Here is a 72,089-nt window from a genome sequence, read left to right on the forward strand (position 1 = left end):
TTGATATTCGACCTCCTCCTAACTCCGAGAGCTTCTGAATCTCCTCGTCCCCATACCCTGGGATAATCGCCTGCTGATCATGGATGGACAAACATGGAAGGTGAGCCAGGCCATTCGATCCCATCTCCGTCGTATGCTGTGCTTCTTCTGATCTGAGACCTACTTGGGGCATCATCCTGCGGTAATAGGAATCTTACCTTGCGACGTCGCCTTTTATTTTTTCGAGTCTCTTGTCTCGTACCCAATCCACCTCCACCTAGAGCTCCACCTCGCTCTGGACACCACCTGGCTCCTGAAGCTTTACCTCGTACTGGGCTCCCTACCAGGTAATAATATCTTCTGCTCTCCTTCTTCTCCTCCAGCACAATCCTATCGCCGCATAGCATCCTCAGGATTCCTCCATCAGCTACCATCTTGTAGCCTTTCGAATCCAGTCTGTTAAGTGAGATAAGACTCCGTTTGAAATCAGGTATGTATCGGACCTCCACCAATCTCCTCACTGCACCATCATGTGTCCTCTAGCTGACCATCCCATAGCTCGATCCATCCGACAGATATACAATACCCTCATTGTTCTCTAGGGAGTCCAACTGCTCCTCTCTGCAATATACATGATAGGTGCATACAGAATCTAATATCCACTGCTAGGAAGAAGTAGATACCTCATCAGATATCTCTAGGATATCTCCATCTGAATCGCTACTGACCGTCGCTACAGCAATCACCGTCCGATTTTTAAGTTGAGGATAATCTCTGACTAGATGCCCCAACTCCTCACATTAGTAACACTTGATTTTGCTCAAGTCCCTCTTGGACTTGGACCACCCTCGTCGCGATCTCCTATCACTCCGTCTACCACCTCCTACTTCTCCAGAAGCCATCAAAACTGAGCTACTGCCATCTGAACTCGAAGTCAGGTTCTCCCTCCTGAGAATTTTGTTCTGGAGTATCGCCGCAGTGACCTCGTCCATCTTGATGGTGCTCTTTCCTACTAGAAGAGCAGTCACCAAAGACTCGTACGAAGGTGGAAGCGACGCTAGCAAAACCAGCACCCTGGTCTTCTTCTCAACATTCTCACCAACACTGAGAAGGTCGGTGAGGATCTTCTGGAAGTGGCTTAGATGCTCCTGCGCGCTGTCCCTCAGCCATTCGCAGCTAGTAAAACTACCTCCAGAGAAAAAGAGTGTTGGTGAGAGATTTCGTCATGTACAACTCCTCGAGATTCGATCATAGTACCATCGAGGAAGTCTCGCTCAGCACATAGATCACCACCTCATCCGCTTGGTATATGCGGATGGTATTTACCGTCTGCATCTGTGGCCGTTTCCAATCCCGCACCTCCATGATGGTTGGCTTCTCCTCGCACAAGAGAGCATCGATTAACCTCTATTAGATAAGCACGTCTTTCATCCTTGCCTGCCACAAGGAGAAATTACTCTTCCCATCAAACTTGTTGATCTCCATCTTGATTGATCCTGTCTTCTTCATCTTCAGTCTTGCTTACCACCGCTGCAATCTACGTCCTTGTACCGCCTCGCTCTGATGTTACTTATTGGATGGATGTCTGGCCAAGGCACCATCTTTCAAGACCTTTTTGGTACTGCGCGATGCAGCATGAAGAAAGAAGAAATAAACAAAAAATAATCAAAATACGTGGATAAGCCACAAAAGGGCTCGCCTTCACGGGGTATGCAAACTTCACTATGAAAAAGAAATTTTACAAGAGGAGATCTCACCCTCAACCCTCATACACCCAATTTCTCTCTCACAGGAAGTTCTCCCTTACAAAAACTCTGTCTCTTGGAAGACCTCCCTGAACCTCTGAAGCGATCGCTGTCCGCTGTCCAGAAGCTCTGCTCCTTCTCTCTACAGCATACGGCAGCTCTTTCTCTTCTTCGGATTCCTGATCTTCACGTCGTACGAACAAGTCACGGGTTCTGTTCCCGTGAGAAATCAAGCCAAAATACCACCACCTCTCTGTTTCATGCGATCAAGCCCTTTTAAAGGGCTTAATCCCATGTTAGATAAAGTTTAGAACTCTTAAACCAACCCAAATCAAGCCTCAAACCATTGGATCAAGACCGGAACATCCTAGAGCCGTTCGATCATGATCGGTCCATGGAATAGTGGCGTGGACCGTGCAAAACGCATGGGAAATGCCCACGCGGTCCATGCACTAGGCCGTGGACCACTCGATCCACGGTGGACCGGGGTACAGGCCCCAGGTGCGGCACCTGGGCCTGGGCTGGCCTGCGTGCTCGGGCTTGGGCCGCGCCCCGCACGCGCGTTTGGACCCGGGCTGCGCCCCGCTCGCGCGTGCTTGGGCGGCGTCCAGCCTCCTGCGATCACGCTGCTGCCGCTCCGCCGGCCTGCTGTCTCAAATCTCGTGCCAACTTTAAAAACTCGTATCTCCTCCATTCGAGCTCCGTTTGAGGTGATCTTAGTCTCGTTGGACTCCGTTTTTCGCCGCGAACCTCGCTGTGGGCTCAATGTGGATCAAATCTCAAGGCATTAAATCTTAACAATAAGGATGGGTCAAAGCAAAGAAATGACCAAAGTTAGTAAGGCGATCCACTACTACAAAAATCACAATTTTACCATGAGATCGAGGCAACCCACAAGTGAAATCCATCGTAAGATCAGTGAAAATTCCAGTAGGGACTGGTAATGGCTGTAACAACTCCGGGGATGCCACAGGCGCGGACAAAGTTTTTCATAGATTTCCAAAGACCTGCCCAATACACAACAGAAGAAAGGCACCTAGCAGTAACATTTCCACCCGAATGTCCCCCAAGAGCCAAGGAATGAAAAAGTTGTAACAAATTTTTTTTGAGAACATTATCATTGCCAATCACCAATTTACCATTACGCCTCAATTGATCCGAATGGCAAGTATAATAAGGATGAGATAAAGGGTCATCCTGAAGTTCTTTGATCAGCTGCTGCATCGTAGGATCATTGACCCATGATTTTTGAATATCATCAAGTAATGCAGTAGGCATAATCATGGCTTGTAAAGCATGTAACTCCCCAGCTGGTACCCGAGATAAGGCATCTACGACAGTGTTCTCTTTACCTTTCTTATACCGCAGCTCATAATCAAATTGAAGTAACTTGGCAAGCCAAGCCTGTTGGGTTGGCATCGTCAAACGCCGCTCCAATAGGTATAATGGCAAACAAAATTGCCAACATTTCACGATCGTAGACTGAAAGCTGCTGGTTTCGGGGAGAAAGCGCCTTGCTTATGTAGGCAATAGGATGCCCAACCTGAACAAGCACAGCCCCAATACCTCCTCTGGACGCATGTCTCCACTGTGAACATCTTATCATAACTGGGCAACGCTATAACAGGGGCCGAGATCATGGCATTTTTAAGCTCCTCGAAAGCATGTTGTGCCTGAGATGACCAAGAAAAAAAATCTTTCTTTAGAAGATCAGTGAGAGGCCGAGCACTCTGCCCATAACTTCTAATGAACCTGCGGTAAATATCCCGAAAGTCTGAGGAACCCCTGTAATTGCTTCAATGTTTGTGGAACAGGCCAACACCTCATAGCCTCGACCTTAGAAGGGTCAGTCGCACTCCTTTTCACACCCAAAAGAACACTTGCTACGCTTGGCTAACTACTGGTTATCTCTCAATTTCTGGAAAACCATTCTCAGGTGATCAACTGTTCTTCAAGGCTTCAACTGTACACCAAAATATTGTCAAAAAAGACGAGTACGAATTTGCGTAAGTAAGGCCGAAACACATCATTCATCAACGCCTGGAAAGTGGAGGGGGCGTTTGTTAAACCAAACGGCATAACCACAAATTCGTAGTGCCCTTCATGTGTACGAAACGCTGTTTTATGGATATCTTCGTCCTCCATGCGTATCTGCCAGTAACCCGAACGTAAATCAAGTTTAAAAAAAAACCACAGCTTCACCTACCTCGTCCAATAATTCTTCCACAACTGGAATGGGAAACTTATCCTCGATAGTAAAAGAGTTGAGCCTGCGATAGTTGACACACATGCGCCAGGTCCCGTCCTTTTTCTTCACTAATACCACAGGACTTGAATACGGACTGGTGCTATGTCGAATCACACCAGCTTCTAACATCTCATTCACCACTTGCTCAATAGCGTCCTTCTTTAATGCAGCATACTTATAAGAACATATATTTACTTACTGGTGATGCCCCTTCCCTAATAGGAATTTTATGATCATGCTGTCGTTTTGGTGGCAGACCCTTGGGCTCAAAGAACACATCCTCATATTCAAGCAACAGCTGCTAGAGTTCAGGCCAAGAATCCAAAGAAATGACATCCGCAGTACACAAAGACATTGGATGTGGCATTACCAATTGCATGGAAGCTAATTGGTGTTTTTTATGCATCAGAACATGTAAACGTTTCTCATCATCAATTAACTGTAATTTGCCAAAACGTTCACCCCATAGCACACATGTTCTATTATGGAGCTGGAACTTCATCTCCAAGATTTTAAAATTCCACATAATTTCACCCAAGGTTTCCTGCCACTGTGCCCCCAAAATAAGGTCATAATTGTCGAGAGGCAAGATAAAAACTTCTGCTTCAAAATGGTTGTTCTGCATTTGCCAACCGAAAGATTTGCAGTTGGCATGGCACTGCATGTTCTGCCCATTCGCAACCTCTACTAAAATTCCACTAACTGGCTCAACTTCACACTGAAGTTTCTTAGTAACATGAGCCCCCAAAAAATTATGGGTACTTCCCGTATCAACCAGTATCTGTAATTGCAGCTTCCCACTATTTCCCTGAATACACACAGTCTTCGCTTCTTGCATTCCTCTCAAAGCACTGAGGGACAATTGTAGCTCCTGTGCAAACTCGTCTTCCACCACTTCTTCCCCATCTTCACCTTCATCAACAATAACTTGCATCACAAATGCCTGACGTTTCTTACACTTTTGATCCGGAGAGAATTTTTCATCACACCAAAACCAAAGGCCCTCCCTCTTTTCATTTATCTGCTTGCTTGTCAAAATACCCGGCAACTTAGAATTCACAGCGGGCAACTTAGAGGTATTGGGTAATGGTAATATGCCAGATTGATCTTTAGGAATATTAGGCTTTACTGTAACAACAGTAGAAGTGGATGGTTGGTATGAACTTACAGGAACTGAAGCAAGAGAAATTTTTGTTGCGGGTTTGGGCTTGTTATTTCCTGAAGCCTCGCAAGAGAAAAGCCTCGGAAAGTGTTTGTGGCTTGAACATACGAACTGGCATCTGTATTTCATCTATCAGCCCTGATAAAAAGAAGCTCAAGGCCTGATCTTCTCTAATACCCGTCTTACCGTGCAAGATATCAAATGCATCCAAATATTCTTGCCAAGTCCCCATCTGCTTTAAATTGTTTAGATCTGACAATGGATCATCAAGGACCTGAATCCCAAACCTAGCCCTCAACCCGTGCACATACTCATCCCATTTCCCATAGGCCTCTGTACCCTTAATTCTAACATACCCCTGGTGCTATTGCACCGCCTTCCCATCCAAATGCATAGCAGCTATTTCAACCCTATTTTTCATCGGGGTATTAGTGACTTCAAAGTAGTAATCAACTTTAATCAACCATGACTTGAGATCTTCTCCATTAAAATGAGGAAAATCCAATTTCGGAAACTTGGACCAAGACTGCTTGTAATTACTGTTAAAGTGCTCACCCGCTTGTGAAGTCCCTATATGAGACCTATTAGAAGCCAATTCATTATGTTGAAGACTTATACATGCCAGAAGAGTTTTGAGCTCCTGAATTGCTTGTTTTCAGTTTCCTTACGAGGCTCTGTCTGCCTCTGTTCAATACGATCCTCCATTTTCCTCATCATTGCAGCGGGTTCTCTTCGCCATTCTTGCCCTCTCATACCATCCGCCATTGTTGCCAAGATCGGAGCTCTGATACCAAATGTTATAACCTAGAGTTCTCATAAGAATTATAGAAGAACAGAACCAGAGAAAGAAGAAGAAACCGTCAAGAGAGAATCAGAAAGAAGACTTTATTCATATCTCACTCCCTGTATTATAGTTATTGATTACAAGTATTTATATCAAAGTCTCTAACAATATTCTAACTAATTACAACAAATCCAGTTCATTGCGTAACAGCCTCTTCTCCCGCCAGTGGACTCAGCTGCTTCGGCCAACCAGAACTCTTCAGTTAGTTAGAACTGTTAACTCCCGCCTTCCTCAAACGCATCGTTTCTTTCATCCTTTTGCTTATCCGCACCGTCTTCATAATTCCTCTTAGATGCACCCTCGTTTAGTCCCTCAGTTCGTCACACCTAGGTGGACCCTTGGCAACCTTCGCCCACGATCGCCCTCCTTTCCCGGCGATCCCCGCCGCCCCGTTCCCATCGCTGCTAGGCCCTATCTGACCATCCATAGCCAACCAACCAACGCCCGTTATCCGTTCGAAGAAAGGCCGCAGAGAGAGAACGGGAAAGAAGCCGGTCGCACAAGGCGTCTCCACAACACGCCCAAAAAAAAATTGATGTTGAGGTTCTTCGGTGTTGGTCTCTATGCTTCACCGGAAAATTTTTCCAGCAACGTGGCTGAAGCTTGCTAATGCATAGGCTTTAGGTACATGTAATGGCTAGGGATGGCAAAGATTTGTTGAAAACTAGATGCTTATTATGCCAAAGTTCTTGCCTCCGTGCTGTCTTAACCAGCATAAACAAAATTTGCTAGGATTTCTTCCTTACAAGTTGGCTTGCAAGCTGTAAGGTAATGTTGGTGGTAACATACATTTTGTTCCTTCTTGGCCCTTGTTGGTACAAGAAAGCCATCTTGAATCCTTGTTGCTGTGGAACCCAGGCAGCTGGTACTGAGCACTTGGAGGTCTTGGCAAAATATGGCAGTCATGCTAGTGTCCTGTTCTGTTTGGTTTTCAGGAATTCTTCAGGTCTTCTGATGAATCAAACTTAGCTTGCTCATTCCATGATTGGTTGAAAAGTTCTCAACTTGTTTAGTTATTTCCTTGGCCAAAGCATGGGCAGTTTTTTTTTTTTTTGGTAGATGAATTGATTAAGAAGCATTTTGTTATATTGGTTTATTCAACAAAATCTTGATGAATCAACAAATTATTCATGAGTATTTCAAGAAAATTTTTTGAACCACATAAATAAATAGATAAGTTATTGATAATGTGGTATATTATTATTGCAGGCAGCCCTGTTATTGCTATAGCTTATACATTGTTTGCCATAAATAAACATTTAAATACCAAGTAATCTTGCCTTATTCATTATTGTTAAATTTCTATTTCTTAGTTAATTTAATTGTATATCATCTTATTTTGGGCAAGTTTTCTGCATTTTTTCTGATTCAATACCTTCTTGTCTCGCTATGTTCGCAGATTATGAGCTTTTGATGATGACCTCACAAGACATTTCATTTCAGGAATGGGATGTCGCTGTGATTGTTGGTGAGTGTTTAAATTTTTTAATGTAATTTAAAAATACCTTGGTTTGGTAAAATATACATCCGTGGTTCGAGCAATATGTTTTATATATGAGTTACAACTAATTGCAACGAAAATGAAGTTTAAACTGATTGTTGTTATTATAATGTTTGTGTGACAACCATGTTACCTATCATCTGTATATGATTATTGTATTTAACTGATTTATGTATATATGTAGATGTACTACCTCCAGCTGATTCGTAGGGAGTAAGCATTAATGCAATTGTCGATACTTTACGAACAAACCACTGTTTCATCAAATGAAACCGAGCTGAATTTGTTGACTTATTTTGGTACAGTAGAGTAAGGCATAACGATTAACTGTAATAGAAATGATGGTTTGGGGGGTAAGACTTGCTTTAAATCGAAGTTTCAACCAGGTGGTCTTCTTCTTCTTCTTTTGGTAAAATGGTCTTCTTCTTTTCAGAACCTAGTTTTGCACTGGATACTTCTGGGATAGAATAGTGTCTAGCGGTGGGTATTGGTTAGGATGATAAAAAATGTAATAGTAAATGGGTTAAAGTGGCATTGTTTGACAACATTGCTGAACGTTGTTTTTCTAAGTATCTGTATCTTTGTGCATTTGATAAATACTGTATATAGAAGTATTTTTAACTTCATAATCTACCAAGATGAAAATCATTTTGTATCCCAAACTAGTTTTGGTGGTTGGAAGGGTAATATCAGTTTTGATTTTTTTTTTTTTTTTTTTTTTTTTTTTTGTGGGTGAAAAAGGAGGAGCAACAGCTTGATTAAAACATAGAGACTACATGGTCAGACACTATCATAAGTAGAAGACGAGGTAAACCTCCTCAGGCAAATGAACTTACAAGCAGCACCAAAATGATGTGCAAAACAATTAAAATACCTGAGGTTATCATCAGAAAAACTTAACCGTAAGAAAGCTAAGAAACTAATATTGGTCGAAGAAACAACTAAACTAAATATTGCGACCATATTCATCTTGAAAACATCCCATATGGAAGTTAGACGACCGATCCATTGCATCAGAAGTAAATTCTAGTTATTTAACCACTGAACACTCCAGCAATAGAACTTGTGCTTATAGATTAGCTTCGTGATAATGGTAAAATTGCCTATCCAAAAATAATAGCGTAGGTAATATTTATAAAGCAGAACCCTGTGAAACAGCCAAAAAGTAGTCAGCAACCAACAGCAAAATCTCGAATACTACACTGTAGTGATAAAACTTTGATATTGAATGCAGAAATTGGAAAAGAATTAGTGTTGACAAAGAAGAACCATCAGCACACAGAGTAACTGATTAAGCTGAAGAGGACAACTGATAAAAGATTCCAAATGGTATTCCAGAAAAAAGCCAACGAAGACCAAGATAATATACAAGCTGAAAAAACTTAGTACCATTACTGTGCAATGATCCAAGACCATGTTACTAAATAGATTAATCTTGCCTTGGATACCAAATGTGTCTTCCATCAGCCTGCAAAAGATGGGAGAAATGGGAACCAAAAAGATCATTTTGAATTCTTAATATGGCCTTTACGAGTCAAAGCACATGGCACCGAGACATGTTGAATCCAATAGACAATAGTAGTACCCTAAACTCATTTATAATAATATTCTATCTATTTGCAAGGTCTAGCAAACCGGTTTGTTCAGAATATACCAAAGAGAACTGGCCGGTTATTGGCATAGTTTAGCTGATCAAATCGACCCCCGCACGCCACCCACCCCCTCTCTCTATTTTCAGTAGACCACGATTCACTATAGTACATATTGGTACCATAACGAATCGGTGGCCAGTTTGGTATCAGTTTGGTGAACTGGATTATACCGCATTAATATCAAGCATGTGCAGTATAGAAATAACTTCAACTCAAAACCTAGTTACATCGATTCCACTCTCACTATTCAGCAAGGCACTTCCGTTGTTCGTCTTTTAAAAAGGAGTGGCTGACGACTATGAGTGCCCTCACTCAATAAATGTCGCGGTGTGGCAAAAAAAAAAAAAAAAAAAAAAGTCAATGAACATATTTCTATTAAAAGTCTTCCTCATGCACCAAATAAAAGATTACTAGTCCTTCCTCCAGGGACTCATGGTAGCATCCTAACTTAGTATTCGGAACATTTGGTATCAAATCCAAACATATTTCTATTAGAAGTCTTCCTCATGTAGCAAATAAAAAATTAAAAGTCTTCCTCCGGGGACCCATGGCAGCGTCGTATCCAAGTATTCAGAATATTTTGTATCAAATCCAACCATACTTTTTTTCCTCTCATCGTGTCCTAATAATATAGAAAATAAGCATAATGTAAAGCAGTGATGCACGAAATTAAAAATCACCGCAGATCCTCTACGGCCTCAATTGCAAGAACTTCCTGCCGCCTCCACCAGCTAGACCTCGCCTATTAAATTAAACAAACCACGCATGGCATCCATAATTGGCGGCTTCTGGGAGCGTCGGGAGAATCCGCGATGCCACAAGTCCACGATCTTTTAACAAACCTTTTCTCAGTCGCCTTCCCTGTCCGTCTCTTCGAAATTATGTTTGCTATTTCCTAATAAAAGTACAAGAGGAATTATGATATTTCTTAATAAAATAGAGTCGCTGCTTATAAGGCCGTCGAAGAACAAAAGGTACGCAATATGAAGAAGAAGAATCATTAACTTTGTCTTTTGATTTAGCGATTAGAAGGTCCAATGACGATATGGATCTTGGCACAATCACAAAATTGTTCCATTGTGACTTTTATTTTATGAATTCGGAATATGGAAACAACCTTTTTTTGTATGTAAAAGACGAACCTATGCCACTAAAATAATATTGTCAAAAATCTTAAAACTTCCCTGCAGCTATAAAGATCTCATTAACATTCCCACTAACAGCTCATCTCATTTATATATTACGGTCAAAATTGTTCTTGATAAAGTAGAGGATGATGGCTCTCAAAAAAAAGAAAAAAGAAAAGTATGAATGAAGAAATGAAAAAACTGAACTAAAAGAGCCATGGATTTTTTCTTGTATCACAAGTCCCTCTAAACTAGATATATGGGCAAACTCCTTAACCAGGATGAAAGCTTTTAATAGGATCACTCTTGCACTTAGCCTAATACTCTAGAAAATATGATCATTTCAATCTAATAGGTAGTATAACATATCAAAACTACTTCAAATCTTCTATCATTATTAGATGACTTCTCTTTAATAATCTAAAGAAAATAATCCATAATAATAGTCGGAAGAGTATCAAAATCCAAAAATGAGGCTAATCTCCAAATCTGGACAGCCAATCTACACTGAGTTAGAACATAAGCCATGGACTCCTCAACATCTGGCCATTCAATTCTTTATGGCTCCTTATGCGAAAGTCCTCTCCCACAAAGGACCATATGATATATTAATCAATATCAAGACATTTTTTATATAAATAAAGCAATTCTAGAATGAATGCCTATCCTTGGTACCTAATGGACATCATGTCTCGGTAGGGAATTGATTAAAAAGAATTTATAAAGATCCGTATCTAATCTGTTAGAGATATCTCCACTCAATATTAGAATAGATAATATTTCCTTTACGAAGACTACCACAAAACAAAACCAAAAGAAAAACTCCTTCACAAAGGCCGTGTTTTTTTGAGTTGCGGTCTGGCGAGTTCTGGCACTCCCGCAAGCCCGCGTGGGGTTTAATAATTGGGCGAGAATGAAACCTTAACACTTTCGTATTACCCGCGAAGAATGATTCAACCGCGTCCGCGGCTGGCCCTGGCCCTCATCATCGTCGTCGTTAACTCCTCTCTCTCTCTCTTCTCTGTTCATCTGGGCTTACTGACGACTAGAAAGAAAACTAAAAGCTATAAGCTTTTGGGTCATAGAAAAACGTCGTCTTATAAGCAAGCCATGGCCTCTCTGCCCTGTCCTCAGAGCTCCCCTTCTGCTTCCAGAAAGGGATAAGACTTGGTTTTCAAGAGCTCGTGGTGATTCTTGGTTCCTCCTCTATGCGACTCCTGACGGTCGGAACTCGGATGATCTTTTCTCGGTGACACCGGAGATTTAGCGAGCTTAAAAGTGCCTCCTTCGCATTTATTGGGTTAATTTCTTCTTTCGTTGAGACCCAGAGGTTGCAGGGCGATCGTCGGTAGGTTCTTTCCGACTTTGATTGGGTTTAGAGCGATGTTTGGGTCCAAGGTAATTGATGAGGTGGAGCTGAACAAGGAGAGAGCCGTAAGGTGAATTGAAAGACTTTGCTCCATCTCGTCTTGCATATATAAAAGTTAACATAAAGATTCGATTTTTGATGTGGGTTCTAAATTTTGGGAATCAAAATCCTTGAAAAGAAAAAAACATATTGCTTTTAGTTGAGTTGACGAAGTCTTTCCTTGGTCTTCTTATATCTAGGATTTGTAGGTTTGTCTCATAAGAGTCTTTAATTTCAGCTAACAATGATGATTAATCTTCTTAACTTTTAGTGCTGAGAGGCAAGGCCTCTATACAATCCATTCTTGCTTCTATTTTCTGGGCACGTAGACATACAATATATTTAGTTACTGTGTTATTCATTGATTGTTTGAGTGGATTTTTTTTTTGCCTGGTACGGTTGAATTTTACTAATCTTTCATTCTCCTAAGAATTTTCTTACCTTTCTGTAAGTGATTGTCTAATATGTTGTTTTATAACTCATGAAGGGCAATCTTTTTGCATATAAATTAAAAGAGGAACATATCTCATTGTTAGGATTTCATTTAGATTAATATGTGTGATCACAGCAGCCAGGCTCTTGTGCCATCCAGCAAAACTCCATCATCTCTTATAACTCAATGGACTTTGTTGAATTCTTTTAGAACCTTTCTTTTAACTTCATTTATTCCCTATGTAGGTTCCATTATGATGAAAAGGAAAAAGCAAAACCCATGTACCAGACGCAAAGACCTGGTAGAATTGATGCTAGTATACCATGTGGAAGAAGCTTTGGAAGGTCCAGGGTATTCCCTGAGTGCCACCAGTCATGGCAAAAGCAGATAGTAGATCCTGGAAGCCATGTTATGCTGATATGGAACCGGGCTTTTCTCGCTGCATGCTTGGTTGCTTTTTTTATAGATCCTTTTTTCTTTTACTTGCCTTTGATCGAACATCAAACAGATTACTCATGTGTTAAAATGGACCGACGCCTGAACATTACCATCACTTGTGTGCGGTCACTTGTCGACTTATTCTATATATTGCACATCATTGTAAAATTTCACACTGCATTTGTAGCCCCGAGCTCCAGAGTATTTGGGAGGGGAGAGCTTGTCACGGATCCAAGAGAGATTGGAAGGAGATATATGAGATCAGAATTCTTCATCGACTTCGCAGCAGCCTTGCCTGTTCCACAGGTACTTTCTCATTTCTTGAGATCGAGTCTTTATACTAATATGTTGCCCCATGGTTTATCTTGTTAATTTCTAATCAAACAACTTGTACTGAAGGTTATTATTCATGTGAATAACTTTAGAGGCAGTTCTATGGATAAATGTATTGGGTAGCTTTAACTTCACATAAATAAGCAACTAGATGTGATGTTTCTTCTTAATCTTGTCTCTCTAGGACATAGAGTTTGTTTCCTTCTCATGAATGACATGGGTGGGTTCCTATCTTTTACTTCTAATAAGTGCGCAACTAGATGTCGTATCTGGCCAAGTCTTTGTTTGAAATGTTTGAATGGTTTTTTTAAATGTTAAAGAGTTGAATCAATTGAGTAAAATAATCTGTTCTGAGATGCAGACTTCAGATCATGGAACCGCACCGCGCCCGGGACCCCCCACCCCGCCCCCCCCTCCCACAAAAAAAAAAAAAAAAAATGCCTATTAGTTTATATTGACCTTTGAATGCTTGAAAAGCATGACAAAGATCAACTTATACTCTTAATGTTAAGTTTCTGGACACAGGAGATATTCACAGATGCTGATGTGATTTGGATCTGATCAAGTCACATAACCAGAGACAAGGAGGTTTAGGACCACATCAAAGAAAATATAGAACGATGCACACCATAGCTTTACTTCTTTCATCCAAAGCTCCACATAACCATAAACAAAATATCCATGAAACTATCCCCTGAACCCAACTATAATGCTTTTCAACTCCCCAATTTCAACAATTTATGCAAAGTAAATGAAAAGGCTTCACGTTATCCCTTCATTTATAAAAAATGGCTGATGGCATTTGGTTTCATTTGCAAGCTGACACTATATTGTGCATGCGTGTGTGTGCGCGTCCGTGTGTGCACTTATATATATGTATGTGTGTATGTTTTTTATGTGACACTGGATTATGTTTTTTATGTAACACTGCATTAGATCTTCATGAAGCTAGATAGGATCTAAAGGAAATATTCCTCATCCAACAGCAAATGCTTTGGTTTATTGAAGTTCCCCATTTTCATCTTTTACAACACAACTACCTAATTCTCTCTTTTTTTATTTCTTTTATCTAGCTTTTTTCCCCTCTCCTCTTTGCAGTCCTATCTCTATGTATGTATGTTTTTTATGTAACACTGGATTCAATCTTCATGAAGCTAGATAGAATCTAAATGAAATATTCCTCATTCAGTGTTAGTCACCATTTACTACAAAAGAAAATGCTTTTGTTTATTGAAGTTCCCCATTTTCATCTTTTACAGCACAACTACCTAATTCTTTCTCTTTTTCTTCCTTTTATCTAGCTTTTTTCCACTCTCTTTTTTGCAGTCCTATCTCTGCAATTATGATATTAGTGTTCCTGGCACCTCATCCCTGAGCATCACCAGCTTCACCAAAACCAATGCCAGCATCATTAGCAAAATGTAGTTTCTTCATCTTTGTTCAAGATGCTTGTTAACTTCTCTCAATATTAGTATCTTTCTTTAACTTTGTCCACTCTGACGTCTTGTTAGTGCATCCACTTAAAACTGCTCAGCTAGTTGAGCAGTGGCAACCAATAATATTAAATTGGAGAGACCATGAAATTCATGCTGGATCAAAAATAGAAACCGAGGGTCTCAAACACTGTCCTGCTTTGTTGACCACTTCTAGGAAGCTTTCTTGAAATAGCTCAGACATTTACATTGAATACCAGAGGAGTAAGAGGAGGAATATGTTAAAGTGGTGCCAAAAGCACCAACAAGCATGTCTTTGGAATACAAGATACAACATGTCTGATGATAAGCATTTAGCAGCATGCTGAGCAATTGTGGCCATGGGACTCTATTCGCACTGATGTGCGGAACTACACTCAATGGAATGCAATTCTTCTAGCCTGAAGGGTTTTTGATGCATTATTTTTTATAAAAAATGAGAAGCCATAACCTTTGGTTACCCTTGTCTTCTCCAACAGAAGTTCCAATGGATGTGAGGAAGAATTACTATTAGAGTCTCAAGTAGTTTGGAAGACTATTTTTCACATACTGATTATAGGCAACTAGAATTTTTATTTTTGGGTCTTTTGTGGAACTATATAATCCATTGAACTTAAGATGTTCTTTTGAACTAGCTCACTCAAAGAGGCCTTTTTCTCTTGGTAGACCACAGTTCCGTGTTGTCTATAAATTCAGCAAAAAGCATTCTTCTTCTACTAGTGTAATTTTCCCCACTATTTTGAATTAAGAACCTTGTAAATTTAATATCATTCTGCACATCAATGACTCTTCACTTTGTCTGAATGCTATTTTTCCATAGATTCTCCTGTGAACGAGTTAGCCTGTAATCCCCACTGGCCCATTATTGAAATAACCCTGTTGAATTACCCTTAATGGCTGCTGCCTTGCAATCCTCCCACTCTGCCCCCGCTCAGCTTCTTTGTGCAGCTCGTAAATGAAATATCTTTCCCTGGACCTCTCATGAAACTCTTGCATAAGCTAGTTTCACTTCCTTGTCAATGCTTCTTTATGGTTGTAACCTGGAAAGGGGAATGTAGTCTAAAGTGCAAGCAGAAATGTACATGTAACATCCCTCTGCATTATCCAGATGGCCATTTTCTCCTTCATTGTTACACAAGAGACATTGTCATAATCTTGCATATGGTCCCTCCTGAATTGGGAATCTTCGCAGCAGCTATGTGTGTTTGCATTTGTTTTTATATCAAGAACTTAAATAATTGGAAATACTTGGATATGCCTCGTGAATAATCATATAATCATAAAATTGGAGGAAGTTACAGGTTATAGCCGAAGGAAGAATCTCTAGGAAGCTAATTTCTATTTCATAGAATAGGCTTAACCAGTGGAGCTGCTATGAAACTGGTTATTGACATAAGAAACATCATAAAGAATAATGAGATAACCAACTTCATATCTAATGCAAAATGTGCATGAACTATGGTGTGTTTTGACAATGCTAATATTTCATTTTTCCGCGAGCTAGAAACCAGTATATTTCATATATGAAATACAGTTAGTAATAAATTGTTCACTGTTGTTTATTGTTACTCTTGAGTGATGTAAAAATTGAGCTGAAGACTAAAGATCTTAAGCTTATTAGATCATTTCTTTGTGTTGTATCATTTATGGTTTTATGCTGTGCTCGCATTTTACTTTTCTTTTCTTTTCTTTTTTCTTTTTTAACTTTAAAACTCTTCCACATGACAATTTACGTTATTTTTTCTTGTATCTTTCTATTTTCAAACTCTCATATACACACTGGCCATTTAACACGGCTTTACTAGTGAGGCCTGGCCCTGGCTGCCCCAAGCTTACCCCTAAAAAGATGCAAGAGGATAGGAAAGAGTAACTGTGGAGGAAACTTCTTTACTTGAATTATCATATCTAACTGAAAGCTGTATTTTGCTGATGTTTTTGTGTTTCCTTTCTGCAGATTGTCATCTGGTTGGTGATGCCTGCAATAAGAAACCATGATGTCAATCATAAATATACTGCCCTGCCACTGATTATTCTTATTCAGTATATACTTAGGTTATATCTCATATTCCTTTTAAGCAATCAAATTATTAAATCTGCTGGGGTTGTTACAAAAACTGCTTGGGCAGGAGCCGCATACAATTTACTACTATTCATTTTAGCGAGCCATGTACGTCATCTAACTTTACCTTGCACATTTCAATTTTATGATATTTTAGAACAGATGCAAAGCGCTTATAGATTCATTTCTTATCTTATCAATTGCATTCTAGCAGGAGTATAACTATTGAATGATGATCTATCTTATAGGTCTTGGGAGCTGTTTATTATCTTTTGTCAATCAGCCGGCAGATTACGTGCTGGAAATCAGAATGCCAGATGGAGAATATGAATGGAACAACTTGTGATCTTAAATTTCTAGATTGTGACATTTCAAACTGGAGAGCTCGCCAACTTTGGGCAACCCAAACAAATGTTTTCTCAAACTGTAATGCGAATAATCAAAGCATCACTTTCAACTACGGCATATTCAGTGGTTCATTGAACAATGATGTCGTCTCCACAGGCTTCATTGAGAAATACTTCTACTGCCTTTGGTGGGGCTTGCAAAATTTGAGGTGAGAATCTCACTTGGGAAGAGCTGTGGTAGCTTTTAAAATCTGATTATTTTTCATATGTTTTAAATGCATGCCGACAACAAGCTATGATGTTTCTGTTTGATTTTCTCTTCATGTACGGAGTAAGATTACTTCTCTACTGGGTTTGCTTCTTTTTCTTCCTTCCATAATTTGTGAAATGAAGCTTGACATCGATCCATTTGGTTATGGTACTGCAGTGTCATTAGCTAGTCTGATGTGTTCAAAAGAATCAAAACTCAAAATGTTATTAATTTCGGGAACCAAACTTTACATGACCTGATATATCATTCTTTTTGTTGGGATGTTATTGTAGATTTACATGGCATTTTCCATTTCTTTTGTCAGCTCATATGGCCAGCCTCTGATACCAAGCGCCTTCATTGGTGAAACGACATTTGGCATATTTATAGTTCTCGTTGGTCTTGTCTTGTTTGCTCAGTTGATCGGCAACATGCAGGTATTTTAAATTTTATAATTTTACAGAAAATTTCTAGTATTTTTTGTTCCTGACAATATCCTGGTTTTTTTTAAAAAAAATATATTAAGGAATGGGATATATATGGCTTTTTGCTTCTTTTGTTGATTAGGACCTTTTTCCTTAAGTTGGTACTTGAAATTTGAGATGGACATTAATAATCAAGGCATCTGATTCCTTGGTGCATTATTTCATCTGATGATGCTAGAGTGTGGAGGGAAAATTAGTTCTTGTAGATTTGTTAAGTTAATATCCGATTTATTGCATAATTCTCAATTGTCTAAGAGATTATAAATCACATACCTCTAAAAATTTCAAGAACTTGGCAGCACACATTTTGTATCCCTCATGTTTGGTTCATGCTGTTCTTTAGATCACACCTGCTGCTATTTTGTCCCCATTACCTGATGAAACAGTAAATGTATTTTAGACCTACCTGCAATCTATTACTAAAAGTGTTTAAGGATGGAGATCATGCCTACTGCCATTACATTTCCATGAACTGATAAAACATTTAATCTATTTTAGACCTACCTGCAATCTATTACTAGAAGGGTTGAAGAGTGGAGGTTGAAGCAAAGAGACACTGAAGAGTGGATGAATCATCGCCAACTCCCTCATGAGTTGCAGGGACGTGTCCGAGGGTTTGTTCAGTACAAGTGGCTTGCAACACGGGGAGTGGATGAAGAGAGTATTCTGCAAGCTTTGCCTGCAGATCTTCATCGAGAAATTAGACGTCACCTAAGCTTAGACCTTGTTCGCCGTGTAAGTGGTTTCCCATACTTAGATACTATTGACTTGCAATGTTATTTTTTGGTGCAATCATCTAAATGATGGATATGAAGGCCGAAAAATGATAATGTGATTCGGGGAATAACAGGGAGTCAGATCCAACCTTCAAAATTTTTTGCTTTCAGCTTTTTACAGGAATTGAAACCTCATAGTTAGAAATATTGAATCGAGGAAGAATACTGCAATTATGCAAGACAGTTATCTTTCCTGAAACAAACCATGTCTGAGTGCATCTGTAACATGGCTCTGTAGCATTTTGGAAGTTCCCATTATATTCGTTGACATCCAGACTAATCATCTCATGCATTTGGCTGTTGACAATCTCTCATTAACAAAAGCATATTATCTTCCAAACTGAACAATTCCATGTTTATTTTTCTTCATGTCTGAAACATCAAGTTCGGCTCTCGCCATGTAATGACAAATTGGTTCTACTCTTTTCCAGATAAAAAAATAAGATGTTTTCCACAGCGTGCTAGAAGTCTAATAGTTCATTGGAATTGTTATGTGAAACCACTTTTTTTTAAAATCCTACAAGTGTAACTCCATGGATGTAGATCAACATTCATTGAATTAGATGCTCCAAGTTCCTAGCCCGATTCTTTTGCAAAATTGCAGGTCCCTTTCTTCTCAGAGATGGATGATCAGCTCCTTGATGCCATATGTTTGCGTCTCGTATCCTGCCTGAGCACAAAAGGCACCTGCATCGTTCGTGAGGGTGACCCTGTGACAGAGATGGTTTTCATAATCCGTGGAAGATTAGAGAGCTCCACCACTGATGGGGGCAGAACAGGTTTCTTCAACTCCATTATTCTTAGACCTGGTGATTTCTGTGGTGAAGAGCTGCTCACATGGGCACTGCTTCCCAAGTCCAAAGCCAACCTGCCGTCTTCCACCCGGACTGTGAGAGCTCTTGTTGAAGTAGAGGCCTTCGTCTTACGAGCAGAGGACCTCAAGTTTGTTGCTAACCAATTTAAAAGACTGCACAGCAAGAAGCTGCAGCACACATTCCGCTTCCATTCCCACCATTGGAGGACATGGGCTGCCTGCTTCATCCAGGCAGCATGGCATCGGTACAAGACAAGAAAAATGGCTAAAGATCTGAATAGGTGGGAGTCGTTCTCCTCCATAGCTGATGACTATGAGCAAGCAACCAATGAGGCGGGACAGGAGGATGAGTTCTTTAGCAGCTCTGTCAATCCTTCCCATACTGTCAAGAATCTGGAGGCCTTGAAATCAGCATCTAATTTAGCTGCAAGTTTTAGAAAATCTCAGGCGGTGAAGGCTATTGACATGGCCACCAAGTTCCTGAAGCCAAGTGAACCCGACTTCTCTGCTGATCCCTATGATTAGTATCTCATATTATGCTCATGACACAGAATTACTGATGATCACAGCTGCTACAATTCCTCTTCTGCTTGTATTGCATTAGGAGGTTCCCAACAAACAGTAAGATGTTCAGCACAGTCTAAATGATAGGAAACTGAAGCCTTGCTGATAACCATGGTATCTGGTTGGGTCAGTTTGACTTCCTTTATGAGATTGACAGGCTTGTACAGTATGGACTCATCTGTTAATGAAACTTGGGTGATTATCTAATATCGTCGGTTTAACTGAAGACCCACCTCTTTGTCAAGAAAAATTTGCATTGTAGATTAGCTTTTGCATTTGCCAAAGGCCAGGTACTGGCTGGCTACTGGTGTTGTCTGGGAGGAATTTTGACTGTGCTCTCCACAACAAATTGCAGCAGGTGCTGGTGCAAGCGTTTATCCCCAGCCTCTGTTCCCTCCATCAAGTTAGCCTGGGAAGGCGGCCGAGTAGAATGTCGGGTTCTTCATGCAAAGCAGGTCTCCACAGCCTGCTCTGTTCCCTCTATCTAAATGAGGGCAGTCAAGGAAGGCCATTGGTGACTGCATGGCCGTTCTTACTGAACCCCACGGTGGCTGATTGACTCATGGGGTTCGCTGCTGATAATGATACTCTATGCCATTTGGGATAACAACTTATCTCCTGAGGTCTCCACTCTGATATCCTTGCGGACCATTTCGGTTTCTCTGTCTTTCCTAGATGAAATGGTAATATTCTGTAACGCTGGATTTCCCATTAACCATGAAACATTGGGGGAAGATGCCAGCGGAATATGGCGAACTTTCCAGGACCAATAGCAAAACCCAGATCAGATCATGTGCCAACATTAGCGGCTATCATCCATTTGGATCGTGCAGAACCAAGATACTCCAATTAGGGTTGCAGTCGCCAGAGACGGATTGATAACCAATAGAAGCGTGTCCTGAGATTTGAAGTAAGGACTGAAGTTAGTGCAAGCATCACTAACATAACATCGGGAAGTGGCTGGCCATATTAGTTTAATAAAACAAAACAAAAGCATGAACAAAAAGGCATAGTGACCACAGAAATTACAAGGCAGTGGTTGATACACGACTACAGAGACAGAAAATGAAGTTTCCCCGAATCAGATATGGCTAAGGTGAAATAGAAAACAAAAGCTGCCAGGTCAGATGGAAAACAAAAGTATCTTTGGAGTACAATAGTACTTTAGCAAAATAAAATCAAGCTATGTGGCCAGCAAACCTATGACTCATGTTGCACCCACCGACCCAAAATGAAAAAAAAAAAAAAAAAAAAAAAAACAGAGAGAGAAGAAACGGTGACTCATTCTTGGCGCAGGAAGTCCACCAACGACAGGAAATTAAAAATTAATATTTTCCCAAACACAGAAAAGAAATATACAAAATGAGGCATCATTACAGCAGTCTGAACCTGACTATCATCTATTTAGTTCAATATAAACTTTAGGTGATGAAATTTGATAAGAATATTTTCTAACAAAAATAAAATTATCAGGATATCATCATTTGAGATCCTTGCTGATACCTCCAGAATGTTAGATGTGCCACAACAGCTCTCGGAAGGTGGAAAGCATAATCAATAACTTGCATATTAGCAAATCAATGACAATTAGATTTTGACATAATTAACTTGACGAAACTGAACTTGGGATTGCTCTGATCAAGGTTCACCGCACCACAGTACCCCATCCATACTGTACTTGTACTCGACCAATACTCAGTACAAACGACATATCGAGTGTCAAAATGTGGTACTGATATGGGGTCCATTACTGAGATTGAGAACCGTGGCCCCAATGGTCACACGTTTCTTTTAAATAACCAGCAGTTCTGCATCTACATCTTGGATGGTGCATCCCCACCTCCTCAAAAAGAAAAAACAGAAAAAAAAGAAGAAGAAGAAGAAGAAGAAGAAGAAATAAGTAACTGGAAGAGCAGATAGCTTGAAATGCTGTAAGATTTGTTGAAAAATCTCAGAAATAAGTCCTGATCTTTTTACGGGTCCTGATCTTTTTAACTGGAAGATTTGTTGAACTTGAGAAAAAAAGACAGGTATATGCTAGGTAAAAACTCCAAGGAAGTTAAGGCTGGTTCTGGAACAGATAGCTTATCTTTATTCATATGATTTTGAAGAAAAAAATATCGAAATGCTGTAATGTATTATATGAAGGGTAACTCTGTTTCCCCTGAGGCATTATTTTAGGGCAATCTGTTTTAACATCTTCCAAACTAGTACTTCTTAAACTACATATATACACATTATATACTCAAATAAGAATGAACATTTTATTTTGAAGTAGAGGATGGTAGAATATATGGGCCTCTTCATATACCGAGTGCAAATGCTCATCATGCTCATCGGATGATAAAATACTGTTTCAAGCAGGTGTACTTCTTCCGTGTCAGACAAGTGGTATTGAAGCACCTTGGCACTTCAACTGCTCACTCAAATCATCAAGATCTTATTAGAGAAAGGTATAGTAACAACTGAAGAAAGTCATGAGCAATATATTGGCAGGAAGATGTGATGTACCACCAAAAATGGTCACAGTGGGTTCATAGTATTTCGCAAAATATTGCTTCTAATCTAAAGCTTAATATTCAAAAATAATAAAGCATTTAAATCACCACAGAAGAGTAAATTTGAGGGATTTCCTATTTGACAGCACCACCTCATGCCCTAAGGGGCTGTTTGGATGCACGAACTGTTGTTTGTGCATAACCATCCCATAACAGCAGGAATTGATGAGCAGAGAGCTGGGAAGAGGAATTTGTGGAATCCGCGGGAGGTTGTGGACACCTCCTTTCCCCAAAAACTAGGATAATTACTTCAAATCAAAGGGTCGTTCAACTTATCCATAAAATTTAGGGATAATTAGTTCCTCAGCCTCCTCTCACCGTGGAAATGCCAAAGGTTACTGCAACTTCCCTTCTCAGGTTCCTCTTTCATTTCTTTTCTTCCCGGCAGCTAGGTTATGCATGAAGAACCTGTTTGCTGCATCCAAACAGCCCCTTAATGCATACCAAAACAACAAGCTTTACAATGAAAAGTTCTCTCCTTTAAAAGCACTCCAAGTAAAGGAAAAACCATGCATGATACTGAAAGGTCTTACACACTTCCATCCCAAATGTCAATCCATTGGAATCAGTTTTGGCATGTTGTTGTTCCTCAACTTCATTTCTTGTTTGTATTATAATGGTCTCTCTTATGATGTGATGCCAAAGATTCATGTAACTATAAGCTTTGCTAGCATGCCCTGTGCACTTTGATGCTTGACTAGCTCTATTTGATTTTCACACAAAAAATCATAAACTATACTAAAAGGCAACACTGCTAATAGACTAAAAAAAATAAGACAGTTCCATAGTCAATCAAGAACCAAATTACAACTTGATTTACCTATCAAAGAAGATCATTTGTGCCAGAGGGTTTATTTTCTAACAAAGAATTCTGAGAACATGTTACTGAATATGACTACTGAAGCTGGAGAAGTTCAAGGTTTCACTTCTGATAATATTGTTAAGGCAAAGGGCACTGAAACCATTCAAAACAGACTAAGCATATGGTCCTTTAGAAGAACAGTGGATTAACGCAAACAAACTTATCTCCTGGGTAATTCAACCGCAGCCTTTTTAGGAGCAGCCAAACCAGTGAAGGGTGCTCTGGCACCAGGTAAAGCTAATGATGATGTTGAAAATATGATGGCATCACCCACAGCAGTTACCTGCCTTTCATGATCAGTGAGACCAACAGAATGACTTCACCTTTAAAACTACACAATGTTATATGAGAAGATTTTGACAGAAAATGAAAAATCAGAAGGTGCTTAGACCTGTGATGAACCACCAGATAGGTCAATTATGATATCACGTAGTAGTGCTTTCATGTAAGCAGGATAAAGGAGGAGGAATCCAGTGAGTGGTGCATATTGTGTACAAGTTGTTCTTGCTATAGTTGATGCATGCAGGTTCAAAGGAACAGGCCAAAGATGAAACGTACTGATATCCAACGCATCATATTCGACAAATACAAATGACATTGCTAATTGGCAATCTAAGATATAAATGTTAATAATATGTTAGGTTTATTTATTGCATATGCAATGGCCGTCAGAAAAGAGCCAAGTGGCAAGTAGCATGTCACAGTTGGCTGGCTAAAATGACAGAGGCAGTTTAAACTTCATGCCAAAATCTCTGCTAAAATCTGAGAATCAAGAGTTCATGCTTACGGAGTTTCAGTAGGTGTTGTAAATGGGCTGGACTGATGTTGGAGCCATGAGGGTCCAGTTCTGAGTCTTGCTTCTCAGCATTAGGGCTGGAGACCAAGTCTAGGTCCATGGTAAGATTTTGAATTCCACATCTGAGTTGGAGATACAGTTAGACCAACATATGTAGATACAGGCACGTGCCATAAGAATGAATTGGCCTTAGGACAGATTGTTGGCAAATTTGGATCCATGGCTCGAGGTAAGTCCCACTAGAATTTATAAAATAGTCTTAGATATGACTGTTGTTAGGTTGAGTTTTTCCATGCTCAGGCCAGACCCAAGTCCATCGATAGCATAGCTCCAAATTAGCAAGTTTGGACAGGCTTTTATTCCTCCATTTGTATAATTTCATATTTGAATAATGGTTGATATCAGTAATCTAATTGACACCAACAGTTTTATCCTCTCTCTCTCTCTCTCTCAAATTCCATTCATCTCTCAAATGCCATCCAAGATGTATAAGCGTATAAGCTTCAATATCCGGCCTTCCCGTTCTAATCTTACAAGAACTTTTAGTGCACCAATAAATCAAAAAATCAATATTTTACTTGGCATGTTTAGATTCCAATGTCTAACCAGGTTGGGTCCACAACAGCAGTAAGGGACCCAACCTAATCCCATAAGAAATTGACAGATATTCATTGAAAATCTGCCTGTTGGTATACTAAAGCAAACAAGTTGACTTGAATCAACATTTCAAACATGAACCAATACTTAGTTGAGCCCAGTAACAAAGAACATGAAGTCTAAGGTTCAAATAAGTGAAATCAATCACTTGCACCTCAATAAAATGTTGTCCCAAGCATATAGAATGAAGTCATATAATAATATTCAACAGGTATGGAAAGATTTTTTTTGGTTTTCTATAAGTAAAGATACAGAGTGTTTTTGGTTGCATGCAATCGTTAAGTTGAAAAATAAAGAAATTATGATAATATTAAATAAATTGAATTCAATAAGAAGCACTTGGCTTGCCATCATCCATTTTCTAATAAATGATTTATAGCCTTCAATGAACTGCAAAGGTCCAGTTCCACCTAGGATATACAATGATGGAAGTCAATAAGGAGAAGAAGGGAGTTGGATGGTGAGCAACATAACCTTTCTAGGAAATGGGGGAAATATGTGTATGTGTGAATTTAACAGCAAAAAATAGAACTATATAAAATAGTAAATTTCAACACACCTTCTATGTTAAACAAGTGCAAGCTTATAATACTAAAACTTCAATAAATCCAAATTGAAACTTGATGAGATGGAGATGGTGATAAAGTTAGAAATGCGGGATATGAACAATATAATATCTCTCCACTTTTTTTTTACTAGATTTGAAAAAGCAAATCACAACATAATCAGCTTTTGATAGTACTAATCAGCGTTTGCCAAATCGTCCCAAACCAGATGATTCAGAATGTTCCGAGCCATACTGACAGCAAAGCAGGAAGGTTCAGTTAGGCAAATTGGAACTGGAGGAGGAACAGGAAAAGAGAGGAAGAGAGAGAGAGAAAAAAATGAGGGGAGGAAAAGAAAGGATGACGCCGTCGGAGACTGTCAAGGCCGCCAGAGGGCCACGGAGGCCTCCGTAGCTCGATACGCTGGATAGAACGTTTAATCGAGAGAGAAAGAGAAAGAGAAAGAGAACGAGCAATGGTGTCGGAGGGAGGTGCAGTTGGCGGAGAGGGCACCAGATGGTGGACAGAGCCATGACCGCGGAACAGAGATGATCGCTCCTATTTAGTTCATCGTATTTTTTTTAAAAACGATGATGAATAGTAAAATTGGAATGGATTTATCACAGCTTTCCCTCCTTTTTTTTCGAATTTTTTAAAAAAAAATCTCAGAAATAGTGAAGCAGGCAATGGATGTGCCGACTTCATTATTATCAGAGTTTTTTCAAAAAAAACCAATGAAACAGGGATGATCGCTCTTATTTTACGTTCGCAGTGTTGAAGACTGTGATTGCCTCATCCGACGATCACGACGGCCAGTTGGAGGGCCTATGACGGCCTCTCCGGCAGCTTCTCCTCCCTTCTTTTTTTTCTCTCCTCTCTATCATCTCTCTCTCTCTATCGAGATTGATGAAGCGGAAGCCTTGGTGGCCCTCCGAGCATGCCGGCAGCGTGCCTGTGGCCACCATCGACATCTCCTCCGACCACTCTCTCTCTTCCTCCCCCTTCTCCCTCCCTCCCTCCACCACCCTTTTTTTCTCCTTTCCTCCTCTTCGGTTCTTTTCTTCTCTTCTGTGTCGGTTCGTGCTGGTCTGGTCCGATATGGATCTATATTGATTCATACCGTCAGTCGGCCAGCACTAATCTCGATTTTAGTTCCACAGACCTTGGTACTAATATAGTAATACTAGATGAAAACAAATGAAATGTAATTATTGTAGTAACCCAAGACCTCACCACAAAAGGCTAGCCACAAGGTTAATAATTAGGGTCCTTTGCGCTGCTCAAGTATTTATGACATTCCCAAAACATATCTGATGTGGGACTAAACACACCTATACAAGTCCTCACAAACTCCTCCAATGTAAGCCCTGGCATCGTCTTAAGGGGAACAATCCAATCACCAACACCATAATTGGCACATTGTGCTCTAATACTATTGGTAATGACCTAGGACTTCTCATAGCCAAAAAATTTATTAATTGGGGTCCTTAGCCCTGCCTAAGTACCTACAACCTTCCCAACACACACCCAATGAGGGACTAAACATACTTGCACAAGTTTTCACACTTCCTGTGACAGGTCAAATCATTTAAAAGGGAACAAATTACAAATACTAATTATAGAAAAACACCTTCAGTAGCAACCGCCCAATTATACATGGTATATTTGCTGGTTCTAGGTTAATTAATGGCCCAATTACAAAATTGCATGGTCCATTCTAGGTCACTAATATGCAATCATACAACTAACAAATCAAATTCAAATTGTTGGTTTGATGTGCTTTTGTGATTTTTTTAATAATGTTCTCTATTCATAGCTCTATGGCTCAATAGTCATCCCATACGTGAAAAATTCTAACTTTATGGTGTTCAATGGTACACATGGATAAAACATATATCTCAAGTTTAATTCATTCTTGCCGATACTTCAGCCTTTAAAATGGCAATTTGTAACCTTGCTCATGTCCTCTTCAAAATTCTTGATTGTATTTAGTTGTGATAACCTATCTTTTGTTTCACAAGCTGGAGTCATGCTGAGAAAGTAAAAAAACAAAATTAAGTTTTTACTCCTCATATTCTACGTGAGAGTTTTAATAATAAAGTGTAACTTTTCCCAAAAGTGACATGTTCAGATTTTTTAGTGGTGCTGGCATCAATAATTTTTTAGTTGATTGCTCAGGACAAAATGAAACATACATTTTTCACTGCTAGAAATACCAAAAGATGCAAGTTACGACAGCATTTGGCCATATTGTTGTAGAGTGAAGTAAAATGCAGCAACAGGAAAGTCAGTATTCAATGGTGCAGCAGCAAAAGATTGTAAAGCGTGTCAACATGTTGATCTGTTTTCAGTAATTATCTCATATACTTTATAATATTTTCACAGTTAACAGAATTTGAATGATCTTCTTTAATTTGCATGACATGTTGGTCTTCCCCGTTCTACCATCTTGGTGGAGGAGGATCACCTTCCCCATATCCTTCACCTTCTTTCTTTGTGAGAAAGAGATAGAGAAAGAAGAAGAAGAACAAGAAAAGAAAGAGAAAAAACCCATTGGAAGAAGGCTCCAAGATTGCAATTTTCTTTAAATTTCACTTTAAGTCATGTAAAATTAATGCCTCCAATAACTTTAATGAGCTTTTGAGCCCTAAAAATCAAGAAATAACCCGGATGGAAGAAACGAAATTAAAAGAAATAAAGCAAGCACATTAACGAATACAAAAGTGGAAAAGCCCGTAAGAATTGAATTTCCAGATTTCATGAAAGCCCAGTAAAATCACCACCTAACGAGCTTCAATAACATGTAAAACAAAAACCCTAATGCAGAAGCAATCGAGAAAGAAGATCAAATCACCGAAAAAAGAGAATAGATACTGCCGAGAAGGATAAGGAAGCCCTGAGGACGCGGCACCGGGACACGAGGAGGCCGTTGGAGGTCGAGGGAGGGAGACAGGGTGGAGAGAAGAGGACGAGAGGGAGGAAAGGAGCATGGTGTCGCCGCCGCTACGCTCTCGCCTTCCGCTTCTCCTCTTCTCTTCCGTCGTTCTCTTCGAAACTTTCGCAACGTTTAACCGTTCTAAGTAGCGGATATATATAAATAAATACACCTTACCTGCGCGCGGTGTGGGTGACGCCATCATTGCCGTAATTTGTCTTCGGCCTTCTTTTTCGGGGATTTATGTGGAATAATATATTCGTACGGAGGTAAACGGCCAATTTTTTTACGTTACCGGATCCAGTTATCCGACCAAGAATGTGCGGAACAGATTTAACTCCCAATTTATCCCTCTATGTTTTTTTTTCCGAAGATCATCAATAATGGGTTATCCCGTTATAACAGCCTCCCATTGAACCAATTATTGATCCTTATAACGGCAGCTATTATTTCTCTCAAAAAGCAGGTTTTCAGTTTTTTATTATTAAAACAATCATTGAAATAACGGTTGTTAACGATGTTATAACAATAAATGGAGGATAATAACGGAAAATTAACAGCCTTATCTTTTCTTAGTTTTTATTAGATAGACTAATATACTTTTTCAGAGAAAATTTTGAAATTTATTTTTTTTTGAAAGAAAGCATAGTGAAAATAATGATCGTTATTTATTTTATAACAGTCTTGAAATGAAAATAATGAAATAACAATCATTATATATTCTCATATTATTTACCTTAACAATATAATTGAGAGTGGTCATTATATGTCCCATATTATTCACCTTAATAACTAAATGAAAAGTGCTCATTGTTGATATAACAGTCATTATAATGGTTATTATGCCATTATTTAAAGCTATGATTTCTTTTAAAGCTTAGCGTATGCAGGTCTTACGGGTTCATGAACCAAATAGCGAGTTGTTGCACAAAGGGCCATAGAATTGAATAAGAGAAGCAACTTAGAGCTAACCTCCATGCATACTCCGTTAGTAAATAAATAAGTAAGAACACAGTTAGGTTAATTAAGTTAAATCTTGTATTTTAGGCAAGGTTGTTTGGTTCTAGCGGAGATAAGGTTTTTCACACCGATAGTTTATGCATGCACAACCATGCAATCACACCCAAGAGCCATTTTGAAATGTTTAATCATGCATCTCAAAGCACGATCAGGCGGTCATCCATGCGTGAAAAGCATAATCATCTTCTTTGTGAAAAACCTAACCCGGTTGCATTTGCATTGCTATCGGAGAGGGCCAAGCGACCAAAACTTCTAAGATGATCTGAACATAAACTTTGCTCTATTTACTTATTTCTTCGTTCATCCAGTACTTTACACATTCACTTACAATGCTTGTATGTATATTTTGTTCCCCAAGGAATCTTATTGGAAGGATTAAATCTAATTAGAAAAATATCTAATTAAGGATCCAGAGATATTATTTCTTAGCATATTTTTGTTATTTCTTGTCTATAATTGGATCTACATATCTGTATTTATAGGCCCCTTGTATGCACTCTTGAAATATAAAAAAAATTAAAAAAAAAATTTTTTCTCCTCTTTTTCATCATGGTATCAGAGCCCTCAAGTTCTGATCTATTTTTCTGATCATAATTTTTTTTATTCTTTCCCTTTCTCTTTTCTCTTATCCATTTTCTCGATCATTTTCTCTTTCCCTCACGTTTTGTCTTATTCTTTTCCTCTTATTCTTCTCTTCTCTGCATACAAAACCCCTGTTCCTTCCCTCCGATGCCGACATCACCTTCGCCTCTGCCTTCGCCTTCGCCACCGCCATCAATCTACCACCTTCACCTATCCGAAGCCCCTCTGATGCCACCACCTTCACCAGTTCGAAACCCCTCCGATGCCATCGCCTTCGCCTTCCCCACACCCCTTCCACGATACCGACCAGAGCCCTCCTTGAAACTGACTGCATGGAACCGACCACGATCGGGTTTGGCAGCGACCACGATGCCCTCCTCGCATCCACTCTCCTCGACCGTCGCCCTCTCCTGCGATCATGACGCCGACATCGACGCCCGCATGACCGCGATCAGCTTCTTCCTCCTTCCTTTCTCAACGTTGCCGCTTCCTTCTTGCCTCTGTTGGCCCCCTTCTCTCTCGCATTCAGCTAGGGCACGCCACAGCCCATCGCTGACAAGCACCGCTACCACCTACCTCTAATCACTTTCTCAGCCCTTCGGCGTCCCACCTTCGGATCCTTTGGCAATCCCGTGATTCATGGGTGAATGGTCCATAAGGAAGGAAACGTAAGTTCCTTTCCTTAATATATTTTTTTTCTTTAATTTATTTTCTTCTCAAAAAAAAAGAGATAAAAAATAAATAAAAAAAATTTATGGCTAGATGCTTGAAAGTCTGTAGTTAAAGAGTATCTGATGATAGTGTGTTGGTAAGATTATCATACTCTGTTTGTGAAAATGGCCAATCCAATTACTATGCAAGATCTTGAAAGTCTATTGGATCAGCTTATTACAGTTGTCACTCAATCAGGTGGTTCGTCCTCTTCAAGTGGCTATAAAACTTGATGGCCCAGCGACATATCTGCAATGGGAGAGGAGCACTCATTTACTTATACAAGGACGAGGTTTGAAAGGATATCTTACCGGCACAAAGAGAAAATCTCCTAATAATGAGCAGGATATGGCTCAATGGAGAATGGAGAACTCTGTTGTTCTGGCGTTTCTTCTCAATACCATGATACAGAGTGTGGCCAGAAGTGTGCAACTGTTGGAGACTGCACAGAAAATCTAGGAGATGGTGGCCCAAATGTTCTCACAGAAGCAGAATTCTGCTCAAGCATTTGAGATTCATTTTCAATTGCATCAGCTTCGTCAAGAAAATTTATCTGTCACTGAATATGCCACCGAGTTGAAGCGTCTCTGGTCTGAGGCTGATCATTATAGAACTTTTGTTCTACAATACTCTATCAATGTTGATGGATTTCAGAAATATTTAGACGAAGAACGGATTCAGGACTTTCTATATGGTCTGAATCCAGAATATGAGTATGTCAGAGTTCAGCTTCTCGTTAGAGATATGTTACCTAGTTTGGGTCAAGTCTTCTCTATTGTTTTGAGCGAGAAGACATGGTGACGAGTGACCTCCGACTCCAGTGGCCAAGATAAACTCTGTTCGAATACTGATATCATGTGCTGCTAACTTTAGCTGAAAATTACATTAGTTAGATATGAAGAATGTATTTCTTCATGGAGATCTTAAGGAGGAAGTATACATGCAGATACCATCAGAATTTGAGACCAGAGCAACTACTAAAAAAGTCTGCAAGCTAAAACACTCACTCGATCTATGGCCTTAAACAATCTCCGCAGACTTGGTTTGATCGATTTAGTCGGACTGTGAAAGGAATGGGATATAGATAGAGTAATACAGATGATACTCTGTTCTATAGGTATTTCAAGGGAAAAAAAACTATACTCTTGGTTTAAGTTGATGATATTATAATAACAGGAGATGACCATCATGAGATTAAGCAACTCAAAGAAAAACTGAAGCAAACATTTGAGGTGAAAGATCTGGATCCACTAAGATATTTTCTGGACATAGAAGTTGGACGATCATCCAAAAAAAAATTTTCTGTCACAACGAAAGTATGTCTTAGATTTGCTTTCTGAGACTGGGATGTTGGGGTGTAAGCCTGCTGCTACCTTGATAAATCAGAATCATCGGACAGTGACAGATGGTGGAGCTCCTGTTGATCGAGAAAGGTACCAACGGTTGGTTGGAAGACTGATATATCTTTCACATACGAGATCCGACATAGCCTATGCTGTCAGTGTCATCAGTCAGTACATGCATGATCTACGAGAATCGCACATGGAGAGAGCTTTCAGAGTATTACGCTACTTGAAAGGATGTCCTGGTCATGGTGTGTTGCTCTCACGATATAACACATTCCAGGTAGAAAGATTTACTGATGCAGATTGGGCTGGGTCACTTGATGATAGGCGATCTACCTCTGGATATTGTATGTATGTAGGGGGTAATTTACTTACCTGGAGAAGCAAAAAACAGTCAATGGTGGCTAGATCATCGGAAGAAACTGAATATAGAGCAATGGCTCTAGACATATGTAAACTTCTTTGGATTCAGAAGCTGCTTCAAGAATTTTAACTTCTGAATAAATTTTCTCTTCGGTTGTATTGTAACAGCAAGGCAACAATTGAGATCGTAAGGAATCCGATACAGCATGATCGTACCAAATACATCGAGATTGACCATCATTTTATCAAAGAAAAGATCAATCAGGGCCAGATCTGCATTACCTATATTCGATCTTCTGATCAGGTGGCAGATATTCTGACCAAAGGGTTTAGCTCATCGTCTTTTTCTGGATTGATTGACAAGATGGGGCTTCGAGATATCTTCACTCCATCTTGAGGGAGAGTATTGGAAGGATTAAACCTAATTAGAAAAATATCTAATTAAGGATCCAGGGATATTATTCCTTAGCATATTCTTGTTATTCCTTGTCTATATTTGGATCTACATATCTGTATTTATAGACCCCTTGTATGTACTTTTGAAATATAGAAAAATAAAAAGAAAAACTCTTCCTCCTCTTTTTCATCAAACCTTGTGGTCGAGTTGTGATCCTTTCTAATACTACTATTGCAGCAATGAACCTGATATTGTTTTAGATCAATGCCATGCCATCAATTCTCAAATTGAAGTTTGATGATGACTCTGCTATTGATGTTTTTGGAACTCAACTAATATAAGTACCTATTTAAATAAATTACACTAGCGATGCAATTCAAGAGAGATTAATGTACAAAGAATTATATTCTACATGTTGAGTGATTACATGTTTGCCTTCCATGACTCACGTCACTCACCAAAAGTAGGAACCGAGTTATTATTTAACTTTCTGGTGGTGATGGTAAAATCTGAACTTCAGAGATGTTTGGCGTAAAAGGTTTTGCATAGGTCTTGAGGAAGTTGCCCTCTAATAGATCCTCCTAGACCGGTCTTTGATGTCAGTCTTCTCCAAAATTGTTTCGAAACTAGGGATATTGATGATACTCAAAAACTCGATCACCTGATCCAATTATTTATATAATCAGGTATAAATACAGACTAGTTTTGCGATACATTTGTCAGCTTGAATTTGGATTCTGTATATAAGATCCCGTTTCTTATCAGATCAAACTTGGATTTATTTGGTCAAAACCAAGGACCCAATAGCCCGGATTCCCAAAACAAGCTATATGCATGCGTGCGTGCATGTGTGTGTGTAATTTCTATAAATACACGAATATAAAAAATAGGCTTCATGATTTGTATAAATTCCTTTTCTTAATATTTGGATCTACATCTCTCTGATGCATCCTCCTTTTAACTCTTGTCCGTTGCTATTTTAGTTCCAAATCTCAACCCACGTTTAGATTTTGATCGCATTTCAATCCAATTAAACATAAATAGAAATTTAAATATATTTCAAAAGTAATTTTTTTTTTTTCAGAACCAATCATTCATTTCCCATATCATTCTCCTTTTATATTACAGTCTTCCATAAACTATTTAGTATCGTAGCAAGAGTTCTTTTTGTTTTAGTAGTTGTTAACTGTTGATTGATTGGTCCTCCAACATCATGTACTAAATTGAATCTCAAAAAATTGACATTCAATTATTAATCGAACATGAAGGCGACTTTGGAGCTTATTCATTCAATGAACATGAATTCAATTCAGAACTCAATTTTCTGATTGAGTTTGGATGTGAATACATTATAGATTCAACCCAGATCTGACGGTTTTACAGCCTAGTCACGACTGCTAAGTGCAAATAGATGTCCAATCAATCTAGGCAATGGTGCCATCAAAATAAGGTTAATCTCCAATCGGATGCCAGTTGATGGCCACTGGCCAAAACTCATGAACAAATAATCTTGTACGATATGGAAGTATTCAAGTTCTCCAGAGTTGGCTTTCGCACAAGTCGCTGATTCAACGAGTGAAGATTTCATCAAAGTTGGCCAGCAAAAGTTTGCGGCAGTAGCTTTGCAGTCGTGTCTCTATCACCTTTGCTCTTCACGAGCGTTTGGCTTTTCGTAACAGCTTGGTGCTATAAATGTCAGTAAAGAAGCCTATTTAGTGTAAACCATGGTCTATTGCCCTTCACCTGATATAAGTTGATCTGCAAAGAAAATTTGGCTTTGGCTAGTACCTTGCAACCATCCTTATGTACGTTTTCCATGAGATTATCTGTTAGATCGAAATCTAATATTTTGCAAAAAAATTGAAAATCTAATAATGATTTATGAATTCAGACGCAGCTCTTAAATGTTATGTTACCTTGAGCTTCAAGCAAACCTCTCTCCGTCTAGTAATTGAATTTTTTTATTAGTAGATTTCGGTCCTTTCTAAGTTAAATTCTAATACATTCATAGGCATTAGCTCCTATTATATATATATATATATAATCTGAATATCATGTCATCAGGCTCAACTCCTATAATACCAAATAAAAATCATATTGGGCAGGCACCATAGTAGATCATATGGGATGGGGGCTTATTTATACTATGTTTCCTCTTTCTCTATCTTAAAAAAAAAAATCCAAAAGCCAAATAAGGATAGGACTCCTCTTAACGGAGTTCATTAATCCTATAAGTCAAAAAAATAAAAAGCAAAAATCTCATATACCAAGAAAGAATGTCTATAAAGGGAGACCATCCGTATTCTTTCTTCTTCTTCAAGCCTTTTTCATCTCCGAGTCTTTTTCTTCTTTTACAAATATGAAAATATCATTCTCTTTTCTAACAATCGGATCCAATATAGATAAATCAATATATAATTTCTTAAACATAATATTTTTCAGTATATCGTATATGTCCAATTGATATAAATCTAATAAAATATTCATCCAATGTCTCAATACACATATCTAGATAAATCGATGCGTAGCTTCTAGAACATAATACTCAATAGTATATATGGTACATAGCCAAATATATATACTTGATGACTTACTGATATATAGTGTAGGCTTTTCTTATATACATTCAGCAACAACTCATTACATTTTTATACATAAATTGACACAGATTTTCGAACATGATATTCACTCATACATAGTATATAAATGGATGGCTCAGATGATTGAGTTGACTCTGCATCCGCATGTATGAGGTATTATCCACTTTGATTCTGAGGTATTGTTTGCTTTGGCTTTAACCATCTTTAGACTTCAATGGGCTTTGGCCATTTAGAGTCTTACGATTTTATCCTTTAAAAACTATCTGATCAATACATCAAATGTAACATAAAAAATATTAAAATTTTTCATATTTAAATTATATTATTTTATATTTAATATATTTTTATTTTTTTAAAAAAATAATTAATTATGAGAAATTATCGTAAATCAATAAGCAACGGTACACGTGCAGATGAAGCTTATATTCAAATTTAGATCTATTATATATATGACATATAAAAAATATACTAACATCAGAAATTTATCAAATAAAAAGAAATATTAAAAAAAAAAAGAGCATGAGTATTTATTGAAGATGGGATCTGTGGCTTTTGAAAGAGAGTGTGGGAGAGGAGTTTCATTCAAACGTGTGAAGGGTGCACAGGGATTTAAAAAGAGAAGCATGGCTTAAATGTGGGCCTTCATGTGTGCTGGTAATTTAAATATGAAGGGTCTTCACGTGTGGGCTCACGGGGGTCTTGTGTTGTTTTAAAGGTGGGAAACGAAGGCTTCAAGCGGTCTTTGGAGGCCATGTGAGTGCATGGCTCTTGAGTCTTTCCCAATGGCTCATTGAAAAAAAAAAGAAAAAAGAAAAAAGGCGTGGTTCAGCGTGAATTGTGGGAATGTAACTGGGAGGTTTGGCGAGGTATGGCGCGGGAGCGTGGCTGGCTGGCATAAACGCATGACCTGTACACAGTGAAGAAAAGAACGGCTTATTGAACAATCCTAAAAGCATAAGAGATTGAGATTGAGATTGAGATTGAGATTTATTCAACTATCAAATCCGAGTGGAATTATTTGTTCACAGCACGTGACATAATCTCATATAGGTAAATAATAAAAAAATTTTCTCTCTTAAATGTTAGATTTTTTATGATTTCATGCATGCATAATTTTATAAAAGGAGTACGCAGCAGAATTTTAAAATTTTTCAGATTAAATCTAATTTAATCTAAGCATGCATAAGATCATATCTTCAAATCATAATCATAATCATCATATGTGAGATAAGATTCAGATACAGAAATTAAATAGAAAAAAATAAACATAAAACATACCTGGATCAATCTTCAACGTGAACAAATGATCATTGATGTCTTCGAAAGTTCCTTGTATCAGCACAAGCGTCCAGCCTCTACGGGTATCCACACGAGACTCTGATCTGATCAGAAGCCATTTGATCTCATCGGGATGCTAGCTCCCTTGCAAAGATCGCATCTTGATGGTTGAAAATCTTTCTTTCTCCTAAGACACTCTTGGAGAACAAGAAGATGTAGGAGGATTTTGATCTCTACACAAGAGATCATGAGAAGAACCCTTTCTTCTCTTTTCTTTCTAAAATCCATGCACCAAATCTCTACAATAAAGATGTAATAATTTTATCCAAATTTTGGACAAAAAGAAAAAGAGACATCCATGTCTAAACATGGATAAGAAAGAGAGAAGATGATGTCCTAACAAGCAGCAATTGATTGTGTAATAAAGAAGAGATTAAAACAACCTCACCTTGCACCAAAAACATGCACGCTGTCTCTCTCTTTTTCTCCCTTGGTTTTCCATGGTAAAACCTCTGATTTTTGGGCATTGAAATTTGGTCTCTATCCTTCTTCCACGTCCCAAGGGCTGGTGGTTTAAATAGGCTAATAGGAATTAGAGATCGGGTAGGAAATTAGAGTCCAAAACGCTTAGAACTCTTATCCCTTTGATACCACCCATAATAAACTGATTTGCTCCCAGATTTCTACATGGAAACAAGGGGTTAAAAGCTTCATTCTTACATGCTAAAAGGAGAGGCAAAGTGGCATTAAAAGTGGTTCAAGGTGGGACACAAAATCAGGTTGGCGTGGACCCCTTTGGCGCATGGATAGGGAAGAGTTTAAGATTCATGGGACTCTATCATTAGATGGCTGTTTTAAGCCCAATAAAATATCAATAAATCCTAATCATATTAAGACTTAATTAGACTCAAATAGATGGGAATCCAAATCTGATTTGAAGCCCAATTAATTTAGATCGGATGTCTCCTAATTGGAGGAGGAGTACTAGTCTAATTGGACTCTTTTTTGGTGTTTGAGTCAAACTCAATTTTAATCCTAATCCCATTAGGATTTGGTGCATTATGAAAATGAAAATTCTTAGTCCAATTAGGAATACATATATCCTAATCTAATTAAAAATTGGATCAAACCCAAATCTTAATTCAACTGGGGCTAATAATCCAATCCTTTTCGGGTTATCCTATAACCCTATAGGATTGATCAAATCAAATTCAAAATGAGTCAAATTAAATTCAATCAAATTGGACTTGATACAAGTCCCATTGCTCAATCAAATTGAGCCAATTAGCAATCCCATTGCTAATTAATCCTCCTATAACTCACTAACTCTTTAGTAAGTTACATAATGCAACATTTGCATTGGATCAATTATCAATCAAATTGATAATCAAATCCTGTTACGATTCATAATCATAGTTCAACCATCTGATCAGTCAAAGATCTCTTTTGTGTGTGACCCTATAGGTTCTATTCTGTCTGGTAGTGAGATATATTATGATCTCTATCACAATATCATTGAAACTCTTTTCAATGGGTTGGAACAATTCTAACTCAGCCCATCAAAGATCATTGATCATCAAGATAATCCTTATGAGTCTCACAATCCATCAGTGACACCTAGCAGTATGCAGTAGCAACCTAGCAAAATAAAAGATGAATCTCTAGGTGCAATTAACGCATGATACAGCCTCTCTATCATAAGTTCCGACCAGATGGTGGGCCATGGATAAATCGTCAAACCTCAACATCGGTCATATAATAGATTCAATCAGCTTAAGTCCATATGTGACTCTATGAAAACTCTTTTCCATCAATCACAATACTATGGCCATAGACTTAAGGACTCAACCTCTTAAATCTCATAGGACTACTCTCTTCTGCTAGGATCGATAGATCCCATCTTGATCACACCCCACTCCTACAGTGGACCAACTGTTGTCAACATCCACTACAAGAGCTCATTGAGACTTATGTTAATGTGTCAGTCAAACTCCAACAGCCTCACTGTGAGCAGTAATGTCATCTCAGGTCAAAAGACCAGTCATACAACTACAGTATCGAGAAAGTCACTAATAAGTGAGCAGACATCGATGTGACTTCTCATGTTGGTCACGCTCAGTGCTTGTTGTTCTCTAACAACCACCTGCACTCTCGCTCCAGTATCTCTACGCTGCAGACTCGAGACCCATCTGTCTGAAGGAAGCGATCCGTGCACTGGTCTATCCAGATCAATCACCATTCTCATAATGATCCTATGACCAAGAGCAATTTAAGAATGACACATGTCTCAAATTCTCAACTCTTTGAGAATATGTGTCATCATCTTGTTAATTCCTTGGATGATTCATGGATACATAAACATGAATGGTAATATAACTGTTCAATAAGTACAAAATCATGTCCTAGAGATATGAAATGTGTCAGCTAAGATTGGCTTTTAGGGCATACATCCAACAATCTCCCACTTGCATTAAAGCCAATCTGTAATGTACCATGCTCCATCTTCACAAGACAAGCTATAGTCTTAGGCTAGCTAAGTGACTTATCAGTGGGTCATCCACATCATATATAAAGTTTGCTCTCTGCACCTCTATGTATTTCTATTTGAGGTAGTCGTGTGTTCTGCTGTTCTATGTGCTTGGATATCTGGTGAGATCTAAGCTCCTTAGCAAGGACTATGGTGCCATTGTCCTTTCAGTATAGTGTCACTGCATCTAATGACATGACAACTAATTCTGTAATTAACATTAAAGTCAGAATACATCTTACACATTTACAGTGTACTCAGCTTTCATTGATCGATTATTTGAAATTCTTTCAAGATATCAACATAGAAACACACCCATGATGTAGACATTCTACGATCAATATCAGATATAAAATCTTAATTAATGTATCCTCTCACTTTTAGCTTTGATCCTTCTCCAAATTAAGAATATGTCCTTAGTTCTTCTTAAGAACTTAAGGTTATTTTCACAGCAATCCAACGCTCTCAGCCTGGATACAACAGATATCTACTCATGACAATCATAGTAATAACTATATCAGTTTAAGTACATTATGACATACGACTATGTTCGAGAGAGTAGCAGATCCCTCTTCGAGATTTCTATGCTGAAACCTTTCAGCATCAATTCTCTTGTACTTTATTTGTGAAAACACAAGCATCCAATTGTATCTATCACTATAGATCTTTAGGACGCCTGCATTATGTCTTTCATGGATAAATCTATATTCAATCATATTTTAACTGATGTCAGTTTTGGATACTCCCACTGATCCTTTTGAAATTCATAATTCCTCTTTTCTGATCAAACAATTTGATCATATCATCGAAATGACAATTTTAACTCCAAGGGTATTACAGACTTTGTGATCACCTATTACAAGAAGTGAAATCCATAGGCTATTCCATACAAGAAATCTTTAGAAGATCTCTTCTTAGGAAAGCTATTTCACATCCCTTTTTTAGAGTCGATGTCTTATATCGTCTCGTTGTAGGTCTCGAGATCATCTCTATGTTCCTTATCTCCCATGAGAAACAACTTTCTCTACATCCTCTGCTAAGCATACCCGAGTATCTTTCAAGAGGATTGGAGATCCTACTGTGTATAAGGTGGAGGAGGAATATACATCTACTGGCTCATGATGATTAGGTTCTTAAGGTCCCAAGGCTCGTTGCTCTTCAGAGACACTCTCTTTGAGCTTAACTTTCCTCCCACTGCTTCATCTTGGTCAAATAATTTTTTTAAAAAGATAGCATGTCGGGTCACAATCACATTGTGATCCTTTCAAAAGGTAGTATCCCGAACTCTTTTTAAGATGAGCTTTATAGACATATCCTCTAATATATCTAAGTACTATGCTAAACACAGGCTGAACATCCTTGAATCTCAGAATAATCAAGATTTAGTTCTCACCATGCCATATCTCATACGGTGATGCAAGAACAGATTTAGAGAGAACCCAATTCCATAGAAATAAAGCATGTTCTTAAAGAAACATAAATCAGTAAAATTTATTATGGACCAGACTATATCTCATATAGTCCCTAAACTCTTCTTATCTCATTGAGCTGAGATATATTAAGAGTAGTCCAATATAAAATTATGTCATTTTATGAGATAACTGATAAATTTTTTTATTGGTATTGCATCTTCGATCTGATCGAAGTACCTTTAGAAATTTTTTGATTTGCTTCTCTACTCGCATCTAAATTCTTTGAACCTTTCAAAAATTTCAGATTTTGTATCTCATATACAAAGTAGTGACAACTACTTGGTTAGTACATCATATGGGCTACACACATCAAATATGTACAAGGATAAGTATCTCGGTGATCTTTTTCTTCTTGTTCCACAAGAGTAGCTTGATCATAATTCTTTAAAGAGATGATACACAAACTAGATTTGACTCAACAGTCCCCAAGCCTATATTTCTCCAGTTTGTTAATCGTTTCTTCTCTAATACGATTTAGCCTAAGATTCCACATATACTTTGAGATTATCTGAATTCTGGATCTCTCAGATCCAATAGCATTCACTGCTTGCTCAATTAAGTTCATATATACATTACCATGCAGATGATAGAGACCGTCTCTAAGAACTAAATCCAAATGATGATTGTAAAGGATAGATATCTATGGCCACAACAGCAACTGTTGCCCTATAGCCAATTTCAAGAGTTACTTCCTCAGCCCTCTACCTTTCCATCGACTCTACACTAGAGTCCACAGCTCAATTGGGGAAAGAAAAAATCGTAAGGATAACATTGAGCAATCTTGATATGCCTACTCTAGGCGTGTCTTTGTTTCTTTAGGCTCTTCAGGTATTTTTCTCTGAACTCTTTCAAGGTTTCTTTGTTACAATACTTTGATCAATTCAGATAAGATGCCATGATAGTCTTTTATATGATAGCTTACCAGAAACTATCCATATAAACTAATTAGGGATCACAGGATCAAATCCATAAGCAATTCTTTGTGCATGATCATGTCGAACCTTTTGAGCTTCTTAATGTCCTTGATCATTATCAAATAACGATCATAGACTGACTGTCCAACATGCATCACATGCACTGTGCAACTCTGATCATCTCACAATACTTATAGATGAATCAACATATCGTTGGCAGTGAACATGTGCTCATAAATAGCACCTATCTTAATTGTCATTGTCCACCACTCATGAAGTATAGCTCGTTGACTATGGGTTAGACGGATTGATAACAATAGAATAATCTAGTAGAGTACATTGCTTAATTTTTTAATATTAAGAATAATTCTTAAGTTTATGGGCCAGTCTATGTACTCAATTTCAGTTAATTAGTTGATATCTAGGATTTGAGTTAAAAGATTGAAAGCTGACACAATGAACAGCAGAGAGCAAAGATTCTAATTGGATGTTTGTACTTATTATTATGATTTGCACTAAAAATTTTTAGATGCAAAAAGAGACTCACTATTTTATCATTTCTCCCATACTCTCCAAGTGGAGAAATAAAAATTCTGACGTGATAATTGGATTTCTAGTAGGTGCTGCGGTCCCACCGATGTCGTGCACCTCACCTAATAGTTATTGGTAACATGAATAAACACCGATGCGTGGATAACTCTTTGTCCAGATACTTCTCTAAGTATGTTACAGCCACTTGGTCTCTAAGTCATATGGGCTCACCTAACAGTTATTGCCTACACTCCTTAGTTAAGCCAGACCCACCATTCACAAGCAGGTGCAAAGCCGTCATTGGGTCCCTCACCTAACAGTTATTAGGCCCAACCCCATCTTTATCTCACAGTAACTCTTTGCTAATAGAGTGGTTGCGTATTTTCGATGCAACTGAACCACTGTAACCAGCCGAGAACAATCAACGCCAGTAGCACACCCACACATCTACAACGATGGAAGATCTTGGACTTAATATTTTGCAGAGAAATTTGAGTTTAGGTCTCGTCTAATCAGCCATCACATAACTGATATAATTGACATGGGCTTAATCAAACCACCAAGCAACCATAATTAATACTCAATCTTTCAAATTGGCCAGGTAAGTGAAGATTGGTGGGGTCCCCCGTTGCTTTTCTTACACACCAATAAATTGGCCAGATAAGTAAACGGAATCAATTAAATAATCACCTTTTAATTACTTGTCTTAGACACCAATTGGATAATTGATCCGAATAGGTCAGTTTAGGTGAATCAGACTCGAGCCCCAGAGCCGAGTTAGGTCCTTAGGTTAATTGATTCTAAATATGGATGTCAATCGATTCGATTAACAACAATTGAAAGATCTTAGGCTCTATTGATCTCATCTTAATCAACACTTGACTCAGTTTGATCAATTGCTAAATCGATTTAGACCCAATATGATCAAATCAAAAATCTTTTTATGTAATCCAATTACAGGACCTAACTTAATCTACCCATGACCAATCCCTCATACACAAATACTAATTTCAGATCTTAAATCAAAATTTTTAGATCTAAATTTTTTATATAAAGAGTAAATTTTGATCTCGAAATAATTTCAGATCATGCATACAAATATATATCATTATAAATAAGTTCAGGTCATAGAAACAAATTTCAGCCCTAAACATACTTTCATATATCATATATATGAATCAAAACATATCTCGAAACTCTTTTTAGATCTAAATAATAAAACATATATCACATATATATTGAAAAAATTATATCTAAAAATTTAAATTAATTTAAAATTTTAACATCGTTCTAGGACAACCATTCAGTATAACAAGTTATACCAGGGCAACCTTATGTCAGAACGACATCAAAACCTTTCAGATCTAAAATTTTTGTTTACAGATTTCAAATCTAAATCTAAATCTCATGCATATGATGTGGCTCTGATATCATTGTTGAATTTTTTATGGTTTTATGCATGCATGATTTTACAAAAGAAGTACGCAGCAGAATTTTAAAATTTTTCAGATTAAATCTAATTTAATCTAAGCATGCATAAGATCATATCTTCAAACCATAATCAGAATCATCATTTGTGAGATAAGATTCAGATACAGAAATCAAGTAGAAAAAAATAAACATAAAACATACTTGAACATAAATCAATCTTCAACGCGAATAGATGATCATGGATGTCTTCGAAGGTTCCTTATAGCCGCATAAGCGTCCGACCTCTATGGGTATCCACACGAGATTCTGATCTGATCAGAAGCCTTTTGATCTCACCTGGATACCAGCTCCCTTGTAGAGATCACATCTTGATGGTTAAAAATCTTCTTTTCTCCTAAGACACTCTTGGAGAACAAGAAGATATAGGAGGATTTTGATTTCTACGCTAGAGATCATGAGAAGAACCATTTCCTCTCTTTTCTTCCTAAAATTCATGCACCAAATCTCTACAATAGAGATATAATAATTTTGTCTAACTTTTGGATAAAAAATAGAGGAGACATCTATGTCTAAACATGGACAAGAGGGAGAGAAGATGTCCTAACAAGCAACAATTGGTTGTGTAATAAAGAAGAGATTAAAACAACCTCACCTTGCACCAAAAACATGCATGCCGTCCCTCCCTTATTCTCCCTTGATTTTCCATGATAAAACCTTTGATTTTGGGCATTGAAATCTGGTCTCTATCCTTCTTCCACGTCCCAAAGGCTGGTGGTTTAAATAGGCTAAGAGGAATTAGAGATCGGGTAGGAAATTAGAGTCCAAAATGCTTAAGACTCTTATCCCTTTGATGCGGCCCATAATAAACTGATTTGCTCCTAGATTTTTGCACGGAAACTAGGGGTTAAAAGCTTCTCTCTTACACGCTAAAAGGAGAGGCAAAGTGGCATTAAAAGTGGTTCAAGGTGGGGCACAAAATTAGGTTGGCGTGGACCCCTTTGGTGCATGGATAGAGAAAAGTTTAAGATTCATGGGACTCTATTATTAGATGGCTGTTTCAATCCCAATAAAACGTGAATAAATCCTAATCATATTAGGACTTAATTAGACTCAAATAGATGGAAATCCAAATCTGATTTGGAGTCCAATTAATTTAGATTGGATGTCTCCTCATTGGAGGAGGATTCCTAGTCCAATTAGACTCTTTCTTGGTGCTTGAGTCAAACTCAATTTTAATCCTAATCTCATTAGGATTTGGTGCAGCATGAAAATAAAGATTTCTAATCCAATTAGAAATATATATATCCTAATCTAATTAGGAATTGGGTCAAACTCAAATCCTAATTCAACTGGGGCTACTAATCCAATCCTTTTGGGATTATCCTATAACCCTATAGGATTGATCAAATCAAATCCAAAATGAGTCAAATTAAATTCAATCAAATTAGACTTGATACAAGCCCCATTACTCAATCAAAATGAGCCAATTAGCAATCCTATTGCTAATTAATCCTCTTATAACTCACTAACTCTTTAGTAAGTTAAATAATGCAACATTTGTATTGGATCAATTATCAATCAAATTGATAATCAAATTCTGTTGCGGTTTATAATCGTAGTTCAACCATCTGATCAGTCAAAGATCTTTTTTGTGTGTGACCCCATAGGTTCTATTCTGTCTGGTAGTGAGATATATTGTGATCTCTATCACAATATCATTGAAACTCTTTTCAATGGGTTGGAACAATTCTAACTCAGCCCACCAAGCATCATTGATCATCAAGATAATCCTCATGAGTCTCACAATCAACCAGTGATACCTAGCAGTATATAGAGGCAATCCAGCAGAATAAAAGATGAACCTCTAGGTGCAGTTAACGCATGATACGGTCCCTCTATCGTGAGTCTCGACCAGATGGCAGGTCATGGATAAATCGTCAAATCTCAACATCGATCATATGATAGATTCAATCAGCTTAAGTCCATATGTGACTCTATGAAAACTCTTTTTCATCAATCACAATGCTATGGCCATAGACTTAAGGACTCAGCCTCTTAAATTTCATAGAACTACTTTCTTCTGCTAAGATCGATAGATCCCATCTTGATCACATTCCACTTCTACAATGGACCAACTATCGCCAACATCCACTACAAGGGCTCATTGAGATCCATATTGATGTGTCAGTCAAACTTCAGCAGTCTCACTGCGAGTAGTAGTGTCATCTCAGATCAAAGGACCGGTCATACAACTGCAGTATAGAGAAAGTAACTAACGAGTGAGCAGACATTCATATGACTTCTCATATTGGTCACGCTCAGTGCTAGTTATTCTCTAACAACCACCTGCACTCTCATTCCAGTATCTCTACACTACAGACTTGAGACCCATTTGCTTGAAGAAAGTGATCCGTGCACTGATATATCCGGATCAATCACCATCCCCATGATGATCCTATGATCAAGAGTAATTTAGGAATTAATCATCAATGACACATGTCTTAAATTCTCAACTTTTTGAGAATATATGTCATCATCTTGTTAATTTTTTGGATGATTCATGGACACATAAACATGAATGGTAATATAACTGTCCAATAAGTACAAAATCATATCCTAGAGATATGAAATGTGTCAGTCAAGATTGGCTTCTAGGACATACATCCAACACTAAATCCTATAAAAAGGACCTCAGACTACAAGAGAAAAGCATCCAAAAGTGAAAGAGGCATAGAGAGGGGGTAGCAAGCATAGCTTTGGGTTGCAGAGAAGGCTTCTAAAAAGGAGATGCTTAAAAGTTGAGCTTTATTTCTACGCTATCTCCACGTCTATACCATCTCAAAGTTCAGATCCAAAGAGGAAGAAGAAGAGAAGTCAGTTCGCTCCACGGAGTACGAAGGAAGAAGGAAATGTCATCAACCATCTTCCGACGAGGCTGCGCCAATTGACTTCGGAGTCTTTGTTATAGTTTTATTTTTATTTTATTATTCTTTTAAATTTTTTGTAATTAAATTTTAATTTTAATTAATGCAAAATTTATTTCTTATATTTTAAATTTCTGTCTTTTATTTTTATTGTTAGTATCAATTTATTTTATGTACTTTAAATTTCTGTTATTTATTTTTATTGTAAGTAGAAGCTGGGATCTAAATAGTAGATCTTAGAATCGGATTTATTTTTTGCACTTTTAATTTCTATTTTCTGACTTAAATTACTTTTTTTAAAATTTTATTTTTTTATAAAATTAAAGATTTCAAATCAAAATCTTGTCTTCTCTGTGGATTCGATCCGACTTGCTACTTTCTACGTATTTTTAATTTTTATTGAAGTCAGAATTAAATTTGATAAGCATGGTGTCTTAACGACAATATCGCGATCCTATCAGTACTTCACATGGAAAAGAAGATTTCATTCCATATAAGTCATACTCCCTTCTGACTCACAATCGATGTGGGACTAAAGATACCATCCCCCCACAACAGATACATAACTAAAAGAATATTTATCTAATATCCCAATACACACCTCTAGATAAATTGATATACAGTTTATAGAATACATCACTCATCAATATATAGTATATGATCAGGTGATATATGCTTGATGGTTTATTAATACATACTGTAAATTTTTTTGATATACACTCAGTAATGATCAAATAGATACCTATATGTAAATCAATACATAGTTTCTAAAACATGATATTCGTCGATACATAATATATGGACAATTAATATACATCTAGCAATATATTCATTCAACATCTCAATGTATATCTTTTGATAAATCAATATACAATTTCTAGAATATGATATTGACTAATATATAGTGTATGATCAAATGATATACACCGATGGTTTGCGATAAATATTATAGACTTTTTTAATACACACCCAGTAATAATCCAATATATATCGATAAGTAAATTAATATATAACTTTTTAAATATGACGTTCACCAATACACAATATATAATCAGTTAATACATATCTAGCAAAATATTCATCCAATATCTCAATACACATCTCTAGATAAATTGATACATAATTTTCAGAATATGGCAGTCACCAATACGCAATACATAGCCAAATGATGCACAGCAAATGATTTATTAATACATATTATAAATTTTTATATGTATTAGTTAATTTATTATTAAAAAAGGGATTGATGCTTTCATGTTTGTAGGAGAAGAAAATGACTCGAGGATAAAAAAGACTTGAGAAAAAAGAAAGGATATAGACTGCCCTCTTCATAGATATTCTTTCTTGGCCCGTAAAGTTTTTTTTTTTTTTTTTAAACTTCTATGGGATTAACCAACTCCATTATAGTAGGATAAATTCTATCCTTATTTGATTTTGAATTTCTTATTTAATATGAAAGAAAGAGGAAACATGGCATAAAAAGAGCCCATATGGTGCCCGCCCCATATGATCTTTGTTTTATAATATCCTAGACATGCAATTTACAAAGACATGGACTTTTCCAAATTGAAAACTTTAATTAATCAAAAATATATTAAAAAAAGATAATTATAAACTAATATTCATATTGAAAAGTTATTACAAACTAGTATTCTGAGTATTTGCAAATGACATGCCTTCTCCAAAAAAAATAAAAACAGCAGGATTTTTTATATCTTTTTTGGTGGACGGTAAGTGAGAAACACTAGATTTGCATCCATTCGAGAAAGATAGGTTCACACGGCCTTCATGACATTCGGATGGAACAAGTCATAAACATCGTTACGTAAGGTTCGCCCTGGTGAAGCTGACAAGTAGTTGGATTTGCAGCAAACGAAAAAGACCATGCACGTGTTCGCTGGACCCGTCCTTTTTCTGATTAGGCAAACCAATGCCCATCCCTCTCAGCCTACTCTTGCCCTTGCCCACCTGAATACGCTGAACAGGGCAAGAGAGAGCCAAGTCTGCATCAGCTTCTCTCACCTGGATACCTTATTTCACATGTTCCCTGAGAAATTTCAGCTAACTCCAACGAAGGCCTCCGTCCAAACTATTCCAATGCAAGCTGTCATTGCGTTTTGCACAGTTCCCACCTGTTGCTTAACACCATTCTCTTTTGGAGAACACTAGTTGTTAATATCTCACTCCAAAAATAATGTATGAAGAAGAGTATGCACAATAAGAGGGACTGCATTTTCCCTTGAACACTATCTTTTTTGCTCGAACTCTCCCAAGGATTTTGTGTTACGCTTACATGTAGTAAGGATAGGTTCATGATGCAAAAGAACTCTTTGATACTGGACATAATCTGAAATGTGACCTCAATTCCAATTCAGAAGCCAACAACTTCTTTCATGACACACGTCTGCGTGACAACCACTCGACTGTGCTGGTATAGTATGTATAACGCAATTGAGTCGAACCAAATTGAACAGTTTCTTTCCCGTAACTGTGGTTCAAGCATTGTAAATTGCAAGCACATCGAGCCTCAGAAAACATTGGGATATGCTGATAGGATATGTATCATACAATTAGTTCGAACTAAATTAGATAAGTTTTGTTGTTTCTTATCAGTAGTTAAAGTAATTGTAAACCTCATTATATGAGCTAATGGAGCATTATTAAATACAAGAAGGTGACTCCCTCTTTCTCTCTCTCTCTCTCCCCCTCTGGTGATAGGAAACTAACATATGATGGATTAGTATTCGTTCCTTTCATGATTAGATGGCATCAAAGGAATCTGATCCATCAGATAAATGATTCAGAATACCTACATATGAGCTGAGTTACATTTCATAAGAACAAGGTCTTGCTTGTGGAATGTGCTTAAATATAAATATGGAACCACCACCTCTATATGCATATCATATGGGAATTTTTGTTGCGAACATGGATGATCTACATTTACTATGCAAAGCATTTGCATTCAACATCTGAAAGCCACGTTCTCTGATCAGAAACCCGCATGATATGATGTACTTGTGTATAATAAACAAAATGTAACAGATTTCGGACTTCATCAAAAATAAGAATGGAATCAGAAATATTGCAGAACATTTATTTATATGCAAACATATCGACAGAAGATAATATGCTTGTATAATAAAAATATTAAGAACTTAACAAGTATCAGTTAGTTGTATCAGTCACCAGAGTACAGAAAAAAAAAAACAATGCCGATATCTCTTACCCCTCGTCAGCATCCACGTCCATGGCCATACATGGGTATCGTAGCCTGGCAACTTCATGTGCATTCCACAAAGAACAACTGAGCTCACCAGGGTAAAATTGTTGTTATTATTATTATTATTATTATTATTATCATCAAGGCAAGTGGATAGAAAGAACAAGCTGGACGGATGCTGCTTCACACCTATACAACTAGTTCTTAACAGGTTTACATAATCTTAGCATCCATAGTTAATGTAGAGTGGCATGTCAGTTTCCCTTGTGGTGCCGAGAGAATCCACACGTTAAGAGCTAGGCCACCCTCCATTATTACACCGTGATATAATGGCGGCGGCTATTAACAAAAACTCTGTTATCACACACATTCATCTCTGTCCATCTCTACCGACAACTTCTTTACTCAAAACAAGAATTGTCAAACCAAAAGGAGCAAAAAGCCAGAGATGATAAGAGAAAGTAAAAACACAAGAAGTGAATGGACGACACAAAGTGGACAATGGAGTACCAAATCTCTTTCAACTTTAGATGAGACTGAATTCATTCAAATATACATATGATGGGTACATAAGTATAATTGGACTTGAAAGCGAGAACAATACTCCCTCAACTTTTAGAAATAAATACTAGAATCCAACATTTTCACTCTTTGTTTACAAGTAGATTGGGGCTAAATCTCAACAGCAAGCTGCACTCAAGCAAGATTTAGAGTAGTTCGTATCAAACATCAAATTTAAGGAAGAATATCTGTGTAACAGAAGGCCTTCGCAAAGGAGAAAGAGACAACAAAAATCCTATCCAGATTTTGAAATGATTAAGCTCTTATTGTGTAGAAGCTGCTATCCACCCTCGCCCCTTGCAAAGGTGAAGACCAAGAATTCAATAAGGAATATCTTAATTAAATAAATTCTCTAAATTCACAGCTGTCAATGCCAACAAGTGTGTTTTCCATAGAAAGGAAGCTCGGATGACCAAGAATAACTGGGATTTGCTTCTCTTTTTCCTTCACTCATCAGCTAATCTGCTCCCCAATCAGATCAAGACCCACAAGAAGAAACGACACACCTTGGAAGAGGAGAAAGTAGAAGTGAATTCCTTGGGCGGATAGAAGACTTCTGACTGCACCTGTAAGGAGTAAAAGAGCAAGAGCCAATTCCTTCTTGTATATTTTATTGGCCCTTTTTACAGGATGGAGAAATTCTTTTTGTTGTTCCTTCAACTTGTTCAGCTCCATGAGTTCGCTGTCTGAAACCCCTCTAAGAAGCTGTGGATGGTTCGCAGGCTTTGATTCCATCTCTGCTGCTGCTAATAGATCAGACTCTGATGACCTACCTGCTTTTTTAGTAACGACCCACTCATACGAACTCCCCAGTTTGAATAATCCAGAGACCATAGCATTAAACTTGGTAACCGACATGGTGTTCTCGAAAAGAAGGTAAGGAACAATGAAGGGGAAGGATCTTGGGGCCGGCAGAACGTTGAGGACGGACATTATGACAGGCACATAACAGATCACCCAGACAGGTAGCTCAGCTTCAGGCACAAACATGGTTAAGGGTAGAATTACACAAAACAATGTGAATGAATAGAATGGAAGGATTAGCTTCCTCAGGAGGAAAAAGAGCAGTATTAAGTTTGCCTTCTTCCATATGGATATCTGCAATACAACATTTGATGGTTGCCTGAGAATTTTTCATGGCCAGACAAACACAAAATTCATAATTATCGGAAGATGACAAACCTTGGAAGTTATAATTGCTGGAAGACACAATCGAAATAGGTGCATTGGGCCAGAATGCCATCGATGTTGTTGCTTCCGGTAAGCCTCATAAGACTCGGGAAGTTCACAGGGCACCTGGCCAAAAGGGATTCACCCAAAGGATTAACAAAAATGTCCTAAAGGAAACAGCAAACAACTCAAAGTGTGTCAGAGATCATATAAGCACCTTGACATCATTGAGGAAGATGAATTTCCAACCATTGAGATGGGCACGAACTGCAATATCCATATCCTCCACAGTTGTTCTCTCAAGCCAACCCCCAGAGTCCTCTAATGCTTTGATTCTCCAAACACCAGCAGTACCATTAAAACCGAAGAAGTTTAAGAAAACACCATTTACCTGCTGTTCCACCTCAAAATGAAAGCAGAGGTTGATGTTTTGGAGACGGGTTAACAGGTTCTCATCCTTATTTACAAAACTCCACCGTGCCTGAACTAACCCGAGTTCTGGATTTCCCTACATCAAAAAAGATCAGAAAGTTCATGCATTGAAGAAGATTCATGTCTTAGAAAAAGAAGAAGAAGAAGAAGAAGAAGAAGAAGAAGAAGAAGATTCATGTTGCTTGTGTAACAAAAGTGTATTTTCTGTAGTTCAACTGGATAATATATATACCTTAAAATGTGGAATTGTTTGTTTAAGAAAATCAGGATTAGGCTGGAAGTCAGCATCAAATATAGCAACAAATTCATAATCCTTGACATGGTCACAGCTCATGGCAGACTTGAGATTCCCCGCCTTGTAACCAGTCCGGACCAAGCGATGCCGATAGACAATGTTGACACCGCGTTGGCTCCATTTGGACACCTCTGCTTTGATTAAGATCTTGATAGTCTGATCATCCGAGTCATCCAGAACTTGAATTAATAAACGGTCTCTGGGCCAATCAATCTGGCAGACAGCTGAAATGGATTGCTCATATACCTAGCATAAATCGAAATTAAAATATAAGAAGTTGTTCTTCCTAGTTACACCATCAGAAACTGTATCAGCGGCAAACATATTTCAAATTGCATCCTTGCCAAATTATGGTCAAGAGACGTCAAATTATGGACAGAACTCTTGTAATCATATATATCATCTCCAAATTCTTTTGTTGAACAGAGAGAACTACATATACAGATATTCAGGTGAAGAAATAAAAAAAAAAAAAAGAAAAGGAAAAAAGAACGCGCGCGCGCACACACGCACGCACGCACGCACAAAAAAAAAAAAAAAAATGAAGAAGAAGATAGAATGCCATCATAATGTAGCCGAGTTTGCTTACCTCCCTCTCATTGCACATTGGAATCTGGACCAGAACCATGGGGAACTCAAAATTTGAACACTCCACATCATCAGATTTGAGGGGATCACCTGCAATCCTTGGTTTGATCTTCTTGAATTTGATCCAAAAGCACCCGAAGCACAAGATCATCCTATCAGCCGACTGTATAATGAAGAGAATCACACAGAAGTTTGACAGGGCCTGAATTGGGTAGGCGATGTAGTCAGCTCTGAAAGAAAGCCATGAGAGATAGGCAGAATGCATCCACCCCCGGATCTCGGTGGTCTCCGGTATGTGCAAGTTCTCTGGTAGGTGCAAACTGGGCTTCTGAAAGTGCCAGCCATTCCAATAGGCAATCATCTCGAATGCAAGCATCAGCAGTGACAGCGCCAAAACGCCCCTGAGGAACCTGAACAGTAGCTTGCCTTTCCCGAGCTTATCGCTTTCCACCGCAACTCCCTGCTGAGAGATCAATCGCTTCTTGATGGCCCCAAGCAGCGCCCAGAGCCCGGCCGCCAACCAAGCAACACATCCTACAGCTCGGTGGGCCTTGAGGAGCAGCACCCATGTGAACTGCTTTGCATTCTTCCCCCGGCCCTTGTCCATGGACTGGAAGGCGGCGGCCTCAGGGCCATCAATCTCGACTACCGAGTAGTTGGGGTTTTCCATGGTCACGACCACCGGAGTGCCATTCCGCGCCTCCTTCGCCCACCATTGAGCAAGACCAAAGCTTGGAGGAGCCATCCTTCCCCTCTTTCAGCAAGCAAAACTCTTGAAATCCTCACGATGCTCCTGAATCATCCACAACCCAGACACCAAAATCACAACTTTCCTCGATCACCGGCATAAAAATCAAATCTTTCTGCTAGAAATCCACCCTGCAGGCCCCATGCAGCAAGCGAAGAGCAAGGAGAGAACAAAAGGACCGAGGGTTAGGGTTTTGTTGCTCCTCTGTCCTCCAGAGTTCCACAAGGCAGCAAGGTGGGGAAAGGTATCTGCAGTTGTAAAGCTCCAAACCATATGGGCATTATTCAATAGGGACTTGGCACACAAATCTTCCAAGCTTTTTCTTCAACTTTTCCAGATCTTACCATGGGTTGAATGTGAAGTTTTCCCCTGTGCAAAGGCAACCAAACAAACAGCATATAACCAAACTCAAGGAAAGAGAAACAAAATCCAGACAAAAACTCAAGTAATGGTGAGTAAAGCGGACAAAAGTGGTAATAAAAATAAAAAAAGACAACATAAAACCCACCTCAGGGCTTTGATCAAACAAGAACAACATGAGTTAAATAGCAAGCAAAGCATATATAAATGAAACTAAGAAACAGGAATCTGAACTAATTAAGCTAATGGGAGATAGGGTAATTGAGGCAACTTCACAAGCAAAATGGAGGCACCTGGGCCATCTCTTTCTGCTTCAGATCCAATGACAGAATGGCAGAAGACATACCGCTGTTCCAGCGGCTTTCTACGCACATAAATGTAGGGGGGGGAAGAAACGGTGGGCAGACCGAGGTGATTTAGTACCAATTTATAGTTTATTTTTGAGAATAAATTATTAACTCGTTGCGCGTCTATATTTGTTTTGGTATGTTTCCTAACTTTATGACATGTGGGAGAATTATTCATATCAAAGGATCGATTTCAATTAATTGCTATATATATATCACACACACATATACATATGCATACTTACAGACATATATATATATATATACATATATATATATATATATATATATACACACACATGCATACATACATATACATATGTATGTATGCATGCATGCATGCATGTATGTATATATATATATATATATATATATATTTATGTATGTATTCATGCATGTATGTATGTATATATTTATTTGTATGTACATACATGCATGCACGTGTATGTGCATGTATACTTTTATTATGAGAGCCAAAAGGTCTATATCTAATAATGCCTAAATTTTTGGAAACTATGAAAACAGTATCTTCCGTCATAGAACTGATGAACACCCTTTCAATAAAATGATCAGCCTTCTCTTGTATATATTTATCATTTGTTTTATTAAAAATATAATAAGATCATAAAATAATAAAAATGTGTAATAAAGATGGACAATGGATTGGGATCGAAGGCTTAGCTTTGGTAAGCAATGGATCGATGAACTATATTTTTCTTTTCCCATGTTCTTCTAGTAAAGTTTTTTCTAGTGTCATGAATCTCCAATAATTCCATTTACTAAAAATGAATTTCTTCAATGAAATGAAAAATCTACCATTTATGGTATAAGTAAAGGTTTTTGACATAACATGGCATGTGAGTGTGCATATATGGTTAAGTTGTGCTGTACACTTTGAGATGTAGTAGTCTTGATATTAATTATCATCATTTACCATCCTACTTCAAGTATGTAGATTTATAAATTTTCAAGGAAAAATAAAATACCATTTCAATATTGTTTTAGAAAATACCTTGACCCTTTAATGTATGACTAATAAATATGGAGTTTGATTGGATACTTCTATCAGCATTTGGCTCATATTATATATATAGGAATATGTATAGATTGAAAAGCAATAAACTTTAATTCTTAGATCATAGAAAAACAGTCTCATATTATTTTAGCTGACTATTTTAATGTCTACTTTGATGTATAGTTTGGAGACCACTAAGATTCTTGACTTTTGATTTCTAGTAATTTTAGTGGTATAGATCGCGATCAATGATGTAATATTTTTTTTTTGATTTAATTGTTCACTATTTACTTTAGACAATTGAGAGAGTAGATATACTTTCATCTTAAGAAAAATAAAGTCCATCCCACATATATCTTTGTATTATTATATTTTTTAAGATCGGAAGGGGCTACTATCCACTTTCTACTCTAAGACCACCTTATCTCTTATATGCTGACTCCAACTAGAATCAAGCACCCTGTTCTAAATTGAAGCTGCCTATATCAATTTAGTTCAAATATAAAAGTCAGTCCTTTTGCCTTTTCTGCCTGACAAGTAATGTCACAAAACTTGTTTGTCTTTTCTTTTCCATCCGAATATACTATTGAACTTGTTGGGTGATGAAAAGAGTGACAAGTCAATAACACTTGGTAGATAGATGCACAGAAATGCCACTGATATTAAAGTAGTTAGAGAGATATTGATCAAAGGAAGGATACGAGAATAGCACAGGTCAAAATGTTTTGACCTCCAAAAACTTTTATCACTAATATACTACCATTTGAAGAAGATAAATTCAAATCGGGATAAGAATCTAGCCCCTAAGCTATGGTAATAAAGATATAAGTTAATACTATTTCTATAGTAAGCTACCAATAGGCTAAGATAAGATAAAATATATTGATTCACTTGTATAAGGATCCTTTTCAAAGGATAATTATACTTATTTATACTAAGTATTGACAGTATCTTCATCTTGGTATCATATCAAGTCATATATCAAGGATCCATAGTTTCAAGAATTTAAATTTTGAATTTTAAATATAAAAGAGATCCTAGAGATCTATTTGTTATTTCTTTCTATCTTCGTATGACCATGCTTGTAAATCATTTGTATATTTTCAATTATAAATATAGATGACCACCTCACAAGATTAAGATAGAAATTTTTTTTTACAATATTCCTTTTTTGTGTGGTCTTCTCCCAAGATATCGAGCCTATCTGCATGGCATCCTCCAACTCGATACCTACACCTATCACTTTGTCTTCAATTATTGTTCAACTTAGTCGGAATAATTTTATTACTTGAAAAGCACATATTTGACCTCTCTTGACAGCCAATTAATCATAAAATTTTGTAGATGGCACGACCTCACCTCCACCTCCAATAATTATCATAACTTCAGATAATAAAAGAACAGAGAAGTCAATCTCTAATCCGATTTATAAATCATGGCTTCTCCATGATCAAATCACTCTGACATGACTTCTCAACAACATATCTAATGCGATGATGGTTCATATCGTCAGGTTGCCACATGCACAAGATATTTAGCTTGCTCTCGAACAGTTTTATGTCATTCAGAATGAAGCACATTACAGTACTCTTATAAGGGATTTCAATACTCTTAATAAGGGTTCACTTTCTATAGAGGATTATCTGCAAGAGGCAACGAAGATATCAGACAATCTAACTATTATTAATAGATCGATGTTGCCTACTAATTTATGCCATCAAATCTTGCTCAACCTTGGTCCAGAGTACAAACACCTTATCTCTATACTCCTTATCAAAAGGATTGCTGCTAGTTTTGAAAAACTATATGGCATTCTTCTCCAATATGATACCCAATTGAGACTCCAAAATTTCAGAACTCATTTGGCTTTGGATGGAGTTCCATCCACTACAAATTATAGCCAATGACATCTATCACAATATGCCCAACAACTAGTACGTAATTTTTTTAATGATTAAACATCTATTTTTTTTCCACATGGATCTTACCATTAGAAGGACTGTGACTTAAGATCTCCAAATACTATTAATAGACGAACTCAAAATAAGGTATGTTGTCAAGCTTACCGTAAATATGGCTGCACAGCCTTGAAGTATTACCATCACTTTGATCAATCTATCAAGTAGAAACTATTTCTCCACAAGCAAATCTTGCTACTGTGAATAACCCCACATGATACATAGATACATGTGCCTCTCATCACATGACTCTAAATTTGTTCAATCTTTATCTCAACTCCGACTATAATGGTCCTAACCAAGTTACCATAGGAGATAGTTCAAGTTTGGCTATAAAAATCATTGGTCACTCTCTTTAACATATTTTTATTTGTCTCTTCCAACTTAGTAATGTTTTACATATCCTCAAATTACTAAGAATCTTTTATCTATATCTTAATTTACACATGATAATTTCTATTATTTTGAGCTTTATCCTGACTATTTTTGTGTGAAGGACCTCACCTCTGCTCAAACCCCTCTCAAGGGTACACTTAAGGATGGAGTTTACTATTTCTCACCTAGGAGTATCACCAAGAAGGCTTCTATTGTATATGCCGTTTCAACTAGTATTTCTCAATCTGTTTGGCCTCAATGTTCTAGGCATGCTTTTATGCCATTTATTTCTAAAATTTCTAATAACTCATAGCTGAATTTTTGTAATAATAATTTGCCCTGCATGTCAATTAAGTAAGAGTCGTTCTTTATCTTTTTTATGTTTTCATTCTAGATCTTTCTCTCCTCTTGAACTTATGCATATTGATATTTTGGGGCCTTCTCCTATGTTATCATATTTTGAGTATCGTCACTATATATATTTTTAGATGATTATAGTCATTTCTCCTGATATTATCCATTGAAAAATTTGTTATGATATTTGTCATGTCTTTCATATTTTTCAATTGCATGTTGAAAATATCTTATAATGTAAAATTAAATTTCTCCATACTGATTGTGCTCGTGAATTTCAATTACAATCTTTTCAACAAAATTTAAATGATCATAGAATTGGCCATCATTTCTCATACTCCCACATCTCCCAACAAAATGGGACTGTAAAATGCAAACACTACCATATTGTAAAAGTATGTCTTGCTCTTCTTGCATAAGCTAATCTTTCTTCTAAATTTTGAGATACTATCTTTGAAATAGCTAATTTTCTCATTAATCATTTACCCACATGCACACTCTATTTTACTTCATCTTGAAAAAAATTATTTAATAAAAAGGTAGATTATAATTTTCTTTATGTTTTTGGCTCCTTAAGCTTTCCCTGTCTTCATTTCTATAATAAAAATAAATTAGAACAATGCTCTCTTTCATGTATCTTTCTTAGTTATCCTACAGATTTTTACAGATACCGATGCTACCATCTTTCTTCTAGGCACATTTTCATATCTCAAGATGTTATCTTCAATGAGACAGTATTTCTATACACATAGAATTCTTCTAGTGATACTCTTGAGTAAACTAATAGCCCTCCTAAGACTTCTTCTTTACCATGACTTTCACCCGAGCCCAATAACCAATTAACATTAATGCATATCAATCCTTTCATATCTCCAACCTCGAGTCCTCAAACTCAGCCCAGTTCCTTACAAATATATGACAATAACCTAGCCATGACATGACCAATGTTCTATAGTCACTGCTAAACCTATTGCTCCTAAACTAGTGACTTTTATTTCTCACATTGGTAGTCATTATATGATCACACATATAAAGGATGGCATGCTCAAGCCACATTGCTTTAGCATAAAATATCCCATGGCATTCGTGGCTTCCACTATTCCTGATGAGCCCACTTGTTTTACTTAAGCTCGACATAACCCTCAATGGCGTGAAGTGATGGCAGATGAGTATAATACTTTGCTCTCTAATGGTACTTAGCTTTTAGTTCCATCATCTCCACACAATATGTTATTGGTTGCAAATAGGTATTCAAAATCAAAAGACGATCTGATGGATCCATCGAGCGATATAAAGCTTATCTAGTTACTAAGGGCTTTAATCAATAAGAGGGTGTTGATTATCATGAGACGTTCAATTAACTATCAAGCTTATCATAATTCGTATTATTTTTTTTCTAGCCATCTTTGAAGGTTGGCCCATTAGGCAGTTGGATATCAAAAATATATTTCTCCATGGACATCTCACTGAGGATATGCACATGAGACAACCTCCTGATTTCATTGATCTGGACCATCCTATTTATATTTGCAAACTACAACATTCTCTTTATCATCTTAAACAGGCATGACATGCTTGGTTTCAGCGATTAAGCTCTCACTTATATACTCTTGATTTTCATGGGTCTAAAGTTGATATCTCACTTTTTATCAAGTGTACCAAAGAATACGTAGCACTTCTTCTGATATATCATTCTTAATGGCACTCATATTGCTTCATTGGATGATCTTATCACTTTCCTACTAACTGAATTCGCATGAAAAATCTAGGCCTCTTCACTATTTTTTAGGCATTGAGGCGAAAACTATTATTTCTGGACTTTATCTAATCTAATCAAAATATATTTTTGATCTTCTTCTCAGAACCAATACGGATGGTTCTAAACCAGTCTCGACACCTATATCTACTCGGTCCCAACTCTCTCATTCTAATGGTTCCCCACTTTTTGATCCGACTCAATATATGAAGTGTGATGGGTGTACTTCAATACCTTACTCTTACTCATCTTAACATTGTCTTTGTAGTCAATCAAGTATGTTAATTTATGAGTAGGCCCACTTCTATGTACTGGCTTGTTGTCAAATGCATTATTCGCTACTTAAAGTATACCATTGACTATGATTTATATGTAACTAAGGATCCATCATCTTCTCTTCATATCCATTGTAATGCTAATTAAACTGGTGATCCTGATGATTGATGTTCTGTAAGTGGCTTCAATAATTTTCATGGCCCTAATCCCATATCCTGAGTGCTAAAAGGTAATGCACTATAGCACGCACAAGTATTGAATCCGGATACAAAGGACTTGCCAACACTACTATTGAACTAATTTGGATTCAATCTTTAGTACAAGAATTGGGTATCTCACTCTCTCAACCCAATATTTTGGTGTGACAACTTATCTGCCATATGTATTACTGTCATCCCATGTTTCATACTCGGACAAAGCATATTGAAATTAATTTTTATTTTGTTTGAGAGTGAGTGACTGGTCGTCAACTTCAGATCCAATTCATCTCCTCCAACAACCAACTTGCTGATATATTCATCAAAGATTTATCTCACAACACTTTCAATAATTGCGGTCCAACTTTTCGGTGATACCCACCTCAGCTTGCGAGGGGGTGTTGGCAGTATCTTTATCTTGATCTCATGTCAAATCATATATCAAGGATCTATAGTTTGAAGAACTTGAGGTTTGAATATAGGAGAGGTTTTAGAGATCCATTTGTTATTTCTTTCTAATATTCCTTTTCCCATATATTGTTCTTCTCACACCAAGGAATAAAATAATTGAACATTATCGCAGATCCCTATAACTGCCCATATCGTCACAATCCTCAACAATTTCAAATATTCACTCCCATGATTTTATGTATAGTGTAACCACGAACCATGCATATCACTATTCAATATCCTTCAACCTATGATTTGTATCAATATGTCATGGTTAATCATGACGGAACTCAATCTTTGAGCCTACCTATCCACATCATGGCTAAATTCTATCTCTTCAGTCTGTTCTCTCACATTTAGCATGATTTATAATCGAATTTTATCTAATCCAGCAAAAATCATGTGATTTCATCTTTTCGAACTCAATTTAATCTAATCTAATCCACATGGTATCTGTTAGGGGAGATCCTCGGCCCTTACTCGACTAGTCCACTTCTTCTTCGATCGACCGACTAAGTGCAACGGACTCAAGTAAGTCTACATTTTATCGACTTGGTTCGATATGCAGTCCACGCATAACCTACAAGTTAATTGATGATATTCGGCACATAGCCGACTACTTTCTCGGTGTCCTACCACCTACTCGGTTAAGTGGCACTGCACTATGGGCTCATTCATCCAATGTCTGAACTCCAGTGCACGAGCATCAGTCGAGCAGTCAAACGCTTAGCATGGCTGCCACGCTATCCCGTCAGATCATATCAAGTCATGTCACCTAGGAGCCATACCCTGGGCAGCTGACTGTGCTCTATGATGGGAAGCCACGAGGTCATTAATTGTGCCACATGCACAATAACATCCCCCGCTACCTGCACACTGAATAAAAAGCACACCCGCTATCAGTGCCATTTAAAAATGCTCCATGCACCTCCGTATGATGGGACATGCTCGGAATGATCGCTCATTCTTCAACCATTGATATTAATCCCTCTATAAATAGAGATAAGTGAGGACCCCTCCAGGTAAGCAATGCATGCTCCAACGCTGAGACTCTATACTCCTTCTATTGAGCTCCGTTTCTGACTTGAGCATCGAAGGATCCTTGTCGGAGCAATCTCTATTCAGGACTCTCTTGTAGGTCTCATTCCCAGTGGCCCGATGCTCCACCAAGCTCCGATAGCTCCAGCGTCAAGCAGGGATCACTGTTAATGCAAATTATAAACCTTCGCCCTCGTCATTGACCACCTCTATTGTGCCCTCTCTTTGGTGGGCGAACTCTCTCCTCGGCTTCCTGTTGCACAGTATTCAGGTGCAGTGACTCGCTCCAGGCTGACTACCCCATCTCAGACAAGCCGCAATAGCTTGATGCGCTAGGCAGGAGGGATACTCTTCCAAAAATCGTAATGACCAAGATGAGAGCACAAAATATCTCCATTAGCTCTGCTTGACACTCATCACGGCGTGGTGCACCTCCGATGACCCTTGGAGAGCCCAGTGCCTCATGACTGGTGGTCACAGCAGACCGACAACAATTTACCGTCCTAATGCAGCAAGTCAAAATATTGATGGAGGCCGTCCACGATATCCAGCAGACTCAGCGAAAGCAGCAGCAACAGCAATCGGAGGAACCGATGCCGTAAGATGTGCCTTTCTGACACAGCCATTGGCTCCATTCTCTGTCCCGCCATTCAACTCAACACTCCCATCGGATGAGTCGTCGATCCATCCAATGGTCGCCACAATCTGATTCCCAATGACATCGTGCTTCTGATGATCGCCGGTTTCCTTCCCCTCGATGAGCTTCATATAAGGGAAAGAGACCACAGTCTCCATCTAGTTCTTCTTCTGGGGAAGGTTCTACCCTAGAATATTCTCGACATCTTGATGAGTCTTAATGAAGGATGGATGAATACGACCGCAAGTTGAGAGAGTTTGATCACCGCCTGGATCAGCTCCAAATAAATAATCAAGATCCCACCGACGAGCTCAGCATCAGTACCCATCTCTTTTCTCGATGGATCCTCAATGAATCGATTCCTAGTCAGTTCAAAATATAACAAATGGAGCCGTATGATGGCTTTACCAACCCATTCGATCACCTTAAGAGTTATAAGTCTCTCATATTTCTCCAGAAGGTGTCTGATGCCCTCTTTTGCATCGCCTTTCCGATCACTCTCTGAAAAACTCTCCGAATATGGTACTTCAGACTCCAACCTGAGAGTATCCAGTCATTCGAAAAACTCGAGCAGCTCTTTATGATGCACTTCGGTACTAACCAAAAGATGCTACGGACCTCCGACAGTTTTTTCTCCATCAGACAGTAGGATGGGGAATCTCTATGGGACTTTATGGCGCATTTCAACACCGCCACCTCAGAGGTCAAGGATCACAATGAGCTGACGGCCATCGCAGCCATGAAGTGGCAACTACGTAGCTTCAGATTTACTTACTCCTTGGACAAAATGCTTCTCCAGTCCTACACCGAACTCCTCGAGTGTGCACAGAAGTATATCTATGCCGAGGAAGGTGTAACTGACAGGCGCCAGTCTGAGGGCAAAATCAATAGAAGAAGATGAAGGAGGGAACCACCATGGGGCCCAGTCAAATCCATGCTGACAGGGAGGCTCCACATTCCCTACCAAATCTGAAGCACAAAAATTTTGACAATAAGTATGACTCCTACACCCTTCTAACGACTCCTCGTACGTAGATTCTTATGAAAATAGAGGGGGAGAGCTATCTTTGACAACCCCAATTGATGAAATCGAAATCTCACAATCGAAAGTGCTACTGTCATCCCATCATGACTACGGTCACGATACCGAACAGTGCATCCAGTTGAAGAATGAGATTGAGGATCTGATTGGGTCAGGATATCTTGAAAAATTCATGCAGGAGCGGCCCGTGCAGTTGCCCTCTGATCCACCACCACAGCCATGTTCCGTGGAAAAAGCCCACGTTCAACCCACGGTGGGTGTGATCAACATGTTCTCAACAGGACCGAAATTTTGGGGGGGCAGATGACTGGGAGAGCTCCTCCAAATGACAACGGGCAAATGACGACATCATCTTCTCCGAGGAAGATCTTCAAGGAGTCCAAACTCCTCACAATGACACTGTTGTTGTGTCAATGATAGTAGTTAAATATGATGTAAAATGATGTCTTATCGATAATAGAAACTCTACTATTTTCTAAAGTTGTTTCTCCCGAATGCAGTTTTTCACTGATCAACTAAAATCAGTCAATATTCCTCTAGTCGGTTTCACTGACGACTCGATCAAAGTAGAAAATGAGATAGAACTCTCTGTTACCACCAAACAATCACCTTGGCAATCGATCATGTGCCTTAACTTCCTCATAGTCCGAGTGTCTTCCACCTGCAACATCATCTTGGGGCAATCTGGACTAAATGCACTTTGGATAATTATCTCGACATATCACTTGCTCGTGCGCTTCTCGACAAGGAATGGGACCGATGAAATGAGGAGAGATCAATAGTTGGTCCGACAATATTACTTAACTATAATCAAAGAAAAAAGACCAACTAAAGCTCTCCTCATCGACGATAGTCTGGATCAGAGAGAAGGAGAAAGCTGGAGAGAACCCATAGAGCCACTCATCTCGATGCCTCTCAACAGTAAAGATCCGACTAAGACCATCTAGGTCGGATTTTCGTTAAACAACGAGCTGTGGGAGAAGCTGATTAACTTTTTAAGGGAGAATACTGATGTCTTCATCTAGACTGTCTTAGATATGTCAGGCATCTCTTTTGAAGTAATTATCCATCGACTAAATATCGATGTCCAGCACAAAGCGGTGAGACAAAAGAAGAGGAGTTTCACTCCCAAGCAATAGAAGGCCATCGAAGAAGAAGTTGATAATCTGCTAGCTGCCAACTTTATTCATGAGGCAACTTACCCCGATTGACTCACCAACGTCATGATGGTTAAGAAAAATAATAGCAAATAGCGGATCTGCATTGACTATACCGACTTGAATAAAGCTTGCCCTAAGGATAGCTTTTCGCTTTCATAGGTTGACCAACTAGTTGACACTATGTTAGACCATCAGCTACTTAACTTCATGGATGCCTTCTCCAGCTATAGTCAGATCCGGATGGCATCCGAAGATGAGGAGAAGATGGTGTTTATTATTGACAAAGGCTTGTACTGCTATAAAGTCATGTCTTTCGATCTCAAAAATGTTAGAGCTACTTATTAATGACTGGTCAACAGGATCTTTAAGAAATCGACAGGATCTTTAAGAATCAGATCGATCATAACATAGAAATCTACGTCGATGACATGCTCGTGAAGAGCAAAAAAGCTGCTCTTCATATCGATGACCTAATGAAAACCTTCAATGCCTTGAGGAGATATCAAATGACATTAAATCTGATAAAGTGCACCTTCAGCATCACGTCAGAAAGATTTCTCGGCTTTATAGTAACAAGGTGGGGCATCAAGACCCACCCCGAGAAGATCAAGATGATTCTCAATATGAAGCCTCCAATTTCTTGACAGAATATTCAGAAATTGGCAGGACGCGTAGCGTCCTTAAGTCGATTCATCTCTAAGTCCACAGAATGGTACCTTCCCTTCTTCAAGATCCTCAGATGGATGAAAGACTTCATCTGAATGTAAGAGTGCTAGAAGACCTTCGATGACTTAAAGCAATACCTGAGCTCCTCCACTTTTGATGAAGCCAAATGTTGGCGATGAATTATTTATGTATTTGGCTGTGACTCCTTAAGCTATCAACTCGATGCTGATCTGAGAAGAAAATTAAGTACAAAAATCCATCTACTACATAAGTTGGGTGCTACGTGAGATCGAAGTAAGGTATTCTCGGATCGAAAAGATCATCTTCATAATTATTACAATCATTTGTTGACTACAATCTTATTTTCAGGCCCACTCGGTGAAGATCCTAACCGATCTCTCCCTGAGAATTCTACTCCAACATCCAGACACTTCGGAGAGAATGGCTAAATGGATGATCGAACTTAGTGAATTTGATCTTTCCTACATTCCTCAATCCTCAATGAAGGCTCAAATACTCCTTGATTTTATAGTCGAGTGTGCGCCAACTAACAACGATCAGGTCGAGGATCGATCCCAAGAGGAGATTTCAGAGCCAGCATGGATTCTACACATAGATGGAACTTCAAATACCCAAAGATGTGGTGCGGGCCTTTATCCTGATCAACATTGATAGAATGGTGATCAAGTATGCTCTTCAGTTTGATTTTAAAGCTTCAAACAATCAAACCGAGTATAAAGCTCTGATAGCTGGACTAAAGATTACCAAGAATTTTGATGTAAAATGCCTAAGAGTGTTCATCGACACATAGTTGGTTGCTGGATATTTTCGAAAAGAATATACATTCTCAGATCCTATCTTTTTCAGGTATCTACAAAAGCTCAAGTCTCTACAAATATATTTCGACTATTTCGAGATCTTCCACATCCCCTGTTCGAAGAAAGTCTAAGCTGATTTTCTATCTCGACTCGCCACCTCTAGCTATGGTGAGTTGGAAAAAATCTTCATCGAGCATCTTGAAAATTCAAGTATCGACTTTGATGAGAAAGTGCACCAAATCTAACTCAGTCATGAACTGAACTGAATCAACCCATTCGTTGAATTTCTGACTGATAGAAGTTTGCCGATTGATCCTACTAAGGCACATCGGATGAGGAGACTGGTAGTTCGATACGAGATCATCGACGACCAGCTCTACCGAAGATCGGCATCTTTACCTCTGCTCAAGTATCTTCGGCTTCCAAAGCCGACTACGCTCTTCGAAAGGTACACGAAGACATTTGCGGCAACCACTTGTAGGGTAAGTCACTATCCTATAAGATTCTTTAGTAAGGATATTATTAGCCAACCATACAGAAGAATACTATCGACTTAATGCAGAAGTGCGGCCCATATCAAAGGTTTGCCAATATCCAAAAACTTCCATCAAGCCATCTCACAATCATTTCGGCACCGTGGCCATCTGATCAATGGGGGGTGGACATACTCGATTTTTTTCCACCTACTAATAGACAAATAAGATTTATCATTGTCGCCATCGATTATTTTACCAAGTAGGTGGAGATAGAACCATTAGCACAAATAACGGAGTAAAAGACTACCGACTTCTTATGAAAATCCATCATTCGTCGATTTGATCTATCCCGAGTAATCATCACCGATAATGATGGATAATTCAACAACGTCAAGTTTGAGTTTTATGTGAGATATATATCGCCCACAAATTCACTTTGATCGGACATCCATAATCCAATGGGGAAGCTGAGGTGACCAATAGGATGATACTACAAAGTTTGAAAATGAGAATCGGCTAAGCCAAAGAAAGTTGGACTGACAAACTCTACAGCATCCTGTGGTTTTATCGAACAACTCCTTGGATCTCGACAGAGAGACTCTTTTTAAACTGGCATTCGAGGTCGAAATCATGATCCCAGTTGAAATCAGCCTACCCTTGACTCGGATGGAACATTGCGACAAATCCACCAATTCAGACAAGCGACAAGCTGATTTGGACTTGCTCGACAAAATTCAGAGACGAGTTTAACTAAAGATGGCCTCTTATCAATAGAGGATGGCTCGGTACTGTAATTCTCGAGCTAAGCCCAAGATCTTTCGAGTGGGAGACCTAGTCCTTAGAAGAGCCGAAGTCTCCAAGCCGATCGAATAAAGAAAAATTATCTCCGAATTGAGAGAAACCCTATAACATCTCAGTAGTTCTATGACCTAGGGCATACAAAATCAAAAACTTGGACGGCATAAAAATTTTTTGGGCCTGAAATGTCGAGAATCTATGGATGTACTGCTAATAAGAATACCTTATCAATAAAAGATTCTCTCTTCTACAATTCTGTGCCCAACAGTTCGAGTACTCAGTAATACACCGAATAAATTGGTCTCTTAACTACCGACCAAACACAGCCTCTTCGATTAATATCCCATAAAATGTTATTCAGCTGACACCCAATTAATCGAGCTAAAAAGATCGGACAATCGCAAGCATGCCTGCTATGGCTTAAGGGCCGCGAGCAAACAAGCTATGGTTTGCATGCAAGACCCAGGCAAAAAAATTATGGTTAGTCGGTTGTCCCCGATTGACCAAGGATCAATGGATCTGAAACAAGATAGAGATATTTTCTTTGATCGACTAAGTTTTGATTCGACAGAATGATTTACGACAAAGGATCTACAACTATGATTCGAATTCGGCTAAGTTTTCTACAAAATTGACTACTTGACTTAGAGAATTTTTCTTTCAAGTCTACATGTTCGATTATTATCTTCTTGATTTGCAACTTTCTATTGACCACCTTGCTTGGTCTCGCTGACTACTTAGTCATTTTGCAGAAGGATAGATAAACCAGTAAAAAAAGAAAAGCATGCAAAATAGTTAAGTCGGAATTGAACGAGTCAAGAATTAAAATAAAGATCTTTCATTACCAAAATAAGTTCATTACAAACTAAAAAAAGAAAAATATAAAGGGACAAAGCCAAAAAAATACAAAAGAGCCTAAGAAGGTGGAGGATGATCTTCTTTGGCACATGCCTCCTCATTGCTTTCTGACTCTTTATCATTCAGAACCTTGTCGGCTTATATCCTGCTCGGATCCAACATGCAATGCAATCGACTGATGGCTCTCTTGCAATCCTCGAATCCGAGTTCGTACGCATCCACAGAGGCTTCAGTAAGCTCCACCTCGTACTCCTTTGACTTATGAAACTTGACCAATGCCCGAGAAGCTGTCTCCTAAATCCGAGTTTTTGCCACCGACAATTCTTCTTTCAGCTCCTTAGCTGTCTTCCTAGTTTCCTATAGCTTGCCCCTTTCCTCATTGAGGGCACTCTCTACCGACTCCATCTCCTTTTGATAGTCGGCCCTCAGCTTCCTAAACTCCTCCTTGTCCTTCTTCTGCTGGGTCTACGATGACATCAATTTAATCTCTAGCAGAGCAATCTTCTCCCGACTCTTCTTCTCCCGCTCTTCAACAGTGCAAAAAAGCTCCTCGATGACTTTGGCCCGAGCATGAGCAATCTGGGCCTTGTCTTCAAGCTAGATGTTGAGCCATGTAAAGCTGGTCAACCCCTCATACAACATCATCACATTGTGTATCATCTACAAAAGAGAAGATCAAGCAATTTTGGTTGTCACCCATGTTAGGACCGTAGCCCCTAACCAACTTTTCAAAAGATAAATACCCATTGGAAGGTGGGGTTTATTAACTTTTATCCACTAGACACAGGAGTTTCACAGCTGAGTTGACCCGCATCAAGCTAGATCATCCTCAATTAGCAGACTAGATGGTTAGACCCATTTAATCTTACCAACCAGGCACCAATCGATCTTTTCTGTTGATTCTCATAATTAGACTAGTCTCCTTCGACTATCAATCTCTCTCTAGATCTCATCGAATGTGCGTTAAAATCTTGCATAATAATTTCTCTCTCCAGTGATATTTTTTATTAAATACTCTGGGGGCCTATCAGATTTCGAACCTGCAACCTCCCTCTGATACCAACTGTTAGGATTGTAGCCCCAAACCAACTTTTCAAAAGGCAAATATCCATTGGAAGATGGAGTTTATTAACCTTTATCCAATAGGCACAGAGGCTTTATACCTGAGTTAATCCGTATCAAGCTAGATCATCTCAACCAGCAGGCTGGATGGTTAGATCCATTTAATCTTACCAATCAGGTACCAGTCAACCCTTTCTATCGACTCCCATAATTATTGCCAATACATCAGCCTTTCTTCGGCTACCAACCTCAGCAAGAGTCTCACCGAATCTCTTCGGCTACTATCCTCTTTCAGAGTCTCATCGAATCCTTTTCGGCTACCAACCTCTCTCTGGATCTCACCGAATGTGTGCTGGAACCTTACACAATAATCCGCTTGGCCAATAGCTATTTAGAAAAGAACCACAGAGAAAAAGGTCAAAGACTTACCGAAAATAATAACTTGTAGGAACCCGAAAGAATCTCTGAGACTGGGCGGATCTTCCTAACTTTTCAGTCTGCGGACAGCATCACCATCTTCGCCAACTCTTCGATGAGTTGACAATCCTGGAGTGCTTGGTCAGTGGCCTTGATATACATCCCCACGGTGATGGTGGCCTCTCCGAAAGAAGTATCCGAATCGTAGTCGGCAGTAAAGATGGGGGCCATCCCCTTGTCGGCTTTCTCTCGACCAGGTGTCTGACCTCTATTAGTGCTGGCTTAGGCCGGCAAGGCTTGGACCATGACGGTCGGCCTAGTCGAGGGCTTGATGACAACGATGTCATCATCGGCAGGAGCGATGGTAGGAGTCACTATGACTCTTGCGACGACTTCGATGGGAGGCGTAGGTGAAGGAGGCCTCGGCAGTGGTCGGGGCGGTAATAGCGGCTACATGCTGTTCGGCACTCGAGGAGGAGATCCTTCTCTTGGCCTCTTCAGCGGATGTGAAGGTCCACCAGGTTTGAATCTCGACTTCTTCCTGATGGCTTGCTAGAGAGTTACCACCAAAACCCTCATGCCTACAAGACAGCAACAGAAATAAATCAGTCTGTGAGAAAAGAAAGAAAAACTATGAAGATCTACAGAAAGAAGACTACCTAAGTGGCTGGTCGGACTTATCCCGACATCATACAATGACTGCTCCTCCAGAAGCTCCCACTGTGGGGGGGTCAATGCGTCGAACCGCTTGTCGTACTGCTCCTGATCTTTAGCTAGGACCACATCATTCCTGTTCGAGGATAGACTAGGAGTGGTCCAGCACCAGTCGAAGCCTCAGGGGTGGTCGGCAGCTATGTAAAAGAATTTGTTCTTCCATCCGTAGATGGAAGAAGGAAGTCTAGTAATAAACTGACGTTTAGGTTGGAGACTGAAGAACCACCATCTATATTTTTGAGGATGTTTCTTCAATATAAAAAAAAATTCAAAAAAGAGAGATTCGGGGCTTGAACCGAAGAAGATGATAAAGGACAATAAAAGAAGATAAAATTCTAAAAGAATTGGGGTTGAGCTGGGCAGAGACAACATCATACAGGTCAAGGACATTGACGAGGAAGGGGTAAAGAGGGAATCAAAATTTTGAACGAAGAAACTCCTCATAGACGGTAATGCAGCCATCAGAGGGATGAACAATCCAATCTTTTTCACCAGATGCCATCAGTCGATATCGATCAGAGATATGATATTGACCCCTTAGTCGGTAGATAGTGGCCTCAAATAGCTTGGACCTCTCAGTGAGAGGCCCGAAAAGATTCTCGAGAGCCGACTGCTCATCCGACTCCTCCGGATCGGGATGATCCTACTGAGAAGAGGCACCTTTGGGATCATTCTGAGGAATTTTCTCGATCTCCCTTTGTGTGGTTGGGATCCGAGAACTCTGGTCCTTGATCAAGTTCTCGACCCCAGACTCTCTACTAGATGAAACCATGGAAAGAAACCAAGGTGAAGATAACTCGAAAAGAGAGAAGACAGAGAAAAAAATCTCAAGAAGGGGGATGACGATGATCGATGAGGAGGAAGAAGACTGACGACGATGAAGATCGACTAGAAAGGAGTTGGTCGACTGCAATGAATCCTAAGCCTCAGGTACCCTAAGCTCCCTGCTGGAAGGCAAAAGATCAGAAACTAAGGACCAAGGCACCAAAATCGAAAGTGATACTGAGGTAGGACCAACTCTTATTTATAAACTCCTTCGACGGCCAAGATCAGCACAAAGAATCATGGCTTCCTCAGAGATCTTGATGCGTGGCAATGATCTCAACCGACTATCCTCATGGCTTTTCAACGCACCATCATTGGGATCGTGCCAAATTAGCCAGATCCTTATGATCATGACTCGGACCAACCGACAGCTGACATGTCGACGATTTGGGTACCTCAACCCATTATTACTCTACCATCCGATCTTCTACCATCATTATAGAGGATCGTCTCGAGCACTGTGGTATTTATTACCGCACGATCTGTGATGTGACAGAGCCACTACATGCTCTGCGAAGCAGCAAAGTAGTGGTTTACTCCACGAAGCAACAAAATGGCTGAGCACAGTCTTCGAAACGACATCAGATGAAGAGATGTCAGGAAAAGTGATTTGGATCCACACGGTGACTAAATCCCCTCGTCTGATTAAAGCCACACGATCGGACTCGATAGTTGATGGGGCAGGTGTTGGGGTAGATCCTCGGCCCTTACTCGACTAGCTCGCTTCCTCGCCGATCGACCGACTAAATGCAACGGACTCAACCGAGTCGATATTTTATGAACTTGGTTCGATATGTAGTCCACATACAATTTATGAGTTAGCTGATGATATTCAGTACATAGCTGACTACTTCCTCGATGTCCTACTGACTATCCGATCAAGTGGCACCATACCACAGGCTCATTCATCCAATGTCCGGACTCCAGGGCACGGACGTCAGTTGAGCAACTGAATGCGTAATGTGGCTACCATGCTATCCCATCGAATGATATAAAGTCATGTCACCCAGGAGCCATATCCTGAGCGGCTGACTGCGCACCATGATAGGAAGCCACAAGGCTATTAATTACGCCACACGTGCTGTAGCGTCCGCCGCCACCTGCGCATCGAACAAAAGGCACGCCTGCCATCAGAGCTATTTAAAGACGCCTCATGCGCCTTCGTACGATGGGATACGCTTGGAATAACCGTCCGTCCTTCAGCCATTGATCTTAATCCTTCTATAAATAGAGGTAAGCGAGGATCTCTCCAGATAAGCAATACATGCTCCAATGCTGAGACTCTGCTTCTCCTTGTATTGAGTTTCATTCATGATTTGAATATCGGAGGATCCTCGTCAGAATAACTTTCAGCCAGAACTTTCCTTGTAGGTCTCATTCCCAATGG

At 38.6% G+C, this 72,089-nt stretch overlaps 2 protein-coding genes and 2 long non-coding RNA genes across 11 annotated transcripts; 1 reads left to right on the forward strand and 3 right to left on the reverse strand.

The window, feature by feature from the left end:
• The first annotated feature begins 11,165 nt into the window (after positions 1-11,165).
• LOC105039228 (cyclic nucleotide-gated ion channel 17) lies at positions 11,166-20,060 on the forward strand. Of its 3 annotated transcripts, XM_010915308.4 has the most exons (7): positions 11,170-11,697; positions 12,345-12,843; positions 16,297-16,509; positions 16,650-16,957; positions 17,324-17,435; positions 17,982-18,218; positions 18,864-20,060. In XM_010915308.4, exons 1-7 carry the CDS (start codon positions 11,642-11,644, stop codon positions 19,596-19,598), a joined length of 2,160 nt encoding a protein of 719 aa, XP_010913610.1. In that variant the 5' UTR covers positions 11,170-11,641; the 3' UTR covers positions 19,599-20,060. The 3 variants fall into 3 exon arrangements, with proteins under 3 accessions (XP_073101297.1, XP_073101295.1, XP_010913610.1); XM_073245196.1 differs by lacking the exon at positions 17,982-18,218 and having other exon boundaries at positions 11,166-11,697; XM_073245194.1 differs by lacking the exon at positions 16,297-16,509 and having other exon boundaries at positions 11,168-11,697.
• LOC105039231 (uncharacterized) lies at positions 18,692-28,475 on the reverse strand. Its single transcript, XR_012135148.1, has 3 exons — positions 21,949-28,475; positions 21,141-21,477; positions 18,692-20,535 (listed from the first exon to the last, which is right to left on the reverse strand). It is a non-coding gene; the product is annotated as an uncharacterized lncRNA (long non-coding RNA).
• Positions 28,476-31,465: 2,990 nt separating this feature from the next.
• Positions 31,466-43,956, reverse strand: LOC109505519 (uncharacterized). Of its 6 annotated transcripts, none has more exons than XR_012135146.1 (4): positions 43,810-43,956; positions 43,364-43,493; positions 36,288-36,586; positions 31,466-35,916 (listed from the first exon to the last, which is right to left on the reverse strand). It is a non-coding gene; the product is annotated as an uncharacterized lncRNA (long non-coding RNA). The 6 variants fall into 6 exon arrangements; XR_012135143.1 differs by lacking the exon at positions 43,364-43,493 and adding an exon at positions 36,736-36,970 and having other exon boundaries at positions 31,467-35,916; positions 43,815-43,954; XR_012135145.1 differs by lacking the exon at positions 43,810-43,956 and having other exon boundaries at positions 43,364-43,803.
• Positions 43,957-49,963: 6,007 nt separating this feature from the next.
• Positions 49,964-53,469, reverse strand: LOC105039232 (probable xyloglucan glycosyltransferase 5). The gene is made up of 5 exons (XM_019847661.3): positions 52,357-53,469; positions 51,705-52,013; positions 51,258-51,548; positions 51,053-51,166; positions 49,964-50,968 (listed from the first exon to the last, which is right to left on the reverse strand). The coding sequence occupies exons 1-5, from the start codon at positions 53,098-53,100 to the stop codon at positions 50,324-50,326; spliced, it is 2,103 nt and encodes a 700-aa protein (XP_019703220.1). The 5' UTR covers positions 53,101-53,469; the 3' UTR covers positions 49,964-50,323.
• Between the last annotated feature and the right edge of the window lie 18,620 nt (positions 53,470-72,089).

This window comes from Elaeis guineensis, chromosome 1, assembly GCF_000442705.2.
Source record: "Elaeis guineensis isolate ETL-2024a chromosome 1, EG11, whole genome shotgun sequence".
In the NCBI taxonomy this organism is placed as follows: domain Eukaryota; kingdom Viridiplantae; phylum Streptophyta; class Magnoliopsida; order Arecales; family Arecaceae; genus Elaeis; species Elaeis guineensis.

Coding starts and splice junctions, on each gene's coding strand:
- LOC105039228 (XM_010915308.4), top strand. CDS start 11,642: ATGTTTGGGTCCAAGGTAATTGATGAGGTGGAGCTGAACAAGGAGAGA. Junction 11,698..12,344: donor AACAAGGAGAGAGCCGTAAG/GTGAATTGAAAG, acceptor TTCCCTATGTAG/GTTCCATTATGATGAAAAGG. Junction 18,219..18,863: donor GCTTAGACCTTGTTCGCCGT/GTAAGTGGTTTC, acceptor GCAAAATTGCAG/GTCCCTTTCTTCTCAGAGAT.
- LOC105039232 (XM_019847661.3), bottom strand. CDS start 53,100: ATGGCTCCTCCAAGCTTTGGTCTTGCTCAATGGTGGGCGAAGGAGGCG. Junction 51,167..51,257: donor TCTTCCTCAATGATGTCAAG/GTGCTTATATGA, acceptor CCTTTTGGCCAG/GTGCCCTGTGAACTTCCCGA. Junction 50,969..51,052: donor CAGCAATTATAACTTCCAAG/GTTTGTCATCTT, acceptor GTTGTATTGCAG/ATATCCATATGGAAGAAGGC.